The following is a 72,089-nucleotide window of genomic DNA, read 5'->3' as shown; positions in this document are numbered from 1 at the left end:
TACTTCATGTGGAAACATTGCAGCTTATAGACCTCTGGATACTCCCAAAGGCTTAGGGCCTTATTTAAAGAAAGTGGCGCTGCACCCAGTGCAGCGCCACTTATCTTGTGCCCCTTAGCGCCCCCTTACCACAATGTGTGTGCCGTATCTAACATACGGTGCACCATAGCGGTAGTTACGGAACTGGCGTCAACATTTTTAACGCTAGTCTGGAGCTTTGCAGAATTGGCGTAAAAAATGTTGACGCTAATCCTGCAAAGCCCATTGAGGCCCATTGTAAACAATTGTGTGCCTCCTTTTAATGCCTGCTCTGAGCAGGCGTTAAAAGTGCCGAAAAAAATTATGCAAAAAATCTCCTAGATTTCTTTATGCCATTTTTTTCAGCCCCCCCCAACAGAAGAACGCCCCATATGCATACATTATGCCTGGTGCAGGCATAATGTAGTGCAAAGTGTTACAACGTGGCACAGTGCATGCATTGCGCCTCCTTGTCAATTTGGCGTGGTTATTTTGGACTCTTTGGGCCACAATAGCATAAAAAATTACGCTAATGTGGCGCATGGAAGCACTAAGGGCTCTTAATTCTGTCCCTAAATGTCTTGCTCTTCAGCAAGACGGACAGTTACTACATTCAATAAAAAATCAAGCAATGCCAATAGATCTTGCGTTATCAGCCTGCCTCATGGCTTTGTCACTGCTTGTATTGTTTTGTCATGGTTTGTGCAAAACTTTATTGTTGAAAGCGCTGCGTAGACCGCACCAATCTAAAACAATAAAAACATTTGCTACACGCAAAAATATGTTTCCTTTTGAAAATGCACGAATTGCCATTGTAGTCTCTGGTACTTAAGGTTATGTGTGGATGTACTGCGTGTGAAAGGGAAGAATGCTGTCCCTCATAGTGACGTTAGCCAATGGCGGACGTGGACTACCAATGATGTATGCTGCAGTAGTTGGAAATACATTATGAATGACACAGTAAAAACCTAAATGATGAAGAGAGCTGGCAAAAGGCCCCTATATGTAAGTGTTATATACATATCAGTTTAATAGACCTAAAAGGCCAACATCCTCATTTATAATAAAGCAGTCTGGGTAACTTCACAATTTATTATTAAGCAGTCTGGGTAACATCACAATTATAAAGCAGCCTGGGTAACAGCACCATATTTGTTAAAGCAGTCTGGGTAATATCACAATTTATTATAAAGCAGTCTGGGTAAAATGATAATTATAAAGCAGCTTCGGTAACAGCACCATATTTGTTAAAGCAGTCTGGGTAATATCACTATATATTATGAAGCAGTCTGCGTAACTGCACTATTTATTATAAAGCAGTCTCGGTAACAGCACCATTTATTATAAATTAGTCTGGGTAACATCACCATTTTTGTTAAAGCAGACTGAGTAACATCACCATTTATAATAAAGCAGACTGGGTAACATCACAAATTTATAATAAAGCAGTCTGGGTAACTTCATCATTATGAAGCAGTCTGGGTGACATCACCATTTATTATAAAGCAGCCCGGGTAACATCTCAATTCTTGTTAAAGCAGTCTGGGTAGCATCACCATTTATAATTAAGCAGTCTGGGTAACACGAGATTTTCAAGCAATAGGCAAATTTTAAGCAGTCCAAAAGGACTGCAGAAAGTTTCAGACTTAGTCCAAATTATGAACCATAAAAAGGATTGGTTGAAGCTTTAAAACATCAGTAATATACCCTAACCCCATTTCGGAGTTCAAGACAAAGGAACTGGTATATTAACACTCCACTCCAATCTAACCCACTCCATCCAAGTGCACCCCACTCTACTTGGCCCCCAATCTACTCCACCCCAATCTAGCCTACCCCAGTCTAGCCCACCCCAAACTACCTCACTCCAATCTACTCACCCCACTTAACCCCACTCTGCTGCAATCTACCCCACCTGAATCTAACCCCACTCTGATCTAACCCACTCCAATCTACCCCTACTCTACTCCAATCCAATCCACCCCACTCCACTCCATTCTACCACAATCTACCCCACTCCTATCTATTTTATTGCAATCTACCCCACTCCACCCTAATCTACCCCACTCCACCCTAATCTACCCAACTCCAAACTACTCAACTCCAGTCTACCCCACTCCACTACAATCTACCCCACTCTAATTTACCCCACTCCACTGTAATCTAACCCACTCTAATTTACCCCACTCCACTCTAATCTACCCACTCCAATCTACCCCAGTCCACTATAATCTACTCCTCTCTAATGTGCCCCACACTAATCTACCCCACTCCCACTTACCCCATACCAAACTATCCAAATCCACTGCGCTCCACTCTTCCCAAATTTACCCCACCTCACTCCACTTCAATCTACCTCAATATAAGATCCATGGATCACAACCTCTTGTGTTCAGAAAGCTACTCAAGAATTGGCTCTTTCCTTCATAAACACAATAGCCAAACATCAATGGACTCATATGCCTATGCTGGTAAACATTTATATTCTGATTATGTGTATATATCTAGATATGTGTATTTCTTTACGAAATATGTATAATTACTATTTCCTAATAACAAAATATATAAATACTCTTTAAGCCTATTTAACAAATGTATATTTAATCACGGTTAAAAGTATAAATGTGTGTTTGTGTGTGTATGTATATATAAATATGGGCATATATGCATATATAAGTATGTATACAATGTATTTATATGTGTGTGTATATATATATATATATATATATGTGTGTTTGTGTGTATATTATTCTATGCTTAACATGTTTATAAATCATTGCTAGTTCCTACATAAATTGTTAGATTAGATACTTATGAATCCCTGCTTTCATTTTATCTATCTGTCAACATCAGGACAGTGCGCGCTCTACGGGTGACAAAAATGCAAAAACCCAGTCTTTATGCAGGAGCATAATTCATGCAATGTGTTTATATGCAGTCTGTTAACCTTTTGCATTGCAGAGTTTAATCTTGAAAAACACTATTAATGATGTTTGCAATAACTGTTCATTTGCAAGGTATTACTGCAGGCTTATTGAGTGTGTCAGGGTGTGGTCCCGTTCTAGAACCTTCTAGAAGCTTTCCCTGCAGCATGACTGGGTGTGGTTGTTGGGCTGGGCTTGACTCTATATAAGGGAGCCAGCCCAGCTCCACGTGCTCACTATTCAGAGGTCCCGGTGCAGAGCAGCAGCAACTTCCTGAGCTCCTGTCCCGGAGGCCTACTTTGATATTCCAGGCCTGCCCTCATTATATTGGTGATCCTTGAGAAGGGCGGTAAGGCGGAGGTCGGGCTGGGCCCCCGACCCCCGTTTTCAAAGACTTTCAAGTTTTGGGCCTAGTTGTGAAACTCTTTGTGTGCGTGAGTGTGTCTTCATGGCATTTGCATATTCTTGTTTGAATCAGCAAAGTGCTCGATTCATTTCTGGCATTTAATCCTAGGCATTCAGATCGGCAACAGTGTGCGCAATCATTTCATGGCATTTGCATATTCTTGGTCGAATCGGCAAAGTGCTTGATTCATTTCTGGCATTTAATCCTAGGCATTCAGATCAGCAACAGTGTGCGCAATCATTTCATGGCATTTGCATATTCCTGTTTCAAATCGGCAGGGTGTGCGATTCATTTCTAGAATTTAACTCGTGGCATTCAGACCGGCCACAGTGTGCGCGATCATTTCAGGCCATTTGCATATTTTTGTTCGAATCGGCAACAATGTGCGCAATTCATTTCTGGCATAAAAACTCTTTCCATTTAGATCGTCAGTGTGCGCGATCATTTCATGACTTTTGCATTGTGCATTACGAATCGGCAGCAAGGTGCACAATTCATTCCAGGCAGTAAACTCTTGAATTTCAGATCGGCTGAGCGCGCAATCTTTTCATAGCATTGAAAACTTGGTGTGCCGTGTTTTGTTGAGGTGCACACATTTATCCTGAGTTTCTGGATTTCTTTTGAAATGCTTATTTCAAAGTGCGACATTCCTTGTGCATATTAAGTTCCTAATACATTCCCTGTTGTTTTCAGGGAATGTTCTGATAGCCTTTTGTCCTCATGTAATAATGCAATGTTTATTCTGAAACATTATTGAAGAAGGTTCCTGTATTCTAGACAGCATATGATATTTCCTGAAAAGCTCATGTGAAACATTGTACTAACCCATTCTTGACTTTTTTTCCAGGTAACTAGATTTCTGGAGGCCTAGTTATAGTCATGTCCTAGGTTATCCATGATTACAGTATAAGTCTTCTTAGAATCATAGGGGGTCATTCTGACCCTGGCGGTAATTACCGCCATGGCGGAGGTCGGCGGTAGCACCGCCAACAGGCTGGCGGTGCACCGCTGGGCATTCTGACCGCGGCGGTTCAGCCGCGGCCAGAAACGGAAAGTCGGCGGTGTACCGCCGACTTCCCGCTGCCCTTGAGAATCCTCCATGGCGGCGGAGCGCGCTCCGCCGCCATGGGGATTCTGACACCCCCTACCGCCATCCGGTTCCTGGCGGTTCTCCCGCCAGGAACAGGATGGCGGTAGGGGGTGCCACGGGGCCCCTGGGGGCCCCTGCAGTGCCAATGGCATGGGCACTGCAGGGGCCCCCGTAAGAGGGCCCCACGAAGAATTTCAGTGTCTGCTTTGCAGACACTGAAATTTGCGACGGGTGCAACTGCACCCGTCGCACCTTCCCACTCCGCCGGCTCCATTCTGAGCCGGCGTCCTCGTGGGAAGGGTGTTTCCCGCTGGGCTGGCGGGCGGACTTTCGGCGGTCGCCCGCCGGCCCAGTGGGAAAGCCAGAATGACCGCCGCGGTCTTTCGGCGGGAACCGCTTGGCGGGCGGCGACCGCCGTCCGCCGCGGTCAGAATCACCCCCATAGTCTATTGAACATCAAACTGATTATATCTTGACAGTGTGTTGTTTAACCTCTTGCTTCTGAGTCTTGTCTGGGTCTGGCACAGTCGTTTTCCAAAGTTCTCATGTGGATTTGGGGAAAACAACTGTTACTTACCTCTTCTCTCCAGGTCGCTTAGGGCCACCTGGTACTTACCTTTTGGGGTTCCTACTTCCTCCAGCTCCCCTCTACTGAATCAACTTCCTTGGGTGGGGGACTGCCTTTCACATTCCACTTACTTAGTATATGGTTTGATCTCCCCCCAGGGCCTTCACTATTTGCTATTGTGTTTACTATTTGCTATTGCTTTCTATGCTAATCACTGACTTCTAATGTGTACATAATAGTGTTTACTTACCTCCTATTGGGGTATTGCATATTCAGTATTTTAGTATTTGTGTTACTATAATAAAGTACCTTTATTTTGTAACACTGTGTGGTTCATTCATGTGTATAAGTGCTGTATGACTGTAGTGGTATTGCATAGGCTTTGCATGTCTCCTAGATAAGTCTTGGCTGCTCATCCACAGCTACCTCTAGAGAGCCTTGGCTTCCTAGACACTACCTACACCTCACTAATAAGGAATACCTGGAACTGGTATAAGGTGATAACACCATAGGTGCTCACCACACACCAGGCCATCTTCCTACAATCTCCCTAATCCCTTTCTACAGACTCTTCCCTCCTCCATCTCTCTTTTACTCATCCCAAGCCTCATCCTCTTACTATAAACCCCCAATGAACACTTCTGCATTCTTCCCTCCTCTATCCCTCCATTATTCTATTCAAACCTACTAACAAACTCACATATCCTCCACTCAAATTAACTCATAGTAATGCTAATACTGTACTGATATTTCCCTGTACGAGTCCACCACTAATCCTTTTGAGTTCCGGAGTAGTGTCCTACTCGCCAAAAAGCACTTCAATGCCTCACCAGAGGTAGTAAGCACTATATAAATACATTTACAACTAACATCAGACCTAAAAAAGTGAGCTAAAGAATCAAAGCCACCAGTAAAACCACCAAAGTGGTACTACTTCAGCATATTACACTCTAAGGGGCATATTTATACTCTGTGCCAGATGTGCATCATTTTTTTTAATGCAAATCCAGCACAAACTTAACTCCATATTTATATTTTGACGCTAGACCAGTCTAGCGCCAAAATATAGAAGTTAACAACATTGTTTTACCATGGAAACCTACCTTGTGTAAATGAGATGCAAGGTAGGCGTTTTCGGGCAAAAAATGACTCTAAAGCATTTGCGCCTTATTTATCCTCCCATGAAAAAAATGACGAACGGGAAGAGGAGGGCCTTAAATAATGGCGCTAAGCTTGTTTTGTGTCATTATTTAACACCTGGGTCAGGGCAGGCATTAGAGAACCTGTGGGCTCATTTCCATGGTCAAAGACCATGGAAGCAGTCCATAGGTGCCCTTCCCTGCACCCAGGGACACCCCATACCACCCCCATTCACCCCCGGAGGACACCCAAGGAAGTGGAGACCCATCCAGGTCCAGGTACGTTTTTTCTATTTTTTTTCCAAGTGCCATGGGTGGCCTGCATGGCATTGTGCCCAATGGCCATGCCCAGGGGACAAAAGTCCCCTGGGCGTGGGCAGGGGGGCATGACTCCTGTCTTTGCTAAGACAGGAGTCATGTCCATGGGGGTTGTGCATCGGAAAATTACCCTAGTCAGGTTAGAGTCAATATTTTTTACTCTGCTCTGACTAGCGCCATTCTTTGACGCACAACCCCCAGTCTTCCCTACGCCTCTCCTGTCTGGTTAGCATCATTTATTTTGACGCTGACCGGGCCTTAACACCGGCTAGCGTCATTCCTTAAATATGATGCCCAGGTGGAGTGTAGGAATGGCGGTAGCCGGCTGTAAACTTTTTGACGCAAACCTGCGCTAGTGCAGGTTTGCATCAAAAAGTATAAATCTGGGCCTGAGTCTTCAAAAGCAGTGCACCATCCAAAGCTCAAGCACTCGCCACTACACTCCTGTAGCTTCTGCAACCAGCTCTTTTTTGTACAGTGGCGCTTTCCATACAATTGTGGGTGTTGCAGTTTTTCTCACGCACTGACAGCTCACAGCATGGCAAAAGGCCCCATGCCCCTTTTGCAATTAAAAATCCTAAACTCATTTCTCTCAAAAGGTAACATGCAGTATCTTCACGTCTTTCTTGATTCCTCATGTTTCGCCGCTCCAGTCTTGTGCCTCAATTGGCTGCTACACTCAACCACACAGTTGCCATGTTTGGACTTGCAGGTTCTAGCTCGCCATTGGACACTGCTGTCCATCGAACATTAGCCAAAGACAAACGGCTGCTGCTCGCACTGCACAGCGTCCAGACTCACTGGAAAGAATAGTTGGGCAGTTACTATTATTCAGTCCTATGAAACAGGCCCATATAGGAAGATATGGAAAAACACTCATTGCTGGAAAAATAGTAATGACAGAGCTCACAAAACCGTGTATTTCTGCCAAGACATCACTCCATTTAGCCACGCACAACTGTTTTGTCCCCAAAATGTAAAAAAAAAAAAACTCATCAAGATTCTACTGTATTGATTCCGCTTCCAGTGCCTTCTCCTTGCGCTGGATCCATCTCTCCTTTGGGAACTGGAGGTCCGATATGCTGCTCAACATTTTCCAGCTCCTCTTATTGAGTCTCGGTCCTGCTTACTACTCATGCTTTTTAACAGTAACTGTTCTGTCAAATGCCCAGCAAACATCTGCCTTTGCCCACCAACTGCCACTTCTCTTTGTAGCTCCTCAAGTGCAGCTCTCTAACACCTCCTGCACTGTGTTCACCTCTAATAAGTCAATTATCTTCTGCCTGCCCTTCTCGCTGGGCTCCTCTGTGTAGCAGTGCATGCTCATCCCAGTTCCTAGTGGACTTCAGGGTCTGCAGCCCAGACTAAATCTTCCTAGTCTTCGATGTTCCTTTCTCTCAGGAGCATCTTCCTATCTCCTCCAGAGCTTTTTTTTCCCCTGTTGCCAAGTGGTTCTTTCAACACCATGTCACCAACTTTTCCTATGCCTTGATGAAGGTTCTGCAAGTATGAGACACGAGCCGGTGTGGTAGAGGATGGTATCTTTTTTTATTTACACGTTAGGCTGTGGGTAGACAGCCAGGAACATAGCTAAAGTCAGGACTTCATCCTTCCACCAACTGCAACTATTTAGAGCCTGATACTGCAAACAAGCATAAATATTGTGTGACAACAGCATTCAGTCTCATCAATCCAGGCACGAGCTAAGACAAACAGGAATGGGGACACACAGGACACCACAATCTGGTCTCACATTCAGAATCCCTCCCTCATGATCTGCTGACCATGTCTCATATTGCACCACAACCTTTCAACGTGCACTCCTCCTTTCTTGTTGATGTAAAACATCATGGTCATGTTATCTATCAGCACCCGTACTGATTTGTCTTGATGCCTTGCCCTGAGAGCTTAAAGTAGCCCCCGCTACAGTTCTATGCAGACTCAGCTCCTGAGAGGTCCATATCAAGTTAATGGAGTTGTGCCCTAAACGTGTACACCTTGGAAACATGAACAACCCCCTTCAGTGTGATCAAAGGACAGTCCCTTCCTTGCCACCTGGTCATTAAGGCCCTCATTATGACTTTGGCTGGCTTTTTACCAGACTGCCAAAGCCGCGGGTGCTGAAAGACCGCCAGTGCTGGCGGTCTTAAGACCGCCGCATTACAACTGCCTTCAGATTTCTGCTAGAAATCGGGTGGAAATCAGACAGCAGTTGTGCTGGCAGTCGGCAGGGAAGAGGCGGTTCCACCACCGGCACTGCCATGCCAAAAGGATGCCGCACACCGTATTACGACCCGTAATATGGCGTGGTGGTGTCATGATGGCGGGGCGCTGCCGGGAAGGTGCTGCTGGCGGTGGAAGTGCCTCGATTCGTCCCCTCCCGGACGACCTCCTCGACAGACAGGGTAAGTGATCGTCCGACAGGGGCGGGGATTTAGGGGTGGTGTGTGTGCATGTGTGAGTATTGTGAATGCGAGGAGGGGGAGGTGGGTGCGTGTATGTTGGAGAATGCAGATGGATGGCGTGAGTGCATGTATGCAGTGCGGAAGGAGGGGCGAGTGACTGAGTCTACGTGGTACGGAGGGGGGGTGAGGAGGGCCTGAATGGATGCATGCAGGGGAGGGGGGAGGGAGGCGTGAATGTGGAGGGGGAGGGGGAGTGAATGCGTGTGTGTCAGCGGTGTTTGTGTATGTATGTCAGTGTCAATGGGTGTGTATGTCACATTTGCGTGGGTGAGTGGGGGTGTGTTTGTGTGCAGAAGTGTGTGAGTGCATGCATGCAGGTATGTGGAAGTGTGTGCAAGTGTATCCTGGCGACAGGAATGCTTATTCCCGTCGCCAGGATACAAGACCACCAGCTTTTTCCGGTGGTGCAACCGCCAGAAAACTACTGGCGGTATCCCACCTCGTAATACCATTGAGTAAGTGAAGTACAAATTGTAGATATATGCTGTTCACCGGAAAACACATAGGGCCTCATTACAACCCTGGTGGTCACCGACCGCCACTGTTAAATTGGCATTCGTACTGATAACAGGCTGGCGGTACGAATTACCATCTTATGACAGCAGCGGTGCCACCACGTTCACACCGCCAGGACTGGCGGTTTACCCCAATGGATGTCCCGGCGGTCAGAATACACCAGGGCAGCGCTGCTTGCAGCGCTACCCTGGGTATTTTGAACCCCCTTACCGCCAGCCTGTCCATGGCGGAAGACACCACCATGGAAAGGCTGGCGGTAAGGGGAGTCGTGGGGCCCCTGGGGGCCCCTGGACTGCCCATGCACTTGGCATGGGCAGTGCAGGGTCCCCCAGGCACAGCCCCGTCGTGATTTTCACTGTCTGCCTGGCAGACAGTGAAAAGCGTGACGGGTGCTGCTGCACCCGCCGCACCGCCACCTTGCCGCCGGCTCCATTAGGAGCCGGCTGCAATGTTACGGCCGACATCCCCGCTGGGCCGGCGGGCGGAAACTCTGTTTCCCAGCTCCTACATTCCTTCCTCTCTGCGTATCACCTATGGGACCCGCCTCTCTCCTCCCTTCTGGTATGACAGGGTTTGCCTCCTAGTTTCACCTTCTGTTCACCTCCTAGTAGTATCCACTATACGCCAGCCTCCCTTGACCTTACGGTATAACATTGGCTCATACCTAGTATTGTTCACTAGATCCTTCCTCCATCATCTCCTGGTATCGCCCTTTGCCCAGTCCCGACTGGTTCCACTGGCACACCTTGCACCTGGCCATACTGCTTTCAGACTGAGTGCCTCAGGCCGCCAGACTGCCCATAGGCCGCTTCTGTGCCAGGATCTAGGATGGAGGCCGCACTTGTCAGTTTTCCAATGTCTGTCAAGTGTTTTTTTCAAATATTGTATCCATTGGCTGTGCACACCACCGCTGGCCTGGCCACTCTCCCTAAACTTAAAGGCAGTTCTGCAGAGAAGCTGGTCGTCGAAGCGCAGCTTCTCCACTCACTTGCCCCCCCCCCCACCCGCCCGCCCGCCCCGCTACCTTCCGTGCCCAAAGGGTAGAGTAACTACCTGTGTACTTTTAATTGGAGTGATCGTATTAGCTAATGATTCCGGTTGAACAAATTTCAGCTATTTTGTTGCACTTTTTGTGGGCCTCTGATAGCTTTTCGCTCAAAACAGGGCAGTGATTAGTGAAAAAAAAGAAAAAACTGGCAGCAAATTCTACAGTTAGGTCGGTAACGAGCAATCTGCAACACCTTTCCCTGCTGCCAAAAGTTGTATCCTTGAATACAGGTCAGATTGACATCCTGTCACTCCTTGCCTCCAATCTCTGCAGGCTTCAGGAGAAACAGAGGTGCACTCTCAACACGACATACCCTGAAGATGAACCCATATAACAGCCTTAAAGTTCTCATGCACTCCTAGAAATATAAAGGATTACTAAACACAAATGCAGATTTCATTGTGCGGCTCACCCTGGGGCATTGCCAAGCAGGCTCTATAGGCCAAAGATTGACCACAGCCGTCTGCTGCCCTCTCTCCACTACTGTGACACTAATCTGACAGGAAGCAGTGAAGGACATCCTCCAGTAGAAGGCACCAAAAACAATGGTCGATATTGCCTAGAATGTCCTACAAAAGGACTCAGTCTTTGATTTCAGTACATAGTGCACCTGGTGGCTCTACGATTCACAAAGTTGCAAAATAATTGCAGACTCCTGTGAAACCTGGGTATGAGAACTCCACGCCACACAAGGCCACAGATTCACATACCAAATTTCTAGTTGCGACTAGTCGTTTGTGAAATTGCAAAATGCCTTTTTTCACCTTAGCATGCATATTTTTACATTTCACTGGTTGTGTGCATGAGAATAGCAAACAGGAGTTTACTTTATGTACAACAATGATACCAGTGAAAGACTAGTTTGTGCAAAAAACTCTCCCCAACCCATGAAAACATTATATCAAAAAGCATAACCGAAAAGAAAAGAAAAAATAAGCAAAATGCGAGAAAACCCAGCATCCTGAGATTCTGTGAGATTTCACTAGCACAAACAAAATGTCAGCCAGGTCCAGTTCTCTCTACCTGTCTAGTTCTCTCTACCTTCCTATTGTATAGCCATCCCCTGTGTTGCGCCATCGTTCAAGTGCTGATTTCATTCTTTCAAATAAGACTTCCTTGATCAAGATGCTCTTGAGATACACACTTCATGATTTAGATCTTCAAAAATGGTTTCAATGGTCATCACGTTTATCTGTGACGCCAAGAAGTAGTCTCTGGGGCCCTGTAGGGGGAAACACAAGCCCAGGGAAGCACACTCAGCAGCGCACCGCCAGAAGGGAAGCATGCCTACCTTACCTTGGCGCAATTCCTCTACCTAGGGTCGCCATCGTTTCTTCAAGCCAGAGTCTAAATATGTTATGTGAAGCTAATTTGACCTTTCAATATAAGCGCACCATGGACCCAACAGAAAAGGCACATTACAGGGCCTGAACAATGCATTACTAACACCAGGATTACACATACACTGCCATTATTCAGCAAGTGATCCATTGTCGCAAACGGACCAGGCCCAGACTAGTCTGTGCGAGCCAACCACAGGTGGCGCTGGAAACCTACATCTGGTGAGTAGCGTCTGACAAGCTGCACAACCAGAGCTTTCAAATTATACCATGCTCCCACCCACATTTTCAGTTCTATTCTCCTTTCCTCGGTTCCAGGTATATCTGAGGAAGGTCGGGGTCATTCTTTCAACTTTCAATTGACGTGAGTCCCAGATAAGAGACAGTCTCAACAAAGATGGCTCCCGTTGAGTACCCCACCTCTCCAGGGGAGGAGCTGCTCCTGTACTCGAGCCTCGGAGGGTGGAATCTTTTCGCCTCTGCGGCTCCGGTTCCAACGCCAAAGTCAGACACATTCTTTTCCTGGGATTGTGGGTGAGTAAACCCTGACAATACCCTATTGTTTGCAACCCACTATCACACGCCAACTGCGGTGAGGTGGAACGGGTGTGGACAGGCCCGAGCTCCTCGCGCGGCACAGCGGGGCTGGCAACAGCGACGACAGGGAGCGAGCAGCCGTCTTCATTGCCCCTCTTCGTGGTGGGGGTTGTACGGTACGGGTGGGTTCCTCAAACATCTATGCGCCACCGAGCAAACTGCCAGCATTAACGCCAGGGGGCCACCCGTCTCCAGATTGCACGGCGCCCCCTGGCTCCTTTACCGGAGAGATTTCCGGACTCACTCAGGAGCACTTATGCCAGGGTACTGTGCTGAGGGCTTCCTGGAGATCCATTGCGCCCTGCCCTTCTGACCGCCGGGGCTGTGGGGACCATTGTTACGCCATTGTACCGGAGAGGTCTGACAGATTGTATTGTACTGCTCGGACGCTCTGGGCCTGACAGGACTGAGGGGAAGCATTGTCAGAAAGGGCGGTGTAGAGGTGGTAGAAGTGTGTAGGCTGAGGCGCAGAGAGGAAAGGAATGTGGAAAGAGAGGAGAAGAGCAACTCGGAAAAGGAGGGATGGTAGAGAGGAGAGGTGCTAATCACCTAACCGCTGCCAAAACGGGATGATATGAGGGAAGGCGGCAGGAAGACGTCAGAACCAATGGGAAGATGCGTTCTTTATACGTTTAACGCTTGATTTCAGTTATTACTCGTTTCTGTACGCGAGCATCTGAGTTTGCACACCTGCGGCAGCAGCTGGCAGAAAAGGCAGGAGTGATCCGCCCCGTCCGCAGCTCCCAAGACAACCACACGCAATGTTCAAATGTGCTTTCAGGCCCAGATGTCTGGTGTAAGCCTCAAAGAACAATTGTCAGTTGTCACAGCACGGAGGCGAGGTAGGAACAGCTCTGTACAGATGATCTGTCTGTGACTATTATTGAAGGATTCCCCCTCCCCCTTCACCACTGCAGGTTGTGCCTCTGCCTGTGGGGTTTTAAGGGCCTGTTCGCCCACACATCAGTGCGTTGCCTTTCTGAAGGGGCCGCACAAATACGCACTGCCAGTGGCGTAGCAAGCGTGCCATGCGCCCTAATGCAAGCAAGTGATAGTACACGACAGTTATATGAATGGAGTGGGCCCGTCACCACCCTGGAACTCAGTGCCACTGCACCTGCTGAATCACCAATAGCTACCTTTTAATTAATATTTAGCCTAGGGAATGCGGGCAGTGGCTAGTGAAACAATATATAGGTGAGCTCCTCTGTGGTACCCTAATAAAGGACATATCCATGACTTACCCTATGCGGTGGTTTCAGACATGCAGGATATACGCATGAAATCAGGTAGAAAGTGCGCTTAGTAGACAGTAGGCATACACTCACCATGTAGGCGCACCGCGCTGCAGCAGGCACGCCTTGTACCCCAGATAGCATCATGAACCTCTCTGCTTTCACGCAAAGCCGTGCGCCCCCTCAGTGCGCACCTTGCTGACTCCAATTAGTCCTGTCCCATTTCTGTTCCTGTTTGTGCAGTAGCCAGTAGGTCTTTGGGTGTGGCAGGAATTACCACATCAAAGAATAATTACTGGATCTGCAGTTTTGGTGGAGGCAGGAGAGGTATTTCCCTCGCACCACAGTAGCGAAGACACCCTCACGGAAATAATATTGTATTGTAATTGCATCTATACTGTGCTAACTAGTTGACAAAATCTACAGGAAGCACATGTCAGACCCTGTGAAATTTGCTCTCCCATGAAAGGACCTGAGTGTGGCGACAACACATGCTCACTATGAGGCAACTTTAAAGTTTCCTCCAGGCGGGTCCAATCCTAATAATCCCGGCCCCCTGATATACCCCTAAAAAAATAGCTGTCCAGATATTTTCATTTCTGATTTTTGTTTTTGGATCATTAGAGAAGTAATTTAGCTTGGGTAGACATTGCTGATCTGGGACAAATTTTTCTGAACAACATTTTTGAAAATGGCAGATGTGTTGCAGTGATGATGTAATATTTCAGGAACCACGAGACCAACATACTTCATTTTGGTGTTAAAACATACATTTTGGGGGTCTCACAGTGTTATAAAGACAGAAAATAACTCCTCAGAGCAACCCTTCCACCATTTTCCAAAATAGTGGCTATAATTGCAGAAGAAGGGACATATATAGAAAGGAAACATATAATAATGTTTTTTAATCCTTTTATGTATACACCTAAAACATTTTATGTTCTGAATATGCAAAAAATGTTTATCAAGCCTGTTTTAGACATATTTTCATAGTTCACTTTATTTGTTTCGGCAATCGCTTGTGGTACATTTGCAGAATGTTGAATATTTGAGAGGAGCGTATCGACAGGGACATCTTTTTGTAGCACAGGTTTTGCAAGTGCATGTATGTGTAAGTTCTGTGGGTCGAGGCTTTAGAAATTTCAAAGGTTTTAGCACTCCATCGATATCTTCCCAAACATATTAACACAGATCTTTCTGTATATATGCATGCTCTAAAACATTTACACATCTTCTGATCAAGTAGAACGCTCTTTAAATGTGTCCACGCACACAGTCTGACATCAGTGGAAGGTCACTTAGCGGGACTGATCTGTGGAACTCACTGTACTGAAGATCGTCAAATGTGTGACAGTCAAAACTCGTTTTCCACACATGCACAAGGTATTTGTCTATGTCATTAAAGTCACATTCTTCTCAAATCCTTTTAGAAACGTCACAGGTTCAGCAGTTAAAGCTTTTTTCCAATTTTGCTCATAGTTTCATCACCCATAAGAATAAATGTCTTGATAACAACACTGCACATCTCTGGGTTAAGTTTGTTGTACAGAGTGTGAAGCTGTTCCATAACGTATTCATAACTCTGACACTCCTTGACTTATGAACATTGCAACAAACCTAAGTAGCACTTTAATAATATGTGTCATTTGACAGTGACTTGATTGGAACCATTTTGAACATTTTGAACAGCCCACTCAACATGTGGCACAACATGAAGTTCAGCGTCCTCCAATTTGCTGTTAAATTCTTGAACAATATAGCCCGTACCTTTTGAATATATTTCTGCAGGCATTAACTCTTCATTGACAATCATTCCACTTGCAGTCATTGGAAATTCAGTGTTCACTTAAGCATCAGCAATGTTTTGGTGAGTTAACATCTCTAAGTTGATCTTGTTTGTTGTTGATGACCAGAATGTATCAAGTTGCACAGGTATAGGTGTTGAATTTTTGATGCGGGCAAGGTCAGTTGTTCCACTTGTAGACATTCGTCTGAGTCTCTCACATTCTTTGACAGATAGTTCAAGATAACTGTCAAAGACAATGTGCAGTTGTTGCAAGGTGCACACTAACTTTGATATCTGTAGAACAGTCTGAACGACGTCTCCAAATCTTGTCCATTTGGAATTGTGACATATAGTCCACAACAACAGCAGTTTTCAATGAGGACACCTTTTTGAATTGAAATTCTTCAGGGGAAAGGTTTTTTTTCCAAGCTCTTGTACAAGTTTGTGCTTCACTGGTTTGGTTACAGCATCTCCATCAAGTAATGCATTTGTTGGAAGAAGATCGTGTGACAGAATGTCCTTGATAAATTCACCCCTTTCTTTTGCTACATCCATCTCTCTATTGCTTGCAAAAGTTGTTTTTTGTAACCTGTTTTGTAGTGGCTGGTTGAACGAAACTCTTACTATGGCAATTAAAGTGTGGATGTTTAGCTTTATTAATTACGTCAAACAGCTTTTTCTCTTTCAATACACATCTCTCCAGGTTCAGTTCTGCGTATAGTTTCGATCCATGTTCCAGGATATCTAATAGACGTGTCTTGATATCGTTAGCCACATATTGTTTGGTCACGAAGTTGTGTAGTCGCACAGGCTCAGTCATTACAAAGGGGTTTCATTGCTACTGCAAGGAATTAAGAAGATTGTCAACATGTTTATAACAAAGTTCCTCACTCTTTCCCACAAGTTTGCTGTGAGGAACAGTTTCACAATGGTCCCTTAATTTTGAATTTGTCATCTCTCTGAAAACATTGCAAATAGAAAGGACTTCATGGTAAACTAGCTGCCATTGAGCAACATATTCACTTTTACGTGTCTGACCAACAATTCCCTTGGAGCTTTGCTGTGATCTCTGGATATATAATAAATGTGTACACTGTTCCAAGGAAAAGAATAAAAGAGGGCGAAGAAGAAAGACTGTAAAGCCGGTGTTGTAGGAGTGCCCTCAAGCATCACAATAGGATGCTAGGCATCATCATCGGGCTAACTCCTCGCCAGACCGGCACTGCAATGTCTGACGGGCCACCACACTAAGGTAGTGGCTCTTCAACCGGAAGATGGTTCTACAGATCAACTTAAATCCGCAGAATGTGCTGACAGAGGAGAAAAAGGAGAGAGAAAAGTAAAATTGGCTATGAGCACCTGATAACTAAATTTAATGTTAATAATGAGGGTCAGGCCAAGGTTAAAAACTGGTAGGAGTATTCAGGGAATAATGTCTCCTATACTCCTAAAAGAAGGGAAGGAGGGAAGAGTCTTCACTCCTAACACTGGGTCGACATGTTTCGCGCCTATTCGGTTAAGGATTGATCCACTGGCGCTTCATCGGGACCGTTTAGTTGTAACTTCTCCTTCATATATCAAAAAAACAAAATAAACCAAAAGATAAGTAAAGACCGTAAATGCTGGGAGGTCACTTACAGTCTATGGACCATTCGTCACAGTCCATCTAATAGAAAGTCGCCCATCCAACGTGAGGAAAGGGCATCATAAAACATCTTTGGATTAATTTTCTGTGTATGGTTTTTCCACCTCTAGATTCTTCACTCTTTCCTAATACCAGGACCCATGTCTCAGATAGTTTATGCAATCAAATTCCCGAAACACAGTAATCAGTGACTCCACAGTCTTCATGTGTAGCTCCCAATCACCTTCCTGATCAGCATGTACTAAGTGTTTTCACTAGAGCTATCATGTGTAAAATGTTTCCCCAGCACTTGCAAAGTTCTGATTTTTCTTCACATTCTTTGACAAACTCTACGAACTTGGTTTTCAGGTTTTCTGATTTTGAACTGAGTGTATTGAACATTGACTGGCGTTGCATTATGTCCTTTGAATAAAGTGAATCCTGTGCCTTCTTCACTTCTGAGATAAGATATGCAAAACCTAATTTGTCATTCATGTTCCAGAAGCATTCCAATGCAATGTTTCTATATCCTCCGATATGATGAGCATACCTTCCAACAAACTAACATAATGAGTTCCGATCAATACTGACTGGACAGTTTTGCTTCCAAAGATTTCAACCTCAATAAGTGCATCATCTGTGCCACATCCACTGAGATAGCTTCCTGCGCATTGCAAAGCAGCACAACTTTTATTATGTGGAAAACACCCATCATTGGATAAAGATCATCAAATTCTAATGGATTGCTCATAATAATGTCAGCTACAATACGGAAAACTCCTTCATCACAGAAGATTGGCAGGATAGGCTGGTCTTCAAGCTGAGCACGCACATTTTGGAAATTTGTTAGAGCTGTGTATACTGTTGCGTAGTTTGTGACTGGAGATTGTATTACTGGTAAAAACCCAACCTTCTTCAGGGGGACGGTATTCTGGGAGATTAGAGCGTGAATTCCAGCCCACAGAGGAACTTGCTTTTCTTCATCCTTCAGTCCTCGCGGAATAAGCAATATGATAAATTCAGGTAAATCAGCTTTGCGGACTGCAGCATCAGGTAGAAGAAGATCCATTTCCTCAGCCGCTTTGAAACTTTCTGGTAGACTGGGATTTGTTGATGGCATGTAGTGATTTTGTACCCGATGGCAAGGCAGTTGGCTTATAAATTTGCAGCTTTGTTTGATTATGCCTACAGCTGGCACAGCTGGTTTTTCAGAAGTTACTTCATTGGTACAGTCTTGAAAAAGAGCCATGGCTGTATCATGTGTGCTATATGTTCAAGACAAGAGCTGTCTACAAAATCAAAAATATCAAGAGCAACAATTGTAAATCCTTTCCTGGTAAAGTGACTTGGAAGTAGGGTGCTGTCGGATTCACAAGATTTTACAGAGTGAGCTGCTAGCAAATAAATACTCTGTACAATGTCATTATAACTTGTTGATATACCAATTCCATGAATTGCAGTGATTCACTCTCTACTTTTGCACTTGTAATAGATTGTGTGGGCAGTCATCATGTGTAGCTGAGTTTTCTTTTTGCTGTGATGTAATTCATAAAACATGATTTGGAAAAGACTGTACGTTTGCATAGCATAAGCCTATCTGTTCATGGGATTGTCTTCCACATCTTTGCTTATATCTTCAAAGCCATCATCAATGTTGTCAGCTTCTGTTCCGAACTCAGGAACTTTAGTTTGTAACAGTTTTGCTTTGCTGGTATTAAACAATGAGGTAAAAAATGTTAAGACAACATCAGGCATTCTTGTTGATTCCCATGATTTGCAGAGCTCTGGGGCATCACGCAATTTGTCAATAAGTCCAAAATCTAAATCTTTCAGGACACTTCTTAAAATGGTTACTGCTGATTTAGCTGCATCATGTGATTTTATTTTGCCAGGAAGTACTTCAGAAGTCACATCAGCTGAGGACAGCATAAGTGGCTCATTCTTTTTGCTGGACTGACAAACGAATTCCGTCGTACATTCTCACCAGAAAAATCTTAATTTCAGTATTATGGATGAATACAGTTTTATCAATGTTGACCATTATTTCTCTGATCTCACTGAGTGTGAACCTGTTGCCGGCACTCAAGAGTGGCTTTACAACAAAATTAGCTTTTTCAAAGAGTGCAAACTTAATTGAAGGCTGACTGTTTCGTTGCTGCTGGGAGCTCATTGCACATTCATATTTCCGAATGTATGCACACATGCATTTCGGGTAGGCAGACAAATGTACTGCAGATGCATTCACCTTGTTGTTTAGATCAGCGACTCAACTGAAAACTTCATCTTGGAATAAACTAGCTGCAGATAAAAACATGTTTGCCCTTTGAGACTCACATACCTTGTTCTTCATCAATCCCTTTGGCCCTTGTTCTGGCTAACCACAGATACCACATTGAAGGTCCTCTGCTTTTTGTTTGTTTGTTGGAGATGGACAAGGTGTAGCCATCAATCTTCTAAGTGGATGGACATTGGGTTTGGTTGTCATCACTTTTTCAGAAGACTAGGATTCTTGTTGTGATTCACCAGTTTCTGCTATTTTTTTACAAATTATTTCCAGGCTTTTTTCCATTGTATATGGCTTGTAGCACTTATGGTTACAATGATAAACTATTTGACCCTCTTTACACATCAATTTCAGTCTTTTGTGAACTTTGTCTTGCCGTATTTCTGCAGCATCTCAGACTCTCTTCTGTCCAGCTGCAGTTGACGTTAGCTTTTATTTCAGATTAGTTTGGCATATGTTACATTTTTCTTTGTTGAAGGAGTCCTCAGATTTTGGAGTAAGCAACAGTCTGTCAGAAGGTAAAGATCCTTTGCTACCAACTGTTTTCACTCATGTTTACGAATTTGAATCAACGGAAAACCTGAAACAAAAACAAGTTTAAAAGAAATTACCAATATGATGGTTAAAACACATCTTTATAGAGCCACCATTTTGGAAAATGGTGAAAGGATTGCTCTGAGGGGTTATTTTCTGGCTACTTGACCCCCAAAACCTATGTTTTGACTTCAGAATGAGCTATATAGATCTCATGGTTCCTGAAATATTACATTATTACTGCAAAACATCCGTCAGTTTTAAAAATGTCCAGAACAAATCGGCCAGGATTAGCAATGTCTACCCAAACTAAATTATTTCTCTAATGATACAAAACACAAATCAAAAATGAAAATCTCTGGACAACAATTTTTTTTACGGCGGTATATGAAGGGGCCAGGACTATAAATCTGGTTACAATTTTTTTCAAGTGGGCGAAATTTGTCTTTTAAAAGTCACCCTGTTGCTCACTTTCTGTGGGCTTAGCCAGGTAAAATGGCCGCTACTTCCAAAAAATGAGTGTAAACAGTGACAAATAAACTATGGTTCAAATGATTTTGTAGCCTAGTGCGTTGAGAAACTCTATGAAAATGTGTTTGGTAAAAATGGTTACAGGATCAAGCACAAGCACTGGAAGAAGAGGGTCTGAGGGTGATGCAGCATCCCCACAATAACCAAGCTAGAGTTCTGAAGGTAAATGAACAATAAAGCTGCCTTTAAAATCTGTTTTTATCTTGTCACATTTGCTAGCGTCAAAGACAGAGGTCAGGCTCTGTCTTCCAACAAATTGCTTCATATTCTTTTTATATGGGGATTGGTATTTACTTTTCTTTATCTGACTGCAAAGTTAGAGGGTTTTGTGAAGTGAACTATTTGACGATCTTGCTGCAATACCAGAAGTATGAAAGGAAAGACTGTAGGATATCAGTTTTTTTGATACACAGGAAAATGTAAATACCTGTAAACAGTCTTTAGAACTATTTCAAAATATATCAGTAGTTAATAAAGCAAAAATGAAGCCTATTTTGTGTAATGCTGAAGTGTGAGAAGCAAATATTTTTAAAGGATCAAAACAAATCAAGATACTTTACTTGGTGATGAGGAAATGCTAAGTATTTGTTAAAACCCTATTTCAACATATGATCACTTGTGTATTGTATAGTTGTATCAGTAAAACTGCATGTCAGTCCAAATTCTGTGTCCATTTCAACAGAAAAAGTGGTAGCTGTAAATGACAGTGCACTACCAAACCATATTTTAGTAATAAATGTGCTACAGGTTATCCCAAAATCGTCACTGTCTACATACTATCCCCTTACCACGCTCCAACTGGATCGACATGGCTCATTTGCTATAATGTTCGTTGTGTGGCTCTTGGATTTTTCTCATTCTCTTTTACTTCAATGATGTAACATTGATAACAGGACCCCCACTCTGCAAATTGTTCCATCATCACTAGGATCAAGTTTCTGAAAAAGAAGGCAGCTCTTCATACAACTGCAAACAGCAGAGGCCACAAGATGGTGTCACTACTTTGCACCAACGAGGCAGGAGTTCTCTAAGAGACTGATTACAAGTGGCTGTAAAATTTGTGATCCCAGTACAATACTTATTTGTGCTGGGATTGCAATTACAAGTGGTGCAATATTGTTTCAACTGATAATTACCAGCTGCAATAAAAATCCCATCTTTCATTAATCTTCTTGTCAAAATATTATAAGAGAAGAGAGGCGTGGTCCGCTGCAGTGTCTTTTTGGTGAGCTCCTGCCCTGGGCCTCCTTCCACATTGGTGAGGAAGCAAGCTCACACTGTGAACATGGGTGTAATGTGTCAGCTAGTAGGATTGGAACGATCGTTCTGTAAATAATTCTAAGGAGTCTCTCTGTAGTCAACAGTATCTCTATTGCTTTTATCACTATCTACTTTTCATGGTCTAGTCTTCCATACTGCATCCTGTGTTTCCTCCCCTCATTTATTCCCTCCCACACTTACACTTCCTTCCCTGGCCTACCACCAGAAGTTCGATCACTGATCTACTAGACTCTGCAGTCTATGTAGATGCTCGCCAATATTACAATGAGCTGGTGCCGGCAGCCTGAAGATGTAGGGATCACTTAAGTTGTTGCAAGTGCCCTGGTGAATCTATGGGAAGTCTGTAATCTTTCTCCAGGCAGCTGAGATCTGTGGTTATCAGCAATCTGGAAGCTGGCACATCTCTGGAGAAATGAAAGTGAGGTCAGTCTTGCGTTGTCGGTCTGGCATGATTTGGATTGTGGATGGTTGAGGAAGTACTGAATACATGGCAATTTCCCAGGGTGGCTCGCAAGAGAGGAGTCAGTTGAACGAAGAATAAAATACCTGCTTAGAGGAATTGGAGAAGCTGGGTAAGCTGGGGACTCTGGTAGTAAGTATTTAACATGAGCTGGACCCTGATATACTGCCTAAGAGCTGCTAGTACCGCAGATGCGCTTCTCCTAACTGAAGTGGTGGAGGTACTTCAGGGGAGCATTATTCTTGAAGTGACGGTGCACTGAGTACAATTCCTCATATTTGAGGCCAGGACAGTGTGAACAGAAGCAGAGTGGGAACCTGGTTGACTAGATAGCTTTTTGAATGGTGGCCTTGGATGGAACTCAATTGTCTAAAGCATATAACAAAAGACCGGACCCAACGAGACCTTAAAGACTGCTGGAATAGACTGGCGTATATATTTTCTGAAGAAACAGAAGCTATTATGCTTACTGCTAACAGTGTGTAGGTGGCAGCAAAAAACGGCGAGACCACGCCACCGCTTGCAAAGGAAAACACATAAAGCTGTTTGTCAGATTTGCATCATAAAAGCTCAAACAAGGTACAGATGCAGATCCAATGCTTGAATGGGGACATGACGGCATCCCTGTCTGAGATGTCCAAGGAAGTCCAAACTATGGGGGAGCATGTGGCCACCAAAGCAAATGACATCACCGTGAGTCAGGAGATTGAGAAATCCCAAGACATCCAAGGAAAAATTGAGGAAGAGGTAAGAGATCGAAGGGATAAATACACTGACATAGAGGAAAGATCAAGCTGGGATAATATACAGATAAGAAAAGTGTAAGAAGCAGAACAGGACTCGGATGTCATTCAATACTTTGTGAAGCTTTCAGGGTCATATGAAAGGAAGATCAAAAATTTTACATCCCGGCTGTTGGGGCCCACATAGTGGGTGTCTCTTGAGAAGCACGAGGGTCCATCCAATAGAAATTAAAGCCAAACTGGGATTCTCACAGCTCAAGGACAGAATTATGAGAGACACCATGAAAATCAAATTCCTCACCTTCCAGGGCCAAGCAGTTGAAGTGTATCAGAACCTCTAGCAGAGCATGCTGAATAAAAGAACACTGATACCGATAACTACAGAACTTCAAAGGAGATACATTTGATACACATGAACATTCTTGTGTGTGCTAGGTTCCAGTAGGATTCCAAAACCCACATGATTCTTACAATGGAGGAAGCCCAGGAGATTCTCAAGCATGGTGTGAAGCGCCCTGTGATGACAGCCAAAGAGGTTCTTGGGGGAAAAGCCCAAAGAGAAATAGGAGCAATTGCGTTCTTCAAGAGGAACAACACATCAGTATACACTGAAACTGTGAATCTTATTTCTTGGAATGTGCATGGGTTAAACTCCCCAGTTAAGGGGCCTAAGATCTGGAAGGAGGTGAGGGGAACAACTTCCAATAAAATATGCCTTCAAGGAACTCATATGATCAATAGTTACCCACTTTATGCAAAACAAGATGTATCCTTTCCAATATTTTGCTACGGGACACTCCTTGGGACAGCTGCATGGTATGCAAATCAAGTTCATTTATATGATGGAAACAAAAAAGGAAAGTGTAATGGTAGGATTTAATAAAGATTTTCAGTTTCAGGTGATCAAGGTGGTGCAAGATTTGAATGAGCTTTGATTTCTATTATTTGGAAGGCTGTGCTCAGAGTGGCAGTATTAAAATACTCAATGTCTATTCCCGTAACCCAGGACTGGATCTCTTCTTCCCTAAGATATTGGCCAAAATCAAGATTGGTGTCTGAGTGACCTTATTTGGGTAGCCTTGTATCAGATGTGCAGTTGGATCGGCACCCACATATTAGGTATGTACAGGGAGTGATGAACCAGGTCCTAAAAAATGGATTGAAATGCCTTGGCCTTTTTGATATTTGGAGGGAAATGTATCCTCGTAGTCGAGTTGACTTATTTCTCGCACGTACATAGATCCTATATTAGGATAGATCGAGTTTGGGGTACCCACTGAATATTAGATGCAACTCAACTTATCTCCCAGGGGACAATTGGGATTTTAGAACAGGCTATGCTTACCTGGAAAGGAGAGTGGGCGTGTAAGGTCCAGTGGAAAACAATGGGAAATTTGATAAATCTCTCCTGCTAAATTGACTGACAAAGTATTCTGTGATACTTCAAACAAAATGGTACTGTGGGGGGGGGGGGGAGTACCCCGAGCACCCTCTGGGATGCGTTTAAGGCTGTCATTAAGGGACAATGCATTGCTGAGAAGATAGAACACAGGCAGGCTTAGAACTAAAAATAAATGCATGATGGATGTGCACTATGTGGGCTTTGAAGTAGTTCATTCATTTTGGTGGGAGGTGAAACCTTGTAAAGTTGAGAAACTGTAGTGGTTCTGTGGGAACTGTAACACAAGGCTTCATGACTTGTTTTGTTCATTAAATACTGAAACAATAAAGTACAGTTGAGAAAAAATTCTTATAACAAATGAATGAATTGAGAGGGTGTGCTGTCATATGCTGTTACGAGGACCCTAAGTAAGAATGTTATGGAGAATTGCATGGTAAATATCCTCTGAAACCAAACCTGTCTCAAGAATATTTATATAGAATTCTTTAATATGCATAACTAAAGGAATGTATTTTACACAAATGCCTAAATGGAAGGAATGATGTTTCAAGTGTATGAAATAGAAATTTAAGATTCAAATCAATCAGAAAACATGTGCTACCTTTAGAAATATTATGTTTAAGCCTCGAAAAACGTGTTTATTGCAAAACACATTGGCTGTATCTGAGTTTTCTTACTGGTTGATTTTTGTCAAGAGCATGTATAAGAAGTGCTTTTATGAACTTGAGTAATATACAATCAATTATGTTGGCTTGGCTTTGGAGTGATGGTCAAATGAGTTGATAAGAAGTTTTAAAACATGTATATGTAATGCACACGAGATGTGGCTTGCACATTTGTATTCACCTCCTCTATGATTAATAGGTTAAAGGCGAACTGACACACCTGGAAACAATTATGTGTGAAAGAAAAGGCCAAGACTGAGGCACTGTAACTTTGGTGAATGGAGTCATCAGGTGACATTAAGCAGGGGTGGAGCTTTTACGTTTCCCAGGTCATTGCATGATCAGCTCACCCAGTCCAGCTTTCTGCTTTGCAATGTGGGATTTGTAGTTCTGTTTATCGATATATAAAATCAGAACTACAAGTCCTATATTGCAAGGTAAAAATGGTCTGGGTGAGCTACTCATATTAGTCTGAGAGAATGGAATTGGTTAGACATAGTTGCCAAGTTTAGGACTTGTCCTATTTTATAATGGAAGATGCAAGACTACAGTTCCCAGAATTCAAAATAAAAATATGGACTAGAAGAGCACATCACACATGGCCCTGAGAAACTTGGCAGGGCTGGTTGGATCACAGGAAATTCTGCTTGCAACACTCTCTCTCTCCCCCTCCCAACCCGAACCAAATGTAAATTCCAGTTGAAGTCAGATGTGGGGACTCTGAGTGAGGTGGCCGTGTCTATGTTGCTTTCACCAGGATCATTTGCACTGACTGATAGAGCAATCTGGTAGTGCCAGTCTGACTCCTTGGTGTGTGGGCATTTTTGGGTTGTTTGTGGGCCTATTTTATATTTAGGTGGGGCGTTTTTATTGTTGACTTTGTGATATTTCCATGAACATTGCCTGCAGCAAGTACACATGCAAGCTGTTTCCCATACTTAGCAAAATACTACAGCATGTCTTTACAAGTTCAAAACTGCCCTGATTTGGGAAACGTATGCCTCTTTGTTTTAGCTATATACTTCGCTAATGGGGAGGGGACTTTCGTTTTGGTGGCCAGGCCTGTTTTCTCCCCCAGTACGCCCTTCACTCGCTGCACAGACACACATTCTCCTCAACTTTGGAAGTATTCCTTAAGCCAGCCCTTCACACCCTCCCAGCAAAGACTGAGACGTCCCTGCTTTTGGCCTCATGTCAGCAATGTCGCTGCTTCCATTTTGTTCTGTAAAGCGCTAGCTTGTAACAGGAAGCCACTTCGTAGCGCTGATGTATCTTGGTGGTTGTCTGTTGCCTGGGCGCCTGCTTCCATGGAAACAATCTTCCCAGCTTAAGTGTTTGGTAACAGTAGCTCCTGTGTGGTAATAAAGAAAGGTGTGCCCCTGGAAGGCTTCCTGCGAGGTTTGCTTGTAGCACTTCCGAGTCCTGCAATGAATTTCTTGCCCTCGCCCTGGAATGCACGCTTCTACGTGGGTGTCTCCCTCATTCTGTAGGATGCCTCTCCGTCTCGTGTCTTCCCGAAGTTTGTGAGCCTCCTCCAATCTCTCTGCCGCCCCTCCCCTCCATGAATACACCCTCACCTGTCCACTTCGCCCAGCAGGGGTGAAAAAACATATTCCTGAATAGGGCCATCAAAAACCGAACAAGCATTGGCAAAGCCAATAGGTTTCTCCTATGTGAGAGCTATTGGCTTTGCCACTGTGTTTTAGCCATGTTGTACAGCAGTGTGGCTGCTGTTCAGTATGGCAAAAAGTTAGCTGCGTGGCGTAGAGTACAGGGTGGTAGAGAGAGTGGTGTAGATAAGAGTGGTGTAGAGGAGAGTGGAGTGGCATATAGTGGCATGAATTAGCATAGAATGGAGTAGGGTAGCGAACAGTAGAGTGGCATAGAACAGAATGTCATACAGTAGAGTGGTGTAGAGTGGAGTGTGTAGAGTAGAGTGACATAGAGTGGAGTAGTGTGAAGTGGGGTGGCATAGAATGGATTGGTGTAAAGTGGCGTGATTGGCGTAGAGTGGTCTAGAGTAGAGTAGTATGGCTTAGAGTGGAGTGGCATAGAGTAGAGTGGCATAGACTGTAATGCGCAGTGACGTTCAGTGGCATAAAGTTATGTAAAGTGGCATGTGAGTTGTGTAGAGTGCTGTAGATTGACACAGAGTAGAGTGGTGTAGTATAGAGTAGAATGGCATAGAGTGGGCTGGTGTAGAGTACGTAAAGTAGAGCAGCATAGAGTGGAAGGGAGTAGGGGGGCATAGCCTGGAATGGAGTAGAGTTGTTTATAGTGAGTTGATGTAGAGTGGAGTGGTGAAGCATAGAGTGAAGTACCGTGGAGTGGTGTGGTATAGAGTAGTGTAGTGGTACTGAGTAGAGAAGAGTAGCATAGAGTACAGTGGCATATAGCGGGGTGGCATTGAGTGGCGCAGACTGGTGGAGAGTGAAGTGCCATAGAGTGCAGTGGCATGGAGAAGAGCAGCGTGGAGTGGTGCAGAGTAGTGAGGACAGGAGTCGTGGGGCATGGCGTAGATTGGTATAGAGTTGTGTGCAGTGTCTTAGAGTGGAGTGGCACACAGTAGGGTGGTGTGGAGTAGAGTGGTGTAGAGCAGAGTGGCATTGAGTGGAGTGGCGAAGAGTGGAGAAGTGTGGGGTAGAGTGGTATAGAATCGTACAGTTGTAGATGCAGGTAGAGTGGAGTGGCATAGAGAAGGGTGGAGTTGTGTACAGTAGAGTGTAATAGTGTGGTGTAGACTGGAGTGGCATTGAGTAGAGTGGAATGTCGGAGTAGGGTAAGATAGAGTACAGTGGGCATAGTGGAGTGCCATAGAGTGCTGTAGAGTAGAGAGGAGGAGTGATGTGATATGGAGTGGAGTGGCTTAGAGTGGAGTAGTGTGGTGTGGAGTGGAGCGGCTTGGTGTACAGTGGAGTGGCATAGACTACAGTGGAGTGGAGAGGTGTAGAGTAGAGTGGCACAGGGTAGAGTAGCTTGGAGAGGCTTAGGATGGAGTGGCGTGGGGTGGGGTGGTGTAAAGTGAAGTGTTGTAGAGGGGAGAAGTGTGGAGTAGAGTGGCATAGAATTGTACAGTTGTGGGTGTAGGTGGAGTGGAGTGTCATACAGTTGAGTGGGGTGGAGTGGTGTACGGTAGAGTGGAGTGCTGTGGAGTGACATAGTGTGGTGTAGATTATAGTGGAGTGGTGTTGAGTAGAATGGAATGGCGTAGAATAGCGTAAAGTACAGTGGCTTATAGTAGAGTGGCATAGAGTGGTGTGGATTGGTGTAGAGTGGAGTGCTGTATAGTACAGAGTGGCGTAGAGTAGGGTAGAGAGGCGTGGAGAGGAGTAAAATGGCATAGAGTAGAGTGGGGTAGAATAGAGTGGCATAGAGTGCTGTGGAGTGACATAGAGTGGTGTGTTCTGGAGAGCAACATGGCGTAGATTGGGGTGGCATAAACTACTGTGAAGTGGCGTAGTGTGGAGTATCATAGAGTAGAGTGGCACAGAGTAGAGTGGTGTGGCGTGCAGTGAAGTGGCTTAGATTGGAGTGGTGTAGAGTGGAGAAGTGTAGAGTGAAGTGGCATAGAGTAGCACAGATGTGGATGTAGGTAGAGTGGAGTGACATAGGTAGAGTGGTGCGGAGTGGAGTGGCTTAGAGTGGAGTGAAGTGATGTAGACTAGAGTGGAAAGACGAAGCGTGGAGTGGCCAAGGGTGGAGTAACGTAGAGGAGCACAGAGAAGTTCAGTTGTGAGTGTAAGTAACTTAAACAAGGAACCAAACTTGCATTCATCACAGGTATGAGGCATAAAAGGGATGAATGGCTAAAAGGCAATGAAAATAGGCATGTGGTAGCAAGCATCATGAAGGTATACATGTTTTTAGGGTGGCATTTATACACTATAGGGGTTTAACCCCTTTGCTGCCAGGCCTTTCCTCTCCTGTGCTGACCCTTTTTTTGGCAGTTCGTGCTTAGGTCCTCATAACTTTTTTTCCACATAAGCTATCCACACCAAATGAGCGTCCTTTTTTTCCAACATCCTAGGGGTTCTAAAGGTACCCAGAGTTTGTGGGTTCCCCATGGAGGAGACCAAGAAATTAGTCAAAATACAGCTAAAATTTAGTTTAAAAAAATGGGTAAAAAGGGCTGCAGAAGAAAGCACGTGGTTTTTCCCCCTGAAAATGGCATCATCAAAGGGTTTGCAATGCTTACAATACCATCTTCCTAGCTTTCAGGAACAGGCAGACTTGAATCAGAAAACCAAATTTTTCAGCACAATTCTGGCACTTTACTGGGACATACCCCATTTTTACTATTTTTTGTGCTTTCAGCCTCCTTCCAGTTAGTGACAGAAATGGGTGTTAAACCAATGCTGGATCCCGGGCAGCTAAACATTTCTGAAAAGTAGACAACATTCTGAATTCAGCAAGGGGTCATTTGTGTAGATCCTTCAAGGTTTTTCCTACAGAAAGTAACAGCTAACATAAAATAGATATTGAAATTGAGGTGCAAAAAGAGCCATTTCTGTCCATGTTTTCTTCTTTTTCCAGCTACAGCAGATTTTTTAAAGCACTATACTTTTACGTCTGCTGGACTCTTCTGGTTGATGGGATATATAGGGCTTGTGGGTTCATCAAGAACCCTAGGTACCCAAAGCCAATAAATGAGCTGCACCTTGCAATGGGTTTTCATTGTATACCGTGTATACACCAATTCATTTGCTGAAATATAAAAAGTGAAGAATAGGCATCAAGGAAACGTTTGTATTTCCAAAATGGGCACAAGATAAGGTGTTGCGAAGCAGTGGTTATTTGCACATCTCTGAAATTTCTCAAATAGACTTCTTTTTTACACACTGTCTTACAATTGGAAGGAAAAAAATGTAGAGAAAGACAAGGAGCAATAATACGTGTTCTTCTATTCTGTGTTCCCCCAAGTCTCCCAATAAAAATGGTACCTTACTTGTGTGGGTAGGCCTAGTGCCCGCAACAGGAAACGCAACATGGACACATCACATTTTTACATTGAAATCTGATATGTTTTTTGGAAAGTGCCTAGCTGTGGATTTTGGCCTCTAGCTCATCCAGCACCTAGGAAAACCTACCAGCCCTGTGCATTTTGAAAAACTAGACACCTATGGAAATCCAGGATGGGGTAACATGTGGGGCTCTCGCTAGGTTCTGTTGCCCAGAATCCTTTGCAAACCTCAAAATTTGGTTAAAAAACACTTTTTTCCTCTCATTTCAGTGAAAGAAAGTTCTGGAATCGGAGAGAAGCCACAAATTTCCTTCCACCCATCATTCCCCTAAGTCTCCTGATAAAATGGTACCTCACTTGTGTTGTAGTGCCCGTGACGTGGACACATCAAAATGATCAATTACAAAATGACCTGTTTTTGCAGAGGGGGGCGCCTGCGTTTTTGCTCCTGGGCTCAGCAGCCATCTAGGGAAACCTACCAAACCCAGACATTTCTGAAAACTAGACAACCGAGTGAGTCCAGGGAGGTGTGACTTGAGTGGATCCCCCAGTGTTTTCTTACCCAGAATCCTCAGCAAATCTCAAATTTAGCTAAAACAAATTTACATTTTCCCCACATATCTGTGTGGGATCACCTCACTCTCACAAATTTCCTACCACCCAACGTTCCCCTCAGTCTCCCGATAAAAATGATTCCTCACTTGTGTAGGTGGGCCAAGTTCCTGTGACAGGGAAGAACCAAAAACATGTCAAAATTGAGGGGGAACCAAAGGGGCTCCAAAAGGGTAGTTTGAAAAATAACGTTTTCAGTCTGACAAGTGGGGCAGAATTTTTATCAGTATATATGCGACAGTGCTGGGTGGTAGGAATTTTGTAGATTCCTGCAGATTCTGGAAGGTGCAGTCACAGAAATGTGGGGAAAATGCGTGATTTCAAGCAAAGTTGGAGGTTTGCAGGGCATTGTGGGTAAGAAAATGGTGCAGGGTGCACGTGAAACACACCACCCTGGACTCACCCAGATGTTTTGTTTTCAGCTGTGTCTTGGTCTCGTATTGTTTTTCTACATGGCAGCGTCCCAAAGTCCAAAAGGTGCAGCCCTCACCTTTCCAAGTGGGACGATTTTGAGAGTTATAAAAGCTCTCATGGCCCAAATGTAAAACCAAAATCCAAAATAATCAAATGTCCTCCTGCTTGCCATTGAGATAAGATCTTTTAGTGTGCGGGGGAGTTCAAAGACTGTTACCCCCTTCAGTTGGGGTGGGGGCATAACCATGCCCATACTGGTTGGTAGCCACCACCCCACTATTTCTTTTTTTTAAATTCCTTGGCATCTGGTAGGCTTTTTGCACCCCCGGGAAGTGGAACGGGGGTAACTGCCCCATCTGCCCACAACAGCTGTGTCCTCATTTATTTGGGGTGGGGGTATGGCCATACACCCACCCTCTTTTAAAAACAAAAAAAAAAGTCTTCCCTGGTGTCTGGTGTGCCTTCTGCCCCACTTGGGGGCAGATGGGCCACACAAAAGTAGACCGCTCTGCCCCCAAGGGGGGCAGAAATGGCCAACAGTAATGTGTCCCCATGGGGAGTGGCCCTTGACCAAAGGGCTGCTCCCCAAACAAAACACACAAACACACACCAATCCCTGGTGCCTATGTGGTTTCTGCCCGCATTAGGGGCAGATGGACCTAAGAGAAATAGGCCGAATTGCCCCCAAGGGGGCAGAAACGACATAAAATAAATTTGCCCCCCAGGGGAGCAACATTTGCCTAAGGGGTCGATCCTCTTCTTTAAAAAAATGAAAAAAATAAAATCCCTGGTGCCTAGTAGTTTGGGCAGATCAACCTAATTAAAATAGGCCAATCTGCTCCCACGGGGGGGCAGAAATGGCCTAAAATGTATTTGCCCCCCAGGGGAGCCTAAGGGATCACTCCCCTTTCATGAAATTGTCATTAAAAAAAATCCCTGGTGTCTAGTGGTTTCTGCCCCCCTTGGGGTCAGATTGGCCTAATAAAAATAGGCCGATCTGCCCCCAAAGGGGGTAGAAATGGCCGCAAATAAATTTGCCACCCAGGGGAGCGACCCTTGCCTAAGGGGTCGCTCCCCACCTGTAAAAAAACAAAAAGTAAACAATCCCTGGGGTTTAGAGGTTTCTGGCCCCCCTTGGAAGCAAATTGGCCTAATTAATATAGGCCGATCTCCCCTCAAGGAGGGCAGAAATGGCCTTATAAAAAACGTGACCCTTGCCCAAAGGGCTGCTCCCCTCATGTCTATTTCATAAAAAAAAAAAAAAACTCCCTGGTGTCTAGTGGGCATTTCTGCAGGCCAATCGCATGACAGAAATGCTCAGAGAGACATGAAAGATAAGGAAAAGCCTTTCCTTTCCTTTCATGCTTCTCAGGTTTCCCCCACTCCCCGATTGGAAGAGAAATGCTTTCATTTCTCTTCCGATCGCCCTGGAAGCTGAGCTTCCAGTGCAATGGGGGTGACCTCTGATGAGGTCAGCGTGCGATAGTGCGCTGACGTCATCAGATGTCACTGTGGGGGGTCAGGGGTGGAAGGTGGAAGCCATTCCCCTTCCATCCCTGCCCAGAGGAGGGTGTGGGAGGCCCACTGGGGGAGCGCCAACGCTCCCCCGGTGGGCCGGGTGCAGGACGAGCAACTGTTGCCAAGGAAGTAACCAGCTCGTCCCCAGCACCCAGGGGTTAATCCAAGCCACGTAAATGTAATGTTATTGTAGTTGTATGAATAAGCCAAAAGTTGCAGGCCTAGGTAAACAAAGTCCAAAATGTGTTTGAAAACACAACAAATGGAGAAAGCAGCACAATAACTGGAAACAGAGGAAGTGTCCTGAAATGCATACCTCAATTACATGGCAATCAGTGAACGGACAAGAATTAGGTTCAGTCAATCTGTGCTTGGTCCATGGTCCACAGAAAGAAAAGAAAGTGATGCTCTGTACATGCTAGCCAATTAGGAGACAGGAAATAGGTGTGACAATGAAGCCAACGAATGGCAAGCAATGGGCAGGCTCCAAGCCCATTATTGTAAAAAATACACCTTTGCAAGCAGGGGAGCATATGATGTTCAGGGTGAGACCTAAAAACAAAACTGGCAATACTTTCAGCATGTATTGTGAGCAACATAGCTCCAAAACTGTAGAGTTGGCAAACTGAGACGATAACTTATTACGAGTGGCCTGGTAATTGGTGTGATATTTATGACACCTGTTAAAACTGGACTCTTTCAACTTGAAATGTATTGGGTGCAATAAATACCACCCAATTAAGAATTTTGGGTGAATAACATGCAGAATGTGTTGCTTTAAGCGCCAGAAGCCACATGTTGGGTTTGACCTGTCACTATTTATCACAAAACTCATAACTGGGATAAGTGCAAGACAGGAGTTAACATAAATATTTCAAATAACAGGGCTTCTCATAATGAGGGCCATATTTGGTAAAACACACTTGCCATACATACCATCACTAACAACTGCACCCGTACACCTTAGTCTCTTGTGCATACAAAATAGTACCAAACCCATATAGGTGGCAACTGATGTCTCCCAAAGGTAGTTCCCACTCACTACACACAACCATCCTGCAAAGAGCAACAAAACAGGTAAATCAGACAGTCTAGTATTGGGGCATGCCCAGCACATCATCAAAGACTTATAACCCTCTAGGTAACAGAATGTGGGCCTGATTTAGATCTTGGCAGAGGGGTCACTCCATCACAACGGTGACGGATATCCCATCTGCCGAAATCTAAATCTTGTTGAAAACAACATGATTTTGATTTCGGCAGACGAGATATCTGTCACTGTTGTGATGGAATAACCCCTCCGCCAAGATCTAAATCAGGCCCTGTGTTTTTTTTTAATAAGGGGACAAGCTAAATGGCAAAGTCTTGCACCTCGCTCAAACTGAAAAACACACACTGCAAAGACATCATGCAAGCTGAAACACATCATAATGGGCTTCGTTAAAATGGTCATCCGGTGAATTTTGTCACAAACAATACCACATCTGACATCATCAAACAAAGCAACGTTCTATAATGCCTATTGTTGGTGACTACTAGCATGCAGGACTGGGTAAAAATAATTGATCTTTTTCTCTACACTGGATGGCCCCTTTAAACTATGAGGTTCCATCACTAAATAGAACAGCCAAAATATTTCAAAGTCTAGCCACAACTGACTGCTAACCATTAATTTTCCAGTCAGGCACAGCACACAGAGACATACAGAAAGGCGCCCTCCAGATTGCGATGAGCACTATAAGAGAAATGCCCTGTACTGATATTGAGAAGATGTGACCCAACAGTCACAGCTGCTGACTTTGAAACTAGAGAACAGGGTTTGCGGCCTCCGCTTAGCCTATTGTGATTCTGGGCAAATAACTTATTCTTCATGTGCCCAAAAATGTGTAATGTAAGCTGTTCCAAATGTAAAACACTCTGATGCCCTTGGGCCATATTTGTACTATGTAAAGCTGCAAATAAATTGAGAGCATAAAATGTGGCAACATGAGGCACATAGGCCCTCATTTTGAGTTGGCTGAAATGTGATATGGGGGTACAGGGGCTGCTGGAATGTAAATTACTGGCTGGTGCCCCTCATTTTGAGCTGGCTGTAATTTGATGCGGGATACGGGTAAAGGGGCTGCTGGAATGTAAATTACTGGCTGGTGTCACTGCACCAAATTTTGCAATACCGATTTTTTTTAACCAGGAATAATTGCTCAGACCCAGAGATACCAAATCCTTTTCTGGCCAGTTTTTACGTCAAGTGCGCAAGCGCTTTGACCCGTTGTAAGGATTGTGGGCTTTTAACCACGCCTACCTCATGCCCATCACTTTCACTTGTACATGGACTTGCCTTTCAAAAACCCTGTATCATTGGTAAATGTTTTCCGTTTGTCCCGCCTTGGGGTATTGGGTGATACCGCCTTGCAGACTGACCCTGTTACATGGATAATTGCACGATTGCTGATATGTTTGACTGTGAGCGAACGTCTTTTTCCTTTTGTGTCTCTCCTTCGTGCTCATGGCGGCCATGGCACTTTGAATCACCTTGCTTATGTCAACTGTTTCACTTTTCATTTTCAGTTTATGCTGGAAGAAAAGTCCAGTTAGAAATTTACAAGGCCAATAGCTCTAACTCGAGCAAATGTGAGATCCATTGCATTTGCAAATGCTTGTTCTCAATGACAGCAAAAAAAAAGCTGACGTTTTCCCTATGGTCTGGGTCAGCGGGTGGGCGGTGGCGTGGAGGAGCTGGGGTGCACAGCATGCTTGTGCTACTCCTCCCGTCCTGCTGTAGGGAGTAGGTGGGAGGAAGTGGTGTAAGGAGCATATAGGGGCTCCTACAAAGAACATGGAGGGGGCCCCCTTTGGACTCACTCAGACCAGATGCTGTGCTGAGAGGGCCCCCGGAACTCTGGGGCACCCCAGTACTGCGGGGGCCTTTGTTACACTTCGGGTGGGCGAGGTCAGGCAATGCTGCTGTCTGTAGCTCCTGACCCTGCAGAAACTATGACAGTCTGGAGTCTCTGTGCCCATATTTATATTTTCTGGAGTTTGCAGACAATTCCGGGCCCAGAGACAAATGGAATTGCTCTTTGGAGGACTTGGGGTTAGGGGTACTGCACCTGAAGTTTTCGCTCCAGATGAAAGAGCCCACCTTATAATAAGGACCCAGGAGGTAAAGTTGCTAAATAACGGACAGATTGTGATAATACCAGGCGCCGAAAGCTCAATGAGGGAGTTCCAGAATACTAAGCAAAGTGAAAATATAAGGCCACCCAGAGCCACAAATAAAGTTTCAGAATATCTCATAGATCAAGCGGCAGAATAGATGGCAGTGCGCGAGAACATAAGTTTTGCGAAGACCCTGCAGTTAAATAGCAGAATGCCTGGCAGCAGGTGACAGTAGCAGAGACGCAAATCCAGAGGCACGGCTACAGAATATCTGGCATTGCACAAAGTAGACCGTCACAGCCATCCAGAGAATACTTGGAAGCAGGTGACAGGTTAACCAGCTACAAGAAACCGCAGACCTGTCCAGAAGATGATGGTCTGATTCTAACTGACCGTAAAGGTTTTATTCAGTATTTCAACTTCATAGAAATAGCCAAGGGTCACTGGACATATGCAATTCTAGGGAGTTATCTGTATTAAAATTGATTTTTTAGGCTTACTCCATGATACAATTTCTGCATAATTTGGAGTTTGAATGGATTGAATGTTACAAAAGAAAAAAGTACTCATGATTTTAAGGACAGGCCTTTGCGAAATGTTCTACTTGTCACCTTAAAGTTTCTGAATACATTATTCAGGTCTTAAACTTGTACATATTAGGTGAAATGTTTGCCTAGGCCCTATTGTTGTTTGTGAAAATTACAAAATAATACAGCTGCTGCATGTGCCATATTGTGCACTATAATTGAAACATTTTGGCCCTAAAAATAATTGTATCTCGGTTTGAGCAAAATCTCCTATTTGCACCCAAAAATGGGATAAGGGCTTAAACTGTAATTGTGGGATTGTAAGATGCAAACATAGCAGAAAGAGAGACAATCATAATACTTGCTAAGTGAAGTATCATTAAAGTGGTAAGGTGTTAAGAATGATTTACAATAACAAAAAATAGCATGAGATGTTTAATAACATAGATTATAACAAAAGGTAAAAGAAAAATGCAGGCTTTAGTGAAATACATATACCAGGCTTAGCAGTGGCAGTGTAGCAGAAGGCGCATAGGAGCACTAGAAATGAACAGGTTAGGTCTGGCTTTGACTAACAGCTTTTTTGATTTTAATAAAATTCTATATGATCTACTTACTACTACTTTTAGCGCATGTTCTATATTATCTACTTGCTACTACTTTTAGCGAACGTTCGTATTTTTGTTGCTCCCACTTCAGCACACAGGATGGGCACAGGGTCAGCCCACCTAAGCCACTGGCTTACCTCTCTGTGAGTGGAGTGATAGCATTCAGCTCTTGCACAATGTGCACCTACACGCAAAGAAGTCCCCTTGATCATTATTATTTAAAAAAATCACAAACATTGGCAAAACCAAAAGATGACGTCTGACCTTTGTCAACACTTGTTTTAAAATGCAGTTATGCTGCACTTTTAATATGGGGATCCCCATTTTAGGGGTGTGTCCAGAGAAAGAAATGTTATGAATGTGTTTTTTTTTCTTTTTATAAAAAAGAAGTTTTAGTACAGAGAAACAATTTACCATTTAGGACCTAATTTGACTGGAGATTTTTCTATTTTTAGCCCGATTATTTATTTGTGGGGAGAGCGTTACATGTGTACATATTTTGTTTTGTATGTACTTCTTGATAAAAGGGGTAGCAATTTAAGGTAGGGTTAGCTTTAGCATTGGTGGGGCCTGGGATGACAATCTTTGTTGATGGCACCCTACAAACTGTGTTGTATGGTTTGTCTGCCAGATATAAAAGATTACAAAATATATTACAAGTATATTAAGGGTATTTTTTAGTACAATGTACATTAAATAATATGCAATATATATGGGAAATGTATATTAAAACACATCAGTCAAATATAACTGTTTTTATTTTATTGTGTGAAATTCTTACATATTTTGTATACATTATTATTAACATGTACTTAGTGTGCTCATTCTGTAAAATACAATTTGAATACTTTAGATACATTTACGTTTATGGACTATCATGTTTGAAAATGCCAATATTAATATTGATAAGTTCAGGTGTGGTGCAGATATCATTTTCACTGCCTAGGATTGCCAAAGGTGACAGCTCTTCTTCTGTAATTGTTGGCCTTAAATACGTTTTTATAAACTTTAGTTTAGAAAAAATGTATTTCTTGACTACCCACTGTCACTGGGAGAGTCAATAATATGAGCAAAGCCACCTAGATATTAGGACAGACATCTTGCATACTCTTGCAATGAAGAAGATGCATTGCTACATGTGGAGTACTTTTACCACCACGGAAAATTAATTTAAAGTGTTTTCATTTTTCAATTAGGTCTGATGCATTAATATCTGAAGATTAACTATGTGTGAGGGTGATTTGTAAATCTCAGCAATGAGCAAGAAGACCTCGAGGCAGAGATTTTGCATTATACAAAAATCTTTAAAAAGTGAAAAGATGTTAAAGGTGCATCGGTCATGGTGAGATAAAATCTTGCTTAAATGTTTTCTACTGAGTTTTTATTCATTTTGTCTAAATTTTCATATTCAAACCCCTTTACTGTTTTCTCTCTATCCAAGCTGTAACGTTTGTAACATCTGCTGTTTCACTTTGCAATTGTTTACATACAATATTAATTTGATATAAAAGGTCATACCCTACAGAAAAGGCTGCCAGAAATTTGAAGTATGTAAGTTGCTTATATAGGTAAAATGCTTTGTTATGGATACCTGCACCTACCATTTTTAGATCATGCATTTCTGTTAAGAAATCATAACTTCCTGCTGTTTTGGTGTAAAATGCCTTTACACTCACAATGCTGATTTCCCAACAAATTACACTTAACGACTCTAGAATTAGTATACTTACATGATTGAGTAAAATTTTCCATCATTGAGTTGAAGCAGAAAACATAGTGTACGTTCTCTGCAGTATTCCAGTAGTGAAACAGCCTCTACAGATGTAACAGCTGAGGCCAATATTTCTAAATCCAGTAAATGATAACCACATGGAAGAAAAAAATGCTCTTGAATTCACTTTTAGCATTTTTGATTTGCCACCTTTATCATAGCCTTTTTCCTTGTAGATCTTTTTTATTCAAGCTATGCTATTTCAACAAACGTTCTGTCAGTCCTTTAAGTGTAGAGTCGTTCACCTCTTTAAAACCAATAAAATGCTGCTCTACAGATTTCTCATTTTGTGATCTGTAAATCATATGGCAAGTGATAACTTTTCAGAATGACTTATTTCCTGTGTGCAGTCTAATATGATCAAAGAATTTCATGTTGCCTTCGCTCTTACTCATTAAGCACTTGGCTTGCTAAGAGACTAATATGTCATTCAGTGTGTTTTTTTTATTTTGAAATGATCAGTATCCTCCTTGGCACAAAGATGTCTCAAATATTCTCCAGTAACACCATCAAACTTCCTAAGTACTTGTACTAATCTCTAGAAATTTCCATTACTTGGTGTAAACAGCTTAACAGCGGACCCCCTGAAGGCCAAGTTGTGTTCTGATAAGAATAAAATTCCTGGCATACGTTTTTTAGAAACCTCCAGTGAATAAGTTCTTAGATTATCATTGCTGATGTGACACGTCCACACCTTTCTTTACCCAAAGCCTTACCAATGTTTACATCAAACACAATAAGACGTCGTGTGGTACAGTGATTTTTTGTGGTACTACAAATTAACGCATTTGTGCCTCCAATCATGAAATCTTGTACTTCTTTCTGAAGTTTGTGATTTTACAGTTAGAAAATATGTGTAGAAAAAGCAAGATACGTGATCTGAAGTTTGTGTTAAGCCAGCCGCCTCTGCTATATTTCTTCACCATTATCCAATTTCCTCACCTGAATAGTTTTAGAAAAATTATGTTTTTAAACTCTGAGTTCCAGGTAGTCCAGTAATTACAACATTATCTATAAATGTGGAATTCAGCTTGTATGTACCAGATCAGCTGCATCGTATAAGGAGGATGACGAGCTATTGGCTCAGCCGACAGTGTACTAGCAGTCTGATTATTTAGCTCAGCAGCTGAATCATTTTCAATTTTTTTGTCAATTGAAGCTAAAGATGATTCTAATTTAAAATGTGTAGATTCACGACACTTAAACTATGACACTTCTTCTTCATCATTACATAGGTTTTAGATGATCTAACAACTTGAAAACATTTCTCAATACTTTTGCTGCTTCTGTACTTGTGCTTCTCTTTCCACTTTCCACTTTCCGCTTTCAATTGTTTTAACCTTTTTGGGCTCATTCTTTCCAAGTTATAGGTCCAAATATTAGCCTGAAAATGCACAAGATTTCTGCATCAGTTGAAATGTGCTAACATTGCCCTCTATTAGGGCTGGAATTGGTGTCTTGGATTAGAAATGCACACACATATCAAATGTGTATCATCCAATCACCTTTGTAGTTTAGTTGTAGAAGGACACAAGGATGAGGTAGGACCGCTTTAGAATGTTATCAAGCAAATGGAGAGAACTTTTCATAATAAAAGCTGTTCAGTGTGCACACTGTGCATAATAATTATTGAAATGGTGAACACATGGTTTCTCCCTCCTCATATGCACCTTGATATAATCCTCTCAAAATGCTAACATGTAATCTAAGCTGCAACTGAGATAATAGGAACAACAGTAAATGGTTGACTAATGATCAGTAATGCTTTGAAATTAGTAGGAGCATGCAAAGATTATAAGAAGCACACTAGTATTCATGCACATTTAAATACTGTTGTGAACTATGCTAAACACATGCAGATTCATGAATTATACTAATTCTGCTGCAATACCTGGTACAGTGCACTCTGTGATCTTCATATCCCACTTTAAAGACATACAACTTGCATGCCAGGAGACATAGGTACTTTTAAGAACACCTTTATCAAATTGACATCCTGGAGGAACCATACACGATGTGTTCTGAGCCAACATGATATAAGATAGGACACCCAGTTACACCTACTTATCCAGAATGGTCTGTGGGGTAGACACCGGATCACAAAGTTGTTTCTCAGTCTATGCACATAGTATCCTGCAAAAAGGCAGGAGACCTATGGGCACTGCTGCACTTCTATTTTTCCTTCACTGTAGTCCCAGCATGCCATTGGCTCCTCCTATAAGCGCGGCTACAAGATTAGCCACCTGCAGTCTGTGGCTACTGCTCGTAACCTATCCACTGCCTTTGCATCCTTATAGGACTGCGCTAGCTTGTGCAGTTGTAATATTGGGCCTAAACAGTTGTACAAAAATATAGTTAAGGGTGCTAGCTACAAATTCAGTAAATAGAGGGCTGAAGGCCTTGCAATCTGGTTCACTTTTGGCTTCAGATGCTCTGAATCTACACACCTGCTCCCAAGTACATTCCACACCATCAGGGCCCTGACGCCCTCAAAAGCTCACCATGAACTGAGGCCTGGTTATTGTATTGTAATTGCATGTTGTACATAGCACTTATTACCCCTGATAAGGCACTGAAGCGCATTACTGCTAGTAGCACGCTTCTCTAAAAACCCAAGGGGAATGGAGTAGAGCAGTGTTCCCCAAATTGTGGGTCGCGACCCACTAGTGGGCTGCGATATGATTTCTAGTTGGTCGAAAAAGTCTAAGCAATAAAAAAAGATAGCTTTAAATTATATGTTTATCTTGTCACATTTGCTGTGCTTCAGGAACAGAGATCCAATGTCAGGCTATGTCCTTTAACAAGTTGCTGTCTGGTCTTTTAACATGGGATTGGTGTTTACTTTTCTTTCCCTGACTGCAAAGTAAGAGGAGTTTTTTAAGTGAATTATGGGACAATCTTAGGATGTCTTTTTTTTGCAACACACAACAAAATACAAATACCTGTAAATGGAGAGTGTATGCATCCAGCAGTTCGGAAAATGAATTATATTTTTTGTTATTCTGAAGTGTGCTGGAAACAGATATTAATAGGCCTCAAACAAATTAAGCCACTTTAATTGGTGATGAACAAGTTAAAAATATTCACAGAAATCCCATTTCCACACATTCTCAATTGAGTTCTGTACGCCATACATTTTATCAGTAAAGCTATATGGCTGTACAAAGTTAATTGGCATTTCAGTGGAAAATGTGATGTTTGTAAACGATGATGCATTACCACACAATGCTTTACTTACATTTAAAAAGTATCCCTCCTCATTGGCCATTAAAGGTAGGTGGACAGGGAACGTTTGTTGTTCGAAAAAGCGGGTCATGGTTCTGAAAAAGGTTTGTAACCACTGCAGTAGGGCATTAGAATAGTATGGAGACAAGGCAATAGATAAGGGTCCCACATGTGTTGTGGGGTTCAAAGTAACCAGGTGCAGATGACACATATAACTTACTCTACAGTCATAGTATATATGTCTTTCTTACATAAAAAGTGTAGCCAGGCCTATTAATTATATTTCTAGTTATGTACCCATAAAAATAATTTTTGTTAAACCTACAAGTGTGAACGGTTGACTTGCTACTGCTGTAATTTGAATATGTAGGGAGTGCCTTAGTGGGGTGAGAATGGTGGGGGGTCTCTAAAAGTGGCACGGTCAAAAAAGCGTAACAAGGGATCCTCTCCAAGAGGCATTGCCTATGTATGTAAAGACAGATTTAAAACATATAAACGAAAATCTTTTGCTTCACACAGTGGGTGATATGACCAGTATTTTGATGCCTCTCTGAGTTTTCTTTCTTTGCATCCAGTCATATAACCTACATTAGATCTATGCCTAAAACAAGCCAGATCTATTGGCTTTTCCAATGCTTGTTAGCTGTAACAAATATATAAACGAGTACCCACAAAAACATTGTTGTTAATAATTATAATTGAAATGGTGTTGATTCTGAGAATATGAGACTATGAATTGTGCATCACTATACGTAGGTCTATGGAAAGGTTGGGGTAGTGGTATTAAGAGTTTCTCAATCACCCCTGTTTTCCCCTACACACCAGTTTCCTCTGCAGTCTCTCATTCTGTTAAACACTTAAGCCCTTTTACTTTCCACAACTTTTTGAAATCCTCCAACTGGGTATCTGACGGGGCATCTCTTTCTTCTTCAGCATTGACTTTTCACTTTCTTTTTCTGTACCTACTACATTTAATCTTTTCCACTTCACCCCCAAACAAACCAGCAGTCAAGTTGCGATCAGACCCTTGTTGGGTTATTACTCCAATGAACACAATCCACACCAAGAAGTAGAGCTATATTTTGCTAAACTGTAAATCAGCTGCATTAAGTTATTTAACCATGGTGGATTTCTTCTCACAGGAAATGTTCAGCCGCTTGCCAGAGTCTATAGCCCCAGTAAAGATTTAGGCCCTCATTTCGAACATGGCGGGTTGGCCTTCCATGCCGGCATTGGCGGCTGAATCCGCCAGCCAGTATGGCGGGCCAACCCGCCGCATTACGAACATGGTGAGGGCCGCCATCGGCAGCCCTCACTCACCGACAGGCTTCCGCCGTCAGGCAGCCTGGCGGTGAGTGGAAACACTATCCGACAGGGTAGCTGCGCTACCCTTCGGATAATGTTTCCATTTCCACCAGCAAAGGCTAGCAGAGGGGGTGCCCCAGGGCACCCCTGGGGGCCACTGCACTGCCCATGCTCTTTGCATGGGCTGTGCAGGGGCCCCAGTGCAGTGCCCCGTCGCGCAGGTCCAGGCAGTGATCTGCGCGATGGGTGCAGCTGCACCTGCCGCACAGAGGCATTGACCGTCAATGTCCCAGCCGGGCCTTTCTGTTAGCCACAGGCGGCCCACAGAATTGTTCATTATTTGGCCGGTGGGGTTCCGGGGTCGCTGGCGGTCAGTGTTTTGACCTCCAGCATGAACACCTTAATGTCACTGTCTAATATTTGCTAAGAAGCAGGCTGTGATGAGCACTGAGAAATAAGCTTTTAATACTAAATAGAAAACCCTTGCAAATGTAATATAGCTGTTAAAACTCTCCAGATACAAAGGGGGCACCAAGACAAGTGAAACACCGAGACTAGGACAGAACGGAGCAACCAATGATAAAGGAGAGGTTGACACTTGGCAGCAGGAAGGGGTGCAGCATGGCAGGTGGGATGTGGCACAGCATGATTAGTGGGAATGGGTGCCACATGGAAGCAATATGGCCAGGGTAGCGCAGAGCAGCAGCAAGGGAATGGTGCACTGTGCCTATAGAATAGGATGCAGGGTTTAACATAATGCAGCATAGCCCTGACTGCTGAAGGTAGATGTGTCCAATATTGCTTAGAATAGCAGTGTGGTAGGATATATGTGTATTAATGCTCAATGTAGCTCAGCGGCTTTAATTTAGTAGTGGCAATGCTTTATACATAATCATTTATGGCCTGGTTTGGGCTTTCAACTCGTAGGGAGCTACTTCGGCACGTGGAAGTTGTAAAGAATATCGCGAACACCATAGCTTAATTTGAGCCGGTGGTATCCGTTGTGGCATCGGCACTTATTTTTGACAGCCGGTACTTATTTTCCTGCCTCAAGTATTTACTGCGAGTAAAAGACACATATAGGAAAGACGGAGGAAGACAAAAATGAAAAAGTGTCACAAAGTGAGAAAGCAGAAAGCTCCAAGAGTGAGCTAAAGGGGCAGGGAGTGGCTGTAAATGGATTAAAGAAGCCCGAGATGGCTTCAGGATTACACTGTCTCAGTATTCTGTGCTGGCACATTTAATTGCAGCAGCTGAGTGTTTCAGAGGAGAGTTTTGGGCACTGGCAATATTTTATTTAGAAATTAAGCACTAGCGTACACGATTTTGATGGAGTACAAAAGACGGGGCACCCCTCGGTCCCAGAGTGCATAATTATTTTTGCCATTTGACTTTTATGGGAGTGAGTAAAGAGCCCTGAGGGTCACCATATGTGCCTGACTAGGTTGGGTTTGTAAATCTGCTCAACTGGTAAGACTTAAACCAGCAAAGAATGGTGTCTCCAAAATCCATTCTCTTGTTCAGAATATCAAAAAGGATGCCATGATCACCCATATTGAAGGCTGTCGACAGAGCCGAGGATTTTCTCTGATATATTCAATCAGCTGATTAGCAGAAGATCTCTCAAGAATCTGTGTCAAGAAGGGGAAATCTGTCATGGGTTTGGAAACTGTCTAACCATTCAGGATCGGAGTTCTGCTTATTTTTACGAGTGGACAGACTGCTAACTTCTATGGATCGCTTTTAAGGGGGCCATTGATGGTGTGGAGCCAGTGTGAGAGAAGGTTGGGTTTCTGTTCCCTCGACCGGTGGGTGGAATGGTATCTGCAAGGTAATGAGAGGGTTAAGTGCATCTCTTGCCCGGTCTACAGTGCCCTCTACGTCTCTTGCATTATGCCTTTCATGTCCTCTGCATATCACACCCTGTGCCAACACTGCCCGGCCTTGCACTGTGCTGCTGGCTTTGCTCACCTGATCTGCGACAGTACTGTCACGCCTTTCATGCCAAGCCCTCCTCCTGTCCACTGTGCTTCATATCCTGTGCCTTCCATGCAGCGATTGTACCACTAATGCTCTGATTCCCTCCTCCTCTGCGTCCCTCCTACTGCCTGTAATGCCCTTCACCCACGCCATGCGCCCCTTTCCCCTGGTCTGCCTGTGCCTTCAGTTACTCCGGTAGCTTTGTGTCTGCATTTCACTTCTTGCGGTCATTTGTCTCTTCTGTACCTCGGTGCAGTGCTTAAAATGGGCAGGTACTGTCCGGTACTGAGTACCTCCACTTCTTTCATTTGAAGGGGACAGTACCTGCGCTTCTCAGCACTGGTACAAGACATGTAATTGGGAGAGTACCGGCACTCTAAGCAATCAGGCACTCTAGAGAGTGAGTACCTGCACTTCTGTATTCCCATTTAAAGCACTGCCTCGGGGGATTGCTCGGTGCTATTCCTACCCTGTGATGCTCTTTGTTTCGTCAGTGCTTCACCTATGCATACCACCAGTGCAATACCTCTACGGTTCTATGTCCCTCCTGCCCTATACTCCTGTACGACCTAATGTCTCTTTTTCATTGTGTTCTCTATGCCTCTGCTGCCACCTGCCCTGTGCTTATTGCCTTGTGCCTCTCCTATGCTTTATGTACCTTTTCAGCCTAACATCAGTACACCTCTGTGTATTTGCATTGCTACGCTAGGCTTATTCTTTCTTGTGAATTTGCTGCCCTGTGCTTCTCCTGTCCACTACTGCCTATGCCCCTAATCATATTCAATTATTTGGTCTCACTCTGTGGATATATGTGGATTACACTAATTTTGTTAAATGGCTGACATGCGACGGTGGTCCAAACTCCACTCAACCTCGTAATTGCCTCTTCGAAATTGCTGAATGGATTGCCCTCAACTATCTGAAGTTGAATAGAGGAAAGACAGACGTCATGGCGGTTAATAACATACCCAACCTTTGGTTTCCCATTTGGTGGCTGGACTCCCTAAGTCAGTTTCCATACGTGTCCCTGTCTGCTGATGGCAGAGAGCTGGCATGGAGCATTAGAGCCAGGGCACCTACCATTCTCTGGCTGGTCCCTGGGCAATGGGCTCCCCGGGGCCAAAATCGGCCCGGGTAATGGGGCCATTCGGCCCCTCACCCTGTTTTTGTTTGTCCAGGCCCTGGGGGATGGGGCCCTCAGGGCATTACTGGCCCAGGGAGGGTGCTTCGTGCCCCCTCCTAAATCATAAATGTACAGAGCCCCAGGGGATGGGAGTCCCCTTGGTAAAATTGGCCTGGGGAGGGGGGCCGATTGCCCCCTTCACTTTTAATGGCCAGGCCGCAGAAGATGGGGTCCCCACTGCCAAAATAGGTCTCAGGAGGAGGGCTGCATGCCCCCCTCCCCATTTGCTATGTGGATGGGCCTCATAAGATGGGTTCCCCAGGGTCTTAATTGGCCTGGGAAGGGAGGCTGCATGCCCCCTGCTGAGTTGCCTGCATGTGGGGGGCTGGCCACAGGCCAGACATTGCGGCACAACCCCCATTGAGCATGGCCAAAGACCATGCTCGGTGTGGGGTTGGGTGCCTTCGGGGGGTTGGCTGCAGGGCATGGATGCAGGCCAGGCCCTGCGGCCGACCCTCTGCTGCACATGGCCGAAGACCATGTGTGGCTCTGGGTTGGGTGCCTGCAGGGGGTTGGCTGCAGCTACTGGCCTTAGGCGGGGGTTGGATTAACATTAGGTTATTATCTTAATAAACTAACTTGTGCCCTAAGGTAACTATAACTCACACCCTTGCCATTCACTGCTAATTACCCCACACATTACATCACTGATGACATCTTGTATGAAATAATATCACTGCAACTTTTGCTGTAAAATTAGTGATGAGAAAACGGTGCATGGCGAGGGCGCAAGTTATATATATCTTAGGACACAATCTATAGTTTATTAAGACAAGTATATAATAAGTATGACTGTTGACTTTTTGTTGTCTAGTGCATGTAAAATCTGAACCTAACTATAGCATCCCTGTAACCTTTGTTATTTAGTGAATACATATCTATACCACTAGGCAACTGTGCCTTGTGTTTTTTCCTGTGGCGGCGCAGCTCTTAGGTCCTCATTACAAGTGGTCTGGCTGTGGCTATGTAAATGCTGATAACCCAGATGCCAGTATTCATACCCTAGGTTTGGCGGTAGTAACCCTGCCAAGTTTCCCAGGTCCATGCATGATTAGCTGCTCCAGTCCAGGTTTTTTTCTTTGAATTCAGGGACTTGTGGTCTTATTTATCCCATTACCAGGACTACTAGTCCTAGAATTCAAGGAACAAACCTGGAGTAGAGCGGCACACCATTCATGTACACGAGAAATTTGGCTTGGGAGGATATATATCACACCTTTCACGAGTGTCTCCTATCCAAATGGGGAATAGCTTGCGGATTAGCACCAAAATAAGCATTTCCGGTATTTTTTATACCTTAAATTTCGGCATTAACTTGGGGCGTCGGCCTAAGACTCTCTCAACACTTAGCTGTGCTCTCTGCAGTGCTTTCTGTGCCTGCAGCTCCCCCTCTGGCCACGGGCCTGCGAGCACTCTACCCCTCCCAGGCCTCGCTGCCTGTTTACATGTTATTTGACCTACATTGAAACTCATGAGGGCTGAAAGAGGGCCGTGTGCAGAGGCCCTGGTGGAGCCGGGCCAGGAGCGAGAGCATGGTGGGCCAGCCCCTGCACTGCACTCTGGGCCAATCCTTCGGGAACATGGCCAGGAGTGACAGAAGGGAGGGGCAGTCCGCACCCTGCACCAACCCAACAGGAGTCAGTCACATGTCAGCCGAGCTCAGGCTGGGAGGGAAAACTAGGCCCTGTTTTGGTACAGGAATGCAAGTATTTTGCAGAGCCCAGATGTGATGAGAGGCTTTTTAGAGAGATACAATGAAGTAAAAGGGACGGGGAGGTAAAACTGGGAACGAAAAGCATGGGTAGGAGGCGGATGGGACACAGCCAGAACTTGTGAGGGTGCGGACTGAAACGAGGGGGACCTCAGGAGTCTGAAACGAGCACAAACTAAGGGAGAGAGAGGGAAACTCCCATAGAAATCAGAAACCTGAAACCTGGCGGGGGAAGGAAGGTTTGAAACAGGACTCGAGATGTGGAAAGAGGCATAACGGAGCCGGAACGAGGACCAGGAAGCGAGATGAAAAATGGCTTTGGTCGGGTGGCCTGAGGGAGTTGGAACACGAACAGGCATTGGTGGAAAAGAGCGCCTTCGAAGATACCGGCGTGAAATCTGAGGACAGGACACAACTGGGGCAAGAGGACTTAAAGGAAACGTGGGAATAGGAAGGTGGGTCCGGGGTGGAGACAGCAAGGATTTACAGACTCAGGAACCTGGTCAGGGTGAACGCGCCCTACTCTGTCATTTCGCGAGCAGCCCTGGGATGTGTTCCTCCGAGTCAGGTAAACAATGCTCTGCACACACAGAAAAGCACTCTGAGGAAATCTTACACATGAGTGTATTTACAGAGACTGAGCCGCACACCACAAAGTAAATAAACGGCAGTGAAGAATCACTGTACACACAAATGAACAATGTCTTCAGGGTCGAACAAATGGAGAAGGGCAGGCAGGTTATCTGTGGATGTTGGGGTATGAATGAAGACTCCAGTCATGGGTGCGGAATCCACAGAGAGACAAATCCCGAAGAGTGACTGCATGTTCCGCGACAGTTGTCTCAAATCAGGGCCCCTGGGATCAGCGGTTTGTCTTGCCTGGGGGAAAGGATGCATCACTGCAGGCTTGGCTGATGGGTTGGTGCTGCAGAGTTCCCAGGTTTTAAGTAAGAGAGAAGAGATGGCAGAGCAACCTGTAGTAGAGCAGCAAGCCAGCGGGTGTCCCAACTGCCATTCCTCAGAACTAGTCTGAGGAATATTCCATGCCCGACAAGTTTGAAAAAGTTACCCAGACTAGAGTATTTTTTTTCTCTCCTGCACCTCCTCGTACCCCATATGGGAGAAGCCATGAGTGATAGATTTTTTGACCAATGGTCATTCTCAAGGTTCTCCTTGAGCTTAACTACATCCACTGATTTAGGCCTTGAAGTGCGTACTGTAAATATAGTTTACGCTTCCCAGGGCCTAGGTTATTGCTGATAATTTCCAGTTCAATGGTGGTGAATCCAGGGTGACTTAGCTAATGCTTTTAGCTTGAGTGTGCTGTTGAATTCCTTACATGTCATTATCCACATAATTTTGGATTACTCCTGTCCCTATGTATCAGGAGTCTGTAAAAAGGGCTTGCAGAGGCCCTCAAAGGTAGACCAGTTAACGGGAAAACAAATTGCTGTATCCTATGACTAATTAGCACAAAAACCCTACATGCCAACATTTTGGAAGAGGAAAGTGGGAGATTTGCAAAAATAATCGGGAGAATGTATTTCCTCCATGGACATCTATTGAAGCAGAGGCAATTTCAACCGGGAGGCAATCAAGATATATCCAGTTTTGGCTTCACAAATAGGGAGTCTGCCGCCTGAATCGGGTTTATTGGCATGTATGGAATACTTGACCATTTCTGGTTTATCCCATTATTAGGCCCTAAGGAAGTTTGTGTGCCATGTTTTAAAAGCTGCCATTGTTGCACCTTCAGCTTCATGAAAGTTTGGCCTGTGCAATGGCCGACCAACTTTACCTCTATTTCAGCAACCTGCCACTTTTGAGTTGTGACAGTAAGACCAGCTTGCTGATCCTTGCTCGATCCTTTGCTACCTGTAGCGGGATATTTAGACCGTGCATTGAGGTAGAAGGAAAAAGCAGAGCCTTATGAGAAAATGAAACTTGGAAAGGGAGATATTGAGAAGAGACTGAGAGGAGTCTGACATGGGAATGGAGATTTGAGTCAAAGTAGGAGGGAGATCTGGGGTGACAAACCTGAAGCAGCAGCAAGGGCCCGTGCTCGAAAACCTGAAACAAGCAGCCACGTTGGGAAATGAAACAGATGGAAAACAGACTAAAAGGAGCCCAGGTAACCATTGTGCATGAAGCATCCGCTAAAAAAACAGGTTCTCTGCGTTCATCTTCTCACTTTGGGTTTCCTGCAAACAGAACAGACTTCAATCACCACCCACCACCATTCTTTCCTATGACTATATTGGTGCTACAGCAAACACATCTTGCAATACCTCTATCTGAATACCTTCTGTTATTACATTACTGCAAAAATAATGTAATAGCTCTCCAAGCATGACGGCCTCGTTATTAATAGAGCTACCACTATATGGATCCCATTCTCCCTTCTCTGAGCTACAGTTTAGATGTACCTTCCTCTGCATGTCACTTCTGACCTTTTTCTTTCTAATTTTCTGGATTGAATCGCCTCTCTCATCAGCCATCGCTGTTGGCTCAGGTGGTCTCTTTGGAGTGAATGAGGGTGAAGTGTGTTGTGCTAGCCGTGGCGCTGTCCCAGAGAGATAGCCTGCTTAGCGTGGGATGGTGTAGAGGGATTTGGCGCCTGAAGAAAATTTCGGCCTGTGAAGGGCTGGTTGAATACTGTAAAGTCTGGCCTTTTTTCCTAGTGTGCTGAGAATATTGTGTACTCATGCGGCATGTTGGAGTGAGTGGGTGACTCAGGATATTCCAAATTCTTTCATAGAAGCCCAGAAAAGGAACGGGGTGGAGAGGCATTTTACGCCCACGCTGGATGTATCCCTAACCTACTTCATGTCCATAGGGCCTTTTTGCACAGTTTGTCTGCGCCTCTCTCAACACTCTGCTCCGAAGGATGCAAGAAGCAGGAAGTGGGCTTAGCCATGTAGCGAATGGTCCAGCAGCTCTCCCAAATGTCTGAAAGGTGAAACCCTGAAGGAGCTGTCAGATACCAGAGAGGCCCATTAGTGGAGCCACTCAGCCCTGCAGTGCTGGAAGGGGAAATTGTTGAAAGAGGAGCACACTTCCGAGATACATAGGCCAAGCTACATAGGGAATTTTGAGTTGGCATAGAAGAATAGCATGCAGTTCACCGATGTAGCCTGCCACGAGGCCTCACGGATCCAGCCTCATTGCCTAAACAATACGAGAGGTGGATGATAGGTACTGAAACCCCAGTTAAACCGATACCTATGCTGCCCATTAAAGAGGACCCGCATGCATGCCAAGTGGTTCTGCCATTCAGGTGACGTAAAAGCAGGAGAACAGGATGCCACCAATGGAATTCGGGAGCAGAGCAGTGTGATCCAGACCAGGCTTCTCCAACGAGTAGTTCGTAAACTACTCGTAGCTCTCCAGTTACCTGCCAGTCTATCTCCTGTGTGCAGCACAGCGTGATCACTATGTGTTTTCTCAGAACTCATAGTCTGATGTTTGGAGAAAATGGCTGAATTTCCAATATATATTTAAAGTTGATTTTTGAGTGCTAAATCATGTGTAAAGATTTATTGCTAATATGATTATTTATGTGTCAAGGGCACTGCAGATGTAGTTGGCATGTATTACTTAGGTATAGGTGATCCAAATTGTCAAAGCCTTTTTAGGTCGAGCATAGAAATGCACAAGTGCTGCTTTCCCAATGTGTTGGTATGTATCTGGGCTTTTAACCACGCCAACCGCACGCCCATCACATCAACTGGTTCGTGGGCTTGTCCTTCAAAAATACTTATTGTTCATTGGTAAATGCTCTACGTTTGTCCTTGGGGCGGTTTGGTTATCGCCTTGGACATCGCCCCTGTTATATGGCTAATTGCACTTTTACTGATACGTTTGACTGCTAGCGAACTTCTTTTTCCTTTTGTGTGCCTCCTTCACGCTGATGCTCATGGAGGCGGTGGCGCTGTGAATCAGCTTGCCTATGTGAAACTGTGTTACTTTTTGTTTTCAATATATGTGCCAAGAAAAGTCCGGTTGGATGTTTACAATGCTAATAGCTCTAACTCGAGGAAATACGAGGCCCATTGCATTGCAAATGCTTGTTTACATTACTGTTGGCAACTCTCCTGTTTCACTGAGGTGATCACTGCCGTGATGGTGGTTAGTAATGTAATCTTGTCTGATGTGGTCAGTAACAGCACTAATAATATCAGTAGCTCGCAATGATTTTCGTGTAACAGATGTAGCTCTTATTACACAAAAGGTTGGAGATCACTAATCCAGACAATGCAGGAGAAGTTGATCCGGGCACCAAAGTCATCCGATGCTCTGAGTGGCCTCCACGGACCTTAAAAGGCATAAACACGCTTTGCTTGGCATGCCCGCTCCAGCCTAACTCATGAGGTAGCTGCAACTATGCCTCAGCAGCCAGAACCCTCCACCCTTGGAAACGGCCAGACCTTCTAATGCTGGAAAGATGACCATCCCAATGGAGAAGTACATGGTGAACTTGGGGAAGGAGAAGCAGGAGGCCTCTAGCAAGAACCCCAAACCTCCCAGCTATGTGGAGATCCTGTCAGTGACTCCTTTGCACAGTGCTGCAGCAGGTGCCCCTAGGAGGTCTGTGCCTTGTCTTGAGCCTCAAAACATAGGGCCTCCCCCATAACTGTGTACAAGCCTCAGATGTGTGGTCCTTCTCCTCTAACTGACATTTCGCCATGAGCCCCACCCCAACCCTGATGTGGACATGTATTCCAGGGCGACGCTTCTGTGGGGCTGTACCTTTCACTAAAAGTACATACCTTCAAACAGAACACATTAGACAGAAAACTGAGCACGTACCCAACATAGCTGTCATATTCCATATAGGTGGGTGCCACTGATCTCACAGTGCCAACAACAATAATAGATAGACACACCAACAGAGCACAGCTCAATAGAAAGAGCAAACACACCCAACAATGCTCAAAGTCATTATATAGTTGGACAACGAGCTCTCAACAACATATACAACATATTTTTTTTACATAAAAGAGCATAGCACTACATGACAATATATAACACACTTACCCAACACCTATGCAATGCCCCACAGCCAGTCTGGTTTAAAGGGATGCTGTGGACCCCAACCAGGCAATTTAATGTTAGTAGACACATGCTTCACGCTGGACAGTGAGCATAAGTATTCTCCAAAATGTCCCGTACCCAAATTGGTAAAGACCTTTGGATACACACATCAAACAATGCAAACCATTACAACACACATACATCCAAATATGAAAAAAAACATTATATTGAAGCCTGTCTTTGTTGATGTATAGCTCTCACAGTTAAGGAAGGTGATGAAGGAGAGGGACATACTTGCCAACATTTGGGAAAAGGAAAGAGGGAGCTTTTAAAGAAGAAATCAGGGCACTTTATCTTCCCCTTGATGTCTGTTAAAGTGAATGGAATTTCGGGGTGGGGGCAGGTAAAATAAAGCCATTATTGCTTTACAAATTGGGACCTCCCTTTGAATCAGTGATTTGGCATTTTTGAAGAATAAAGTTCTACGCAAGGAATAGTCCAGAGGACAAAGCCCGTCAGAAGTAGCAGTACGATCCTTGTTTGGGATCACAAAAGTACCCTATGTTGCATTGGACTGCCATCTCCACTACAAGCGCAAAAGGCTTCCTGAAGGAAGGTGTTTTCACAAGAAAATAATTACTTTTGGAAGGCTGAGACACTGAGTGCACCTGAAAAATATCTGCAAAATCGTTTCCTTCTGATCAAGATGTCACTGCCAAGGTAAGGCAAGATTACTTTGCTGATGTACCTAAGGTACGTGATTCTACTGCTTGCTCATGTGCCTGCCCTTTGACATGTCTTGGGCTCCAGCTGAAGTACCTCAGTAGCTGGGCATTCTATCTGGACGCAAAGAGATCCACTGAACACGGACCCCAGTGCTTCATGAGTGTCAAAAATACACATCTGTCCAGCTGCCAGACGCTGGTATCCTCCAGAAATCTGGAGTTCCAGTCCGCCAGTGTATTCTGGGAGCCCGGGAGGTACTCCAGCTATCACCAATATCTGATGTTGAAGGCAAAAGTGACAGAAATCCTTTGCCAATTCCGCTAGGGCTCTCGAGCGAGTGCCTCCTAGGCGATTTATGTATTGTACTGCAGACACATTGTCCATCCTCAGAAAGACACAGCAAAATACCTTGTCCCGTGTCAGAGACCTGACCTCAAAAGATCCCGCCAGGAGCTCCAAACAATTGATGTGTAGATTGCGTTCCTGTGGGGTCCAACATTCACCGAACAAGATGTCCCCACACCGGACTCCCCATCCCTGACGGCTGGCGTCTGATTCTATTATCAGATCTGGCGAGGCCCTAAAAATCGCTCTGCCAATCCAAGCCTCCATGTGGTCCAGCCACCATTGAAGCTCCGTTCTTGCCTCTTGGGGAAGAGTTATTAACTCGGAATAGGTTAATCTGCATTGGAGGTGATGAGCTTTCAAGCGTTGAAGAGCCCTGCAGTGAAGAGGGCCTGAGAAAATGGCTTGAATTGAGGATGAGAGAAGTCCCACCACTCTGGCTAACTTTGAGTGAGATTCTGTCGCGCCTCATTACCTTCGTCAACTCCTTCCTGATTTTTGTTATCTTCGAGATCGGAAAGCTGAGAGAGGCTGTGTTGGAATCCATGAGGAACCCCAGAAAGGTCATAGACTGCAAGAGTAGGAGGTCCGATTTCTGTTGGTTTATTACGAACCCCAAGTCCTGGAGGAGCACAATAGTCGTGGTCGCATTGGACAGAAGTTGTGCATGGGATTGATCCATCAGGAGGACATCGTCAAATTAAATGATTAGAAGTATCCCCCGAGACCGGAGGTACTCCACCACTGGTTTGAGGAGTTCCGTGAAGCACCACGGTGCCGAAGATATGCCGAAGGGAAGCGATGTGAATACGAAAACCTGCTCCCTCCAAATAAATTGCAGAAACCTGCGATGCAGAGGGAAAATCGGGACCGTCAGATAGGCTTCCTTGAGGATCAGACGAATTATCCAATCCTTTTGTAAGAGGAGGTCCCTGAGCATGTGGATGCCCTCCATTTTGAAGTGTCTGTTTACTACCCATTCGTTGATGGCCTTGAGGTTGATCACTGGGCGGAAGCTTTTGTCCTTTTTCTCCACCAGGAAGAAACCTGGAAGACACTCTTGGACCGGTGTTCCCCTGAATTCTATGTGAAAACCCATCACTGTTTGTAAAACCCAGGCATCTGAGGTCATATGTGCCCACGTGTGTGAAAAAACGCAGTCTCCCTCTGAGAATTTGAGGGGAAGAAAGGGTAATTCTTACCGTTAGGGCCTCCTGGAGCATTCGTTCCACCACAGGCACCTCTGCCTGTTCTGTTTTTCCCTCTACCCCAGTTGAGGAAGAAGGCACCTTGGCGGCTGTCTCACCATCCGTGGTTCCTGTTGGCGTAGGTGCTGAGGCCTTGCTGATATAGGCGGCTGGAGGAGCGATCCCTGCCTCTTCCGGCCCCCCAAAAACATTCCCAGGGAAAATGTTCTTAATGGAGGTCTGTGCCTTGTCAAGCGCCGAAAAAGTGGCCACAAACTTACCCAGTTCTTTAACGAACGGATCACCAAACAAGTTACCCTGGGCGACCGTCCCTGCCTCCGAACTAAAGAGTTCCCCCAGTTTGGGGTCTATATTGATAAGTAAATAACAGCACCTTTCTGCCGAGATAGCGCAGTTGGCGTTGCCCAGGAGGCAAACTGCCCTCTGGGCCCACCGAGCCACGATGTCCGTCGGCAGGGGGGTATCTGTATGCCTTGCATGCTCGGCCAATTGGATAATCTATGTTAGGGGTCCTAACACATCTAACAACCGGTGGATGCCCTTTTTCGGATCTTTAGTGTACTTCGCGAAGAAGGTACACATCTTAGGATCTATATCCGGAGTTGCCGCTACCTTGCCTGGAAGTGTAGGGCGAGGGCATTCAGCCTTCAGTTGGGCCCGAACCGCCTTATCAAGAGGCTGCCGCATCTTGCTGGCAACATAATCAGCAACCCTCTGTTCCGGTCGCCATTCCGAGGATCTAGGATGGTAGATACCCTCGGGGTCAAACATGTCCGAATTGGGGTCCTCCACCTCCTGCGAGTCTGGTGTCGGGGGAACCGGACGCCATGGCCTACTGGAATCTTGTTCCTCGCCAGAGGAGGAATCCTCCTCTTTGTCTCCCTCAACCTGCTTGGGTGACCCCACATTAGGGTCCAATTTGGGGTGAACCTATTCACCGGTCTCTCCGGGCCAAAGCCCCTCCCGGAAGGGTGGTCGCTTTAGCGCGTGCGCACTCTTATGAAAGTCTAAGAGAGATGCTCGAAGCACCCCAGGTGCCCCGCGTCGCGCTTGCGCAGTTTCTTGGGAGCCGTCAAGTTCGCTGATGTTTTAGAATCAGCTCCCGTCCCCCCAAACATGCATGTCCCCTTTGAAACCTGTTCAGATAATTTGGCTACACTCTCCTTTAGGGGAGCCAGGCCTTGGCTATGGGTCAATTTTTTTTTAAATAGGCAATTGTAGCCCCAAGGGAAACCACACATCTATTACAAAAATAATAATAATTATATATATATATATATATATATATATATCATTGTCACCTCCTGCTCCGTAAGGGGCCACAGACCCTGCAGGGCGGCCTGGGTTACTGGGGCGAAGCATCCCACAGAAAATATCTCCCAAACACGAAAAGCCCAGGCACCAGTTCATGTTAAAATCCAAGCATTTAATAGCATTTCTGAGCAGCAAGACAAAAAATCCTGACACGTTTCGGCAACAGCATGCCTTGTTCACAGGTAAGTAAGAGCAGGTGTGAGTGAGCCAGTGCTTTTTAAATACACAGTCATGTGACTTCAATAACCAAACTCCAACTCCCATAATGCACAGTTCCATATAAATAACTTCCTGAACTGGAGCGCTTAATTTCCATATAGCTGCAATAGCGTCACAGGCACTTCAGTTCACTATACAAATGTTCTTATGTGCATTAGGTATCCATTACTTGATAGTCCACTTGCTTTTACAGTTGCTGGCCAGCATGATAACAGCTATACAAGGAATACATGAAAAGTAAGAGGAGAGGCACACTGTCTCCCTCCTATCCCTTGCTCACCTCCATCGCAATATATTTCTCGGATAAATGCCGACTCGCAGCAACAAATGGTACTGATGGATAGCAAGACAGTGATCAACTTATCGGAAGTGGTTTTAGAAGATGATGATAGAGAAAATGTCGACGATGGTTGATGTTGAAAGTAGAAAATCCACAGATGTCAGTGAGAGTTCAGATACAGATTTCGAAGACATAGCGCGAATCAAAGCCCATACCTCATTGCATGAGGAATTTGATTTTTTGAGGAAAGATTGAAGGACCAATCACAGACCTTGGCGAAGAACAAGCAGAGCAAAAGGAAGAGGCAGAGGGAGGAAGAGAAACAAATACAGAAAAGAGCGAGAAACTGACACGCAGCAACAAACGGTACTGATGGATAGCAAGACAGTGATCAACTTATCGGAAGTGGTTTTAGAAGATGATGATATCAAGAACTTATCTTACGGCCTCCCTTTCAGTTGTCCCAAAATATATGTGGGCAGTACGAAATTGAAGTTCATAGGAGGATTTTGCAGCATTTGAGGGCAATTTTGAACAAAGATGATTCGTACCCAGTAGCCAGGCATGTACATAAAGTACATGGAGGTAAAATAGAGGACATTACATACAGTGTCGTAGATGGAATTAAAAAAGACATTCGAGGAGGAGACAGAGAAAAGAAGTTGAGAAAATTGGAATCCAAATATATATTGACATCTGATACCAAAGAACCTAAGGGGTTGAATAGTAGTGAGGAGATGTATATTCATTTATATTGATTCATTAAGGTACTTCATTGATAGCAAGTTTAACATGCTTAGATGTCATCGCAACACACCGTTAAATTAATTGTAAAGTTTGAGACAGCAAAATGTTAAAACGCAAAAAATGTATAACTTAATAACCAATTAATTCATGATATTTAATAATTGAATATAAAAATCAATGATGAATTTTGAATTGTGTGTTAGATAAGCCGAACCAAAACAGTGTGTAGTGAACAAAAGATAAGTATTAGATTTGCATTGTTAGGTACAAGATGTCAATAGTTAATAGTTAAGCATGTTTAAAACCTTAATTTGATGTATTACATTAGGATAAGATCTGGTATTTAATCAAGTTTTCTTGAGTATATGAGGTATGTATTTTATAATGGTAACAAATGTGGTTCTTTCAAAATGTATGTTGGTTGGTTGGAAACATTTTCAAGAGAGTATTTAAACTGAGCCAACATGGCGGTCGACAGGTTGAAGAAGGCGGTAACGCCGAAACGCGTCCCTGCAGACGATTAAATTATCAATTTGCTGTGTTCGTGGAGTGCTGTCATTCTTCACAAACGTGGGGGAAATGTGCCAATATATATATATATATATATATATATATTCACCACAAGTTGGCTCGCTGCGCATGTCTTCAAAGCAATGCATATACTCCAACCGCCACGTTTCAAACCTAGCTTTCAGGTAGCAATAAAAAGGTCAAGATAACTCTAGTGATTATGTTCCTGCTAGAGAAAGATCAGACTTTTGTCTAGTGACAGTTTTGATGCCATAAAGTAGCGCAGAAGGTTTATATGCCTGCTGCAAGAACAGATCTGTATTTTATGTGAACTGCTGAGTGGATTAGTAAAGCCAGCCATTACGTGCACTTTAAAACAAACAAAATGTATGTGCAAGGGGGGACTATGGAGAGATTAAGGGCACTTTTGCTGGGTGGTAGTTAGTAAATCCAAGGAGGAGCCCATGGAAGTGGGACCACCAAAAATGATTGTTGGACTGGGCACCACAGGTGCTAAAGACTGTGATGATGGGTATATGGCAAGGTGAAGTAATAGTGTGTCTTTTTTGTTTTATTTCAGTGTCTTCAGAGGACCTGCTGATTGTGGGAAGAAGCGAAAGTAAGGTGACTGACATTTACTGTTGCACACATCACACACACAACCACCAGCAGTTTTGTGACTGTCCATGTAGACTAGTGTTTTAGATGGACAGTTTAGCCAGAAGCAGAGATGGCGTCTCATTGGATGACTGCTGTTCAAATCCTAACTCGGGTTATGGAGGACAGCTCTGATGAAGGATCAGAGGCTGAGACAGCAGATACTGAGACAGACAGCATCTAAGGAAGAGGCCAATGGAGCAGCCTCTGAGTGATTTTTCAGTCAGAGGAGTCCTATCCGACAACTCCTCTACCAGTGATTCTGAGGGAGGCGATGAGGACAGTCGTGCTGTCCCTTCGCAAGCACAGTCTGTGCAACGGGAAAACAGCGGGTTAGCCCAACCCAGACAGAGGCCCTCATTACAACCCTGGCGGTCGGTGTTAAAGCGGTGGTAATACTGCCAACATGCCGGCGGTAAAAAAAATTGGATCACAACCATGGTGGAAACCGCCAACATAGACAGCCACTTTAACACTCTGACCGCCACGGCGGTAGAAACAAACACCGCAGCGGTAACCGCCAACAGACAGGCGGAAGACAATGTACTGCCCACTGTATTACAAGGCACCAATCCGCCAGCTTTTCCGGGGCGGTACAAACGCCATCAAAAGCACGGCGGAAACAGTACGTGGAAGGGAAACCACTCACCTCTCGACACCCAACGAGGAACTAGGACGCCATGGAGCCCGAACTACAGGTGTTACCAATATTGGTTTACCTCCTCTTCTACCAGGAACATCAAAGACGGCGGCGACGACCATGGTGAGTACTGCCACTAGCACACAGGGGAAGGGGGAGGAAAAAGAGAGTGACACACACACGCAACACCCCCACCCTCACCCACAACACCATACACACAAATACATGCATCAACATTACATTTACACCCCGTCAACCCCTGGAAGAATGCAAGGACCAAATGAAATGATTGTAACGAGTGTAATAATCGAAAATCCAGATAGGGAAACAGGTCTGTAAAAGAGCAATAAATACAAAATGTTCAGCAACTACACAAGTCCGGATAGTGTTCCATTCATTGTCCGTGGACCAGTGGTCCCAAAATGCATGGGCGAAACTCACACATGATACCTGCCTCAAAACGGAGAGAACACTGCAGGGGCATCAGCTCGAAAATATACAGGACCTTCAGGGGGAAGGGCGGGGGCACCTCAGCTGGATGATGTGACGACACCACTGCGCCATGAGGGGGCTCCATGCCCACCGATTGGTCCTGGGTAGTGCAAAGCCACAGTCTCACAAGTCTCTCAAGTGGGTGGGTTGCCCACTGATTGGTCCTGGGGAGGGGCTTTGTGCCCAGAGTGCTTCATCCTGCCAAGGACTGGGGTAGTGGATGATTTTCTCCACTGGTTCTGGAGGGGGCTTTGTGCCCAGAGTGCTTTATCCTGCCAAGGACTGGGGTAGTGGATGCTTTCTTGACTGGTTCTGGAGGGGGCTTTGTGCCCAGAGTGCTTCATCCTGCCAAGGACTGGGGTAGTGGATGCTTTTCTCCACTGGTTCTGGAGGGGGCTTGGTGCCCAGAGTGCTTCATGCTGCCAAGGACTGGGTGAGTGGATGCTTTTCTCCACTGGTTCTGGAGGGGGCTTGGTGCCCAGAGTGCTGCACATGATGTGTGGCAGTTCCCATTCCCTCACCTGGGTGTATGAGCCAGGAGATTTTCTGGGAGCAGGTAGCATGATACTCCATGAAGGCAGAGACACATTCCACCCTGCGGCGACTTTGTCTGCCAGCTGCTGGTACTGCCAGTGCTGGTTGTGGTGCCTCATGTAGTCTGTGCAGGGTCCAGGACGTCTCCTGCAGCCTCGGACGGTTGCCCATTGGGAATGATTTTCATGTCGGCACTGTCTGAGCACGTCGCAGGGCAGGTGGCGGTGGTTGCGGCGGTGTCTGTGGCGGAGATGCTGCCGGTGGTGCATGTGTCAGCACCTGTGGAGAGAGACAGCAGGACGTCTCCTGCAGCCTCGGACGTCTGCCCACTGGGGATGATGCTGGGGACTGATGCAGAGGCAGCAGACCTGCAGATGGCGGTGCAGGTGGCGGTGTTTGCGGCGTTGGCCACCGCCGTACAGGTTGCTGTTCTGTCTTGCAGAAGGGGTGACACCAGTCCCTCACCCGGAGGCTCCGTGCCTTGAGCTGACTTCCCTTTAGCCTTGTGTCCCGTCCCTGCTGGGACCTTGGCACTGTCCTCTTTTGTCTTGGATGATGGCTTGCTGGGTGGTTGGTGCGGCTTTTCCCTACGGCATGTGGGCCCCTTCTTCACCTTTGCAGGTGGCGTAATAGGGTGATCCTTGGCCTCACTAGGTGGCACACTGGCAGCCCTGATGAGTGCCGCCCACAATGTTACTGGACTTGCAGAGACCACAGTGCTCGAGGATTTCGTGGCTGAGGTGCTGGGCTGGGATCTGGACATCGTGGCCCTAGGGGAAGGACGGGGGGTGGGTGTAGGGAAGAGGTCAATGTTAGCCAGGAAACGTTTTTTAGACACACTGGGATGGGAAGATGGAGGGGGTTTGGGAGTGGAGGAAGAGCTAGTGGTTGTAGGAGGTGTACGTCTGCTGAGTTTGGGTGAGGATGCATGGGCTGGAGGCTGTTGTGAGGTGGATGCCTGTTGGGTTGGTGCATGCCTGTGTTTGTGTACTTTGGGAGGAGGGCTCACAGACACACTGGGAGAGGACACAGAACGTGTGCATGGTAGTGGGGGTGGTGATTGCACGTGAGCGGTGTGTGGTGATGGGCGTGCCTGTGATGGAGGTAGTGGCTGAGGATGTAGTGCATGCAGGTGTGAGTGGAGACGAGACTGGGAGGGAGGAGGAGGACATGGAGGTGGGGGACAAAGTGGAGGCAGTGGATGTTGGTGTGTCTGCATGGGGATGGTGCTTGTGTAAGTGCCTGTGGGATGTGTGGTGCTTATGTTTGCCATGTCCACTCTTGTGTGTTGATGAGTGTGCATGCTGGTCTGATGGTGTGCTTGGGATAGGCTGAGGTAGAGGGGATTGGGTCTGGGTAGTGGAAGTTGGAGGGGGGAGGCTGGACACATGGACAAGGGCTGCCATCAGTGCTGAGGCCAGAGCCTGAAATGCTCTCTGTTGGGCTGCCACGGCAGAACAAATGCCCTCCAGGAATGCATTTGTTTGTTGCAAATGACTCTCAACACCCTGGATGGCATTCAGAATGGTTGATTGCCCAACAGTGAGGGATCTCAGGAGGTCAATAGCCTCCTCACTGAGGGCAGCAGGGCTGACTGGGGCAGGGCCTGAGGTGCCTGGGGCGAAGGGGATGCCCACCCTCCTGGGTGAGCGGGCACTGGAAACACGCTGAGGGGCTGCTGGGAGGGCGGCGCTGGTAGGGGGGGTGGTGGCTGTACCTGCTGATGCAGTGGGCACACATGTGCCCACCACCGCAAGGGAGCTCCCTTCAGAGGAGGAGTCGCTGTCACTGGTGTCTCCTCCTGTCCCCGTTGTGGAGCTCCCCTCGCCCTCCATCCCACTGGTGCCTTCAGACTCCATACATTCACCCTCCTGGGCCATGTGGGTTGCATCTCCCTCTTGCCTCGGTGCTAATGCTCCGCCGCCAGATGATGCTAATGCACACAAGGACAGGGTGACAAAACAAAAAGGGGAGGAAAGACAGAAGAGACACATGGTCAATGCCTGCAACAACACCACCATGGCGGACACAACACACAGGGAGCAGCCCTACGCACTAGGCCATGCACTAACAGTTCAGGTGAAAATGACATGCCCATGGGGGACGGTGCCTAGACCCATTTGATGCACAACTGGAACCCACAGGAGCCTGACTAGGTGTAGAGGGCCACTACCACTTTTGGGGTTGGAGTGCTACTGAGCCTGCCTGAAAATGGATATACCCTGGCACACCTGCCCTGGCCTAGGGGAACCCACAGCTCACTTCCCCCACCCAGAAACATCATAAAGCGTCAGCTGAAAGAGACTGTACTCACCCCCTTGTGGTTGCTGTGATGCCCTCATGCGCCCATCCAACTCAGGATATGCCACCGCCAGGATCTGGTACATCAGTGGGGTCATGGTGCGACGGGCACCCCTTCCACGTTGGGAGGCCATCCCCAGCTGGGCCTCCGCCATCTTCTTGCCCCAGCGGCGCAGGTCCCCCACCTTTGGCGGCAGTGGGTGCTCCATCTATGATAGACCCCCAGGGTCCGCACTTCCTTGGCGATGGCACAGCAAATACCCTTCTTCTGGTGGGCGCTGACCTAGAGGAAAAGTTAAGTAAGAATGGATTTTACTCCCCCGTCTGGTTCTTCTTACTCATTGGCCCCAAACCTCCCACCCTGGCCCAGAAACACATACACTGACCATCCTCACATGCTGGCCTCTGCCTCCTTGTATCTTCCATCCACGCCACGCCACTCCATACATTCATGTCCCATCCATCATACTCACAGTGTACTCACCTGTTTGTCTGGAGGACAGTAGAGTAGCGTGTACTGGGGGAGGACCCCAGCCACCAGGTTGTCCAACTCCTCTGCGGTGAAGGCAGGGGCCCTTTCCCCAGGCACTGTAGCCATTGTCGCTTCCAGACTCAGGTCACAGCAGCACTTGCAGTGTAGGTCCTCTCCTGTTGAAGGTCAGGTATCAAGTGAGTGAACAGATAGAAAATGGTGGTTACGTCCGCGGCGATGCGTACCGTCACCGCCGGTGTACACCGTCATTGGCTCATGGAACACATAGGGCCCAATGATAACCAATGCTGATTTGCGCCGCGGTCTGCAGCGACGCTGCACAACGCCAGCGCAGTTAACTCATTTCCCCTTGTCCCTTGTTACAGGTCAGGCAGCCGACATTTTAGTGGGGCACATGGCAGGGCAACTAACTGCGTTACAGCACTTTTGGGCAGGAATACGGACAAACAGCGCAACACAACAATTACATCTTGATTGTTCTAAACACCCTTGTGCAAGCTATGTGGTGTATGACCCTCTGTGTCATCCCCCGGTATACAGACCCCTGGTGGACCTGTCGACAATGGAAGACAGACACATCATTATCACCTACAGAATTGATAGGGCCACAATCCAAGAACTGTGTGCCAGTTGGAGCCAGACCTGATGTCGGCTATCCGCCATCCCACAGGAATCCCCCCTCTAGTGCATGTCCTGTCAGTACTCCATTTCCTGGCCAGTGGGTCCTTTCAGACAACAGTGGCCATGGCATCAGGGATGTCACAGCCAATGTTCTCTAACGTGTTGTCCATTTCACAGATCTGGGTACCACTTTCTGCCTTCTGCTATGTTTACTGATGCTTAACAACTGTCAAACATTGGTATGTGAAAATGAACATCTGAAATTGCTATTTTTGTGAGAGGTTGCAATTACACATTTGTGAAAGTACAGACTGACTCCAAATTGATTTGTGATTCAAGGGTGTTTATTTCTGTGCTAATAAGTGGAGGGGGCTGTGCAATGGGCTGGGGTGATGGTGGAGGATTGTCCATGGTAGAGTCCTGTCTATTGGTATCACAGGAGCATTGTCCAAGGGGGCATAGGAAGTGGAGTAATGGCAGGTCAAGGTTGTCAGGGTGACATAGTGGGACAGAAAGGTGACAAACAGGAGAGTCTTATTTCCTGGCAGGGGTCTTGGCAATGTTCTATGTCTTGTTCCTGGATCTCAGGGACCGTTTGCGGGCTGGTTCTCCTTCTGCAGGGGGTGGGGTGCTGGTGGCCTGTTGTTCCTGTGGCGCGGCCTCCTGTCCACTAGTGACGGCAGAGGTGGAGGACTGTTCATCGTTCAGGCTAGTGTCAGGGGCCCGTTGGTGTGCCACTGTATCCCTCGTGGTGTTGGCCATGTCTGCCAGCACCCCTGCAGTGGTGACCAGGGGGGTGTTAATGGACTTAAAGTCCTCCCTGATCCCCAGGTACTGTTCCTCCTGCAGCCGCTGGGTGTCCTGAAACTTGGCCAGTACCGTGCCTATGGTCTCCTGGGAATGATGGTATGCTCCCATGATGTTGGAGAGTGCCTCGTGGAGAGTGGGTTCCCTGGGCCTGTCCTCCCCCAGTCGCACAGCAGTCCTCCCAGTTTTCCTGTTAGCCTGTCCCTCTGTGCCTTGAACCGTGTGCCCACTGCCACAGACCCCAGGTCCCTGATCATCCTGTGTTAGTGGGGATGCCTGGGATCCCTGTAGTGGTGGACACACTGCTGATTGACGTGTCCTGGGGTCAGAGGGATGGGCCCTCTCTGGGTGGGTGCTGTGCTGGTGTTTCCTGAGGGGGTAGGTTCAGTGGTGGTTTGTGACTGTGGCAGGGGAACTGACTGTCCAGAGGTCCCTGATGGGCAGGGCTGGTCCTCTTGTTCCAGGTGTGCAGAGCTACTGTCGTCACTGTGGGCCTCTTCTGTGGGGGGACTGGATATGTCTGGCACCTCCTGTCCGGTGACGTTGGGTATGGGTCCTGTTGGGGTGTAAATGCATAGTTATTGTATCTGTGTGTGCCATCTTGTGCAATGGGTGTGTTACCCTCTACTCCTGTGCTTGGCTTATTGTCTTTGCCCTTGTGTGATTAGTGATTTTGGGGCATGGGTGAGTATCTGTACTGGACATGCTTTGGTGATGGATGTCCATGCATTGGTGCGACATGCAGGCCTTGGTTTTGGGATGTGTGGATTGTGATAGTGGGGTATCAGTGGGGTGTTGGGGTGATGGGTGTGAGGGTTGGGCTAGTAGTTTGTGATAGCATGCAGGTAGGGTGGGGGGGATACAGTAGTAAAGATATGACTTATCAGAGTCCAGTCCTCCTGCTACTCCTGCGAGGCCCTCACGATGCATGATTGCCAAGACTTGCTCCTCCCATGTTGTTAGTTGTGGGGGAGGAGGTGGTGGTCCACCGCCAGTCCTCTGTACTGCTACCTGGTGTCTAGATACCACGGAACGCACATTCCCCACTAGGTCGTTCCACCTCTTCCTGATGTCATCCCTGGTTCTTGGATGCTGTCCCACTGCGTTGACCCTGTCGACAATTCTCCGCCATAGCTCCATCTTCCTTGCTATGGAGGTCTGCTGCACCTATGATCCGAAGAGCTTTGTCTCTACCCGGATGATTTCCTCCACCATGACCCTGAGCTCTTCCTCAGAAAACCTGGGGTGTCTTTGAGGTGCCATAATGTGGTGTGGGTGATGTTTGAGGTGCTGTTTGTTGTGCTGTGTGATGTGGTGTGTGTTGTTTGAGGTGCATGGATGTTGTATGAGTGATGGTGTTGTGTGCCTCTGGATGCTGGTGTGGTCTTTGCTTTTGTCTCTCTCTGCTTCTTCAAACTTTTTCGGTGGAAGGAGTTGTGGGTAATGTGGGTGTGTGTTTTATGGTGTTGTGAGTGTGTGGGTGTGGTGTGTGTATGTGTATCAGGTGTGTGTATTTTGAATTGTCCAATGTGGTTGTGTTTTGTAAATGTGTGTGTATTTTGAGCGCAGCGGTGTGTACCGCCAATGGATTGTGGAAAAATCGTTTTTCACCCTTCGTGCAACCACTGTTCATTTGACATCAGGACAACCATATTGAATATGGCATCCATTTTGTGAGTGTTTTAAACACCCCGTCGCAGAGGAAATAGGCAGAAAAAGATGCAGCTTGTAAGCAGCTACATCGTGTAATATGCCTAAGGCCGAATACCAGACCGGCCACATACCTGCGGTTAAGCCAATTTTGAGAAAAACTAATTTCCACGGAATAACCTGCAATTGGAACAAGGTCATACTGGCCATTTACTACACACTATTATACGCTTCAGTTGTTTGCACATTTTTGTTTGTAAGCAATCTCCCACTCCTCTCCCCTGAGGCATACAAATGTTTTTATACCTAACTAGTGGAAAATGATTGAACCTTTGCCATTTGTTTGCATGTAGTAGAAAAATATATAAAAGCTCTATGCTGCGCGAAGTAAGACAGACTACTCCCTAACCCGCTTGGTGAAGGAGCTCTCCCTTAACTCGAGTTATTGAATAAATCCCGATTATTCTCTACGTCTCGGACCCCGTCTCTTTCCTTTTTTTTTATTATTTATTTAACTTACAAGGCAAATTCAGAGGTATTTTAAATTATTTACCACATTTTGGCGCCCGAACAGGGACTTTCCCTTCTCTACACGCGCCGGTTTTGCCGGTCGCGGGTTTTTCCCCTACTCTCTCTCGCGACGGACTTTAGGTGCACCCGGTGGGGATTTCCCGCCGAACACCCTCGGAGACCCAGGGGCGGACCAGCGCCCGGCATACACATGAGGCGGTGAGAGACGCGGAAAGTCCATACCCGAGTCCGACAACGAGGAGAAGAGGAGTCCAAGACGTCCGAGACCCCTCAAAACGTGCAGCGTTTGGATTCGATCGAAGAATAAAGAGTTTGCTTCTCGGTGAGTACTGCTGAAAAGTATCAAGACGTTTTCTGTTTAAACAGAAACGGTACAGATATACATTAAGAATGTCATTATTTACTAAATTCAAGTATCGGGCAAAAGAGAAAAAATTGTTAGAGAGGGCGATTGTACTCCCACCCAAGGACACTCCAGCCAGGTTCATTTATAACAAACATGGTATGCCCGCCATTGTATTCTTGGACCTATGGATAGAATATACTAGTCAATTAGCGGAACGATTCAAATGGCCAAGTACGGGGACTTTTGATATAGAAAATGTCCTCAAAGTAGAGGAACAGTTGTTCAGGAGAAAAGCAAGACAGGGCCAGTTAGAGGCCATAGAATGGTGGAGGAAAGAAGCCCAACGGAGGCAAGAGAAAGCTCAAGGAAAAGTTGAGAAAGCCCAGGAAAAAATAGACAGGAGGAACTACAAGAGAAAGGAAAAGAGGTAGTTCTCGAGCGGATGATAAGGGAAAGTCAAGGAAATGTTACAGGTTTATACCCCGTACTGCCAAGTTGTGAAAATTCCTGCCCGGATAAATCAAAAAAGAATCCTCTCCTTCCCAGTGCACCTATGCCCCCTGATGATTCGGCACTTATAGACTTATTAGATGTGCCACCCCCATATTCTACCAATACACGACCACTCTTACCCGTACATAATCTACCACCATTGGTTTCTCCTGAAACTGTCGAGGATCTCTCCGAAGCCGCGAGATTTCTCTCTATAGCAGAAGAGGATAAGAAGGAAGAAGCGGGAGGGGGAGAACCAGAAGGACAGTGCCCACACGATCCCTTATCCACGATATACCCCGCCTTAGGGGACGAGGGAAAAAGACTAGTTGCCATTTGGAAAAAAATAGAAAAGATCCCCGCTGTACAAAATAATATCAATGGTATGCTAGAATTCATGTTAAGAGGCGGCGACTCTACTCCCTACCAAGATGTCTTGAAAGGAAGAAACAGAAAACAACAAATGTATATATATACCTTCATGTTATATCTATTTGCTCGATACTTCCAATTTAAGAGATTAAGAAATCCGGCGAAATTAGAAGATTTAATGGAAGAGGTGGCGGAGGAAGAGGAAGGGGGGGATAAGGGAGAAGGAGTGGATTCCAAATTAAACAAATTATTAGATCTCATGAGGGAACATAGATATAAATTTAAAGAAGGAACAGTAACTCCCGAGAGGAAAATCAGTAAAAAGCACCCTGTACGATGCGTACCACCCCTAGGGGATAGGTTTGCTCCCCTACTCGCGTTCCCAGAACCTCCCAGTAGCGAAGAATTATATGAGGAAATTGAGGAAGCTCTAGACTGGTTCTTTGAACAAGAACCGCCATTGACAGCCGAGGAACAAGAACTGGTCCGTACTGCTACCCTATGGACTTCACAACCGAAGATTTATAATTCGGACATTATAGCCCAGTTATACTCTAGTTTACCCCTCACCCAGCGTAGGTTAGCAATCTGTACATGACACAACACTTGATGACACTGAATAGAGTTTTCAGACCCCATCAAACAGCCCTTGAAGACTTGTTATCCAAATGTACCTCCTTGGCCTTTTTGCAAGATCCTGCACACTTCCTTAACATATTTTTAGATGCACGACAGGAATATCATGATGAAGTGGCTAAGACACTCCTTCGGGCCCGCCATACTGATTATGGGGAGAAAGAAATGTATCGACAATACCCTCTCAGAGAGGTCCATCCTAGAGTAAATGCTGCAAATGAATTGCAGAAAGTTTTTGTGTATACACCTCTTACTAAATTAGAAATAATGAAAATGAAAGAAATGGTACCACCGCATTCTAAGGATCCTGTTGGGTTTTTTAAGGAACTCACAGACGTCCTTACTATGGGAATATATACCTTAACAGATCTAACAATTATACTAAAAAATTTGCTGCCCTCAGGTATTTATGAGAAATTAAGGGGACAAGACTGGTTAGTGGATAACGCTAATTTGAATTGGGCCGCCTTAGAGACAAATGACAACGCCAGGGCAGCTGGAGCCGACATACCAGATGATGTGAAATTAGCACCGACCCTCATTCTTAAAGTGTTGCCCCAACTTCTTACCACAAGGAAAGAGGATTGGGATGCTATCTCCGCCTGTAAACAAAAGCCAGGTGAAGATATAGGGGATTATTATACGAGATTAGAGAAATGTTTCACTGCCAATAGTGGTCTTAAATTAGAAAGTGATTCATATGCACATCTTTTTGTATCCAAATTGGTGGAAAACAGCCTCCCGAAGTTAAGGGAAAGAGTTCAGAAGGTAGAGAGCTCCTGGCAAGCACAAAGTCCCTCCCAAGTCCTACGAATATTACAATACCACCAAAACAGGATAAGGGGGGAAGAAGAAAGCGAAAAGGTTAGGGTAAAGGAGACTAAGTTAAGAGCACTGGTGGCACAAACAGTGATGCCCAAATCAGGGCCACAACCTCAGGTACAAAGAAAGGGTAATAACTCTAAAGGTGTTTGTAACTATTGTAAAAAACCAGGACATTATGTTAAAGATTTACAAGGGAACGTTACGTGCCCAGTTCTAAAACATAATGTGGCCACTGGGAAAACTGCACCCAGAATACATGTTCCTCGAGATCAGTACAGACCTCAAGAAGGAACGCCCCAAGAACAGAATCAGGGAATACCAAACACAACGCAAATGTACATATCTGATGAAAATACTGGATATGCTGATTTTCCCAGTTTTTTATGAGGCTGCCCAGGGGGGGTTGAGGATAAATTGCCCCTTATCCCTATACCTGTGGACCAAACTGGTCCATATGTAGACGTTCACCTCCTGGGACAAGACAAGAAATTCCCATTGGATACAGGAGCAAGTAAGACAACGATAGATCATAACAAGCTTCCGCAAGCTCCACTCTCTGGGAATAAAAATATTTCACTGGGTTTCTCTGGTCAACCCATTACAAGTAATACATCAGAGCCACTACCCTTACAAATTGGCCCCCTTACCACTACAACAGATCTTCTCTTGACTGATGCTTGCCCCGAGAATCTATTAGGAATAAAACAATTTAAAGAATTAGGAGCCATAATAGTGTGCTCCCCCCAGGATGTGCGTCTGTTCCTTCGAGACTTCAAGGGCCATTATACAGTCAGAGATTTAGATCCTCGATTGGCCCACCTCCCAGCCGAGTTGTGGGCCACCAGTCCCACATCGGTCGGGCGGATGGTCATTACGCCCCACAAGATCATTTTAAAGGAGGGAGCCATACTACCACGACTCCGTCAATATAAAATGCCTCCACAAGCTGAGAAAGACCTTACTCCCATTATAGAGGACCTCATCACTAGTGGGGTGGAGATCGAAGTACCATCAAATACCGTGAATTCACCCGTATTACCTGTGGCAAAGAGAGTACAGCAAGGAGAAAATACCAACTATAGACTTGTGGTAGACTTACGGGAATTAAATAAATGTGTTGTGGCACAACATCCTGTCGTACCAGACATATCTACCCTTTTAACAACAATTGATTGTGAAGCCACACATTTTACCGTTATCGATCTCAAAAACGCGTTTTTCAGTGTACCAATACATGAAGACAGTCAATATTTGTTTGGGTTCTCATTATCCGGAAGGAGTTTCCGGTTTACCCGAGCTCCTCAAGGATTTACTGACAGCCCGAGCATTTATAGCCAAGCACTAAAAAGACAGCTAGACACCATACAAATGCCTGATCAAACAGCTCTTCTGCAGTATGTCGATGATATACTCATTACGGCCAGATCTGAGCAGTCATGTGTCGAAGCTTCATTATTGGTATTAACATTCTTGGCTGAAAATGGCCACAAAGTGTTGCCAAAGAAATTGCAATTCTGTCAACAGCAAGTGACCTACTTAGGGCACTTGCTGTCAAAGGAGGGAAGGCAGCTAACAAAGGAGAGAATACAATTGATACAAAATATACCACAGCCAAAAACAGAGAGACAGGTACGCGAATTCATAGGACTAACATCCTACTGCAGACAATGGATACCCCAATTTGCACTTATATCAAAACCACTTGTAAAATTGACAACATTAGAAGCCAGCACGTCACCCCAGCTTCCCTGGACAGAGGAACTCACGCTCGCTTTCAAAACATTGAAAGAGGCGATGTGTCAGGCCCCGGTGTTGGCCACCCCTGATTATCATAAAGATTTTACACTATTCGTCACTGAAAAGAATGGGACCGCTCTATCGGTCCTGACACAAGAGCAAGCTGGAAAACAAAGACCATGTGGATATTTTTCATCCACCTTAGATCCTGTAGCACAAGCTCTTCCCGCATGCTTGAAGGCTGTAGCAGCAACAGCTCAAGCTATTAGACAAAGCGATGCTATAGTATTGGGACACCCTTTGATAGTACGAGTTCCCCATGCAGTAGAACTATTACTTAACAGAACACAGACGCAACATCTAACAATAGCAAGACTGTCAGGGTATGAACTGACACTTTTTCAACCTCACATACAGATCTTAAGATGCAATACCCTGAACCCTGCCACACTTTTACCCATTCACGAGAACATAGATGAGGTACATGATTGTATGGAAGTGATTGAACAAGTGACAAAACCACGAACAGATTTAAAAGACACTCCATTACCAGATGCAGAAGAAAATATTTACGTGGATGGCTCCTGTAAAAGAACAGAAAAGGGGGAGATAAGGGCCGCCTACG

The sequence above is a fragment of the Pleurodeles waltl genome, chromosome 9 (genome assembly GCF_031143425.1).
Source record: "Pleurodeles waltl isolate 20211129_DDA chromosome 9, aPleWal1.hap1.20221129, whole genome shotgun sequence".
In the NCBI taxonomy this organism is placed as follows: domain Eukaryota; kingdom Metazoa; phylum Chordata; class Amphibia; order Caudata; family Salamandridae; genus Pleurodeles; species Pleurodeles waltl.
This window is presented reverse-complemented; position numbering follows the sequence as displayed.